Consider the following 72089-nt stretch of genomic DNA (forward strand, 5'->3'; position numbering starts at 1 on the left):
ATCATATCTTTGTACTGAAATCAGGTGATTTTATATTTTTTCCCAGTTAGATTTGGGTGTTGTGGGCATAGCAGTGGAAGTCCAGGTTAAAATGGCGGAGAATCTGAGCAACAGGAAAGATGTGGATGATGAAGAGGAGTGGGCCAAGTACGGACCCTTGGGGAACATATTGAGTGACTGTGGCTGTGGCAGACATGTGGTTATGGAGAGAGATGAAGAGGGATCTGTTGGATAGGTTGGAGTGCAGCCAGCTGAGAGCGGTACCTTCGATACCGAGGTCTTTGAGTCTGGTCAGCAGGATGTTATGGCTCACGGTATCCAAGGCTGCACTCAGGTCGAGGACGATCAGGATGTTGAGGGAGCCAGTGTCAGCAGAGGTGAGGAGTTTGTTTAGGACTTGGAGAGCGGTTTCAGTGCTGTGGAGGGGGTGAAAGCCAGATTGAAGGGGATCTAATTGGTTATTAGCATGAACATGGGTTTGTAGTTGTGTGGTGACTATGCGTTCCAGGGTTTTAGACAGAAATGGGAGGTTGGATATTGGGCAGTAGTTTTTGAGGAAGGAGGGATCCAGACCAGGTTTTTAAGGATTGGGGTGACAGCTGCAGTTTTGAAGGCAGAGGGGACAGTTCCAAGGGACAGTGAGTAGTTAGGGTTAGGGTTAGTGAGGTAGGGGCATAGGATGGGGAGGCAGGATTTATGAGTGGAGTGGGGAGGGGGTCAAGGGAGCAGGTAGTGGGTTTGGAAGAGCTGATGAGTCAGGAGATTTCAGGAGGAGTGACCGGGTCAAACTGAGAGAGGAGGCAGTGAGGATGAGGGGTCGAGAGGTCAGGAGAGATGGGGAGTGGAGGGTCCATGGTGGGTCCTGGAGTAGATACTGAGAGGTGAGATACAGGGGATACAGATTGGTAGATGATGTTGATTTTGTCAGCGATAAAATGGAGGAATGAGTTGCAGAGATCCTGAGTAGAGGTTGGTAGGGTGTTGGTCCAAGGCTTGATGAGGTTGTTCATTGTGGAGAAAAGGGTTCTGGGGTTTTGGCAGGGGTCGGTGAGGATGGTGGAAAGGTAGGCAGATTTGGCAGCGATGAGGGCGTCTTTGTAGGCAGTGAGATGGAGTTTATAGGCTTCATGATCCCCTGTCAGGGATGATTTCTTTGTCAGATGTTCAAGTTGACGGCCAGTTTGTTTCATTTTCTGGAGTGCAGGTGTGTACCAGGGTGAAGAGGTGTTAAAAGTAACAGTTTTTGTTTTGAGGGGGGCCAGAGTGTTGAGGGAGGTAGACAAGGTGGAGTTGAGGTAGTTTGTTAGATCATGAGGTGAGGTGAGGGTTGAGTCCAGGTGGAGAGTGGTGGAGAGCAGGTCAGAGAGATGGTGGGGATCGATTGATTTAAGGTTGCGGAGGGTGATTTCTCTGAGGAGGCGGGGGCGTGGGGTTGGAGAAGGGATGGTGAAACTTTTCAGTTTGTGATCAGAGAGGGGAAAGAGGCATGGATGGAGGTCGAGCACCGGTTGGTTACTGGAGCAGACCAGGTTGAGGATGTGTCCTTTTTCATGGGTGGGGAATGTGACATGTTGGGTGAGAGAGAAGTTATCCAGTAAAATGGTGAATTATGATGAGAGTTTGCAGGTGGGGGAGTCCATGTGGATGTTTAAGTCACAGAGTAGCAGCAGACGTGGAGAGAGATTAGGCTAGTGTGAAGAGTTAAGTAAAATCAGAGAGAAAGGAGGGATTTGGTTTAGGACGCCGGTAAATGAGGATGACTGTCATGGAGGAAAGAGCTTTGAAGGCGAGATATTCAAACGATGATACTGAAGGGAGGGTGAGTTCTGTGATCCGAAAGTTTTGATTGAAGATAACAGCGAGGCCACCTCCACGGCAGGAGGGGCGGAGTTTACAGATGTAGTTGTAGGTTTGGTTGAGGGAGAAGAAGTCATTGGGTTGTTGCCAGGTTTCAATGAGCAGAAGGAAGTCCAAAGTGTTGTGTAGGATTAGTTCATGGAGGGCAGGAGCTTTAATGTTGAGCGATCGGGTGTTCAGGACGGCATAGTTGGCATGGTGAGAGGGTGGTGGGATGGGGAGAGATCTGAGGTTGTCCCGGTTAGCAGTGCATGTGGTCGGTGGGGTGTGGGGGTATTGCATTTGAGGGGGGACAGTGAGCGGATTTGCAGATGATTGGAGAGTATGATTAAGTGTATATGAAGTGCGGAAAGCACTGTAGTCCAGTCCGGGTTTTATGTGCAGCCAGACGGTCCGTTCAGCCCTATGTGATCCAGTGGGTGCAGTATTCTGATGACGTGACACAGGTGCCACAGAGCGTGCAGGTGACCAGATGGATGGAATGGATTGTCTGTGGTGGAAGAAAACAAACTTGCGGTGAGAACTTCTGTGGATGTAACGGGGTCGACGTAGAAGTCCGAGCTGTTTGATGACTGGGATGCAGGATGGAATGGAGTAGTTGACGAGTTCCACCAGTTACAGAGTTGAATATTTGAACATGATGCCGGGCGGAGGGACTGAGAGCTCCGTGGTAGCGGTTAGCCGTGGGCTAGGGGCACTGAGGTGGAAAAATGATGTTAGTGCCAGAATGATCCACGGCATGACAGGAGGAGATGAAAGTCTCGGTCACGGCAAATGACACACAGGGGACACATTGTCACGGAATATCAGTTTCAGGTTTGGTGTTACTTACGTAACATAAGGGCTAGAGATTTTGACAACAGTCCATGCAAATGAATCATGCCTAGGACAGGGAAAGTTTGATCTGAAAAACAGATAATTGTTTAGGATTCCAATAATGAAATAAAAGGATATTTGAACCAGACCTTAACTCCAAGACCATCTTTAAAAGGGAAAGCCTAAAAACAAAATAAAGTATGTAAAATTCTCAGGAATATATTCAATCAGATAGTTGATACACTCACAATAGCCAACCGTATGCGCCGCAATTCTTTCACACCTCGTGGAGTTGTGCTGTACATGCTAAATGGACAACCTCTCATGATTTTACTATGGAATAATATATTCTTTGCTTTCTGGGAAGTGTCACTCATACTCACAACCATGACTCATAATGGCAATCCTAGTCGTTTCAGTGGGCTTTTTGAATTATTAATGCTTTGCATTCTGGGTGTTTTACCTGGAATTGCAACCATGACACAAAATCAAACCCTAGCCATTTCAGTGGAGGATGGGCATTTTATTTGAAGAATTCACGCTTTGTATTCTGGGTATTTTACCCAGACTCGCAACCATGACACAAAATGACACCCTAGGTGTTTCAGCAGGGGATTGGGCTTTTTTCAAATAATTCACGCATTCTGGAACTATATGTGGAAGTCCCACCTCCTGTCAAAGCAGTAAATCAGTAAATGTTTTTATCCTGTTTTTATTCTATTTCTATCTGTTGTTTTGGTGTTTTCATTTCAGTATTTGTTTTTATGCTATTCCATTTTTATATTTTTCTTTTTCTTTGCAAGCACATTTGAATTGCTTCTATGTATGAATTGTACTATATAAATGAATTGCTTGCTTGCTAATACTACCCCTCCCCCCCAAACCACTCTGCACTATCAAATACTATTCTGGTGCTCCTTTTTGTAAGGGAAGAAAAGGAGGAAACAAGGCATTCAAGTTTCAAGACATTTTGAATCTCATTCTACTGCAAGAAAAGTGCCTCTGACCTTTTTTTTTTTTTTTTTAAATAGGTACATAGTGCAACATAGGTCAATAGTTTTATAGTGCAGCACAGTTCATATTACCTAGGGCTGACCATCTGAAAGAAATTCATCAAAGCCTTTTCATTCATTACACTTGGTGATGATCTGCTTACAAGTTTTATTCTGCCAACAATTCTGCATAGCCCAATTCTGGCACTGCCACTGTTACCAGATAGGATATATTTAATTAGATGTTTGTAAGAGGAGATATCATTCACACCATGCAGACCAAGCATTTTATGGCATCTTTGGTATTTTAATGTGTATAGATCGTATATGATATATTTAGGAAAGTATTCTTTTAATTGCTTTGGGCAGAAGTTACCCTCCAGTAAAATGACCGTATTTACATTATTTCCAGTATCAGTTTTCCTTATCAAAAAATATATATACAGTGGATATAAAGTCTACACACCCCTGTGAAAATGCCTGGTTTCTGTGATGTAAAAGTACGAGACAAAGATAAATCATGTGAGGACTTTTTCCACTTTTACTATAATGTGAAAAATTCATTTGAAAAACAAACTGAAATCTTCCAGGGGGGAAAATGAAAAATAAAAACCTTAAAATAACCTGGTTGCATAAGTCTGAACCACCTCTTATAACTGGGGATGTGGCTGTGTTCAGAATTAACCAGTCACATTAAAACTCATGTTAAATAGAAATTAGTCCTAGATGAAAATTGGTTCATCACACCAGTCAACTCTGCGGTATTCATTTCCACGCTGTTTTCCTAATAGTAGTCAACCATGACTTATCGCTGGTTTAACACTGCGATAATGGGTTATGAGTCAAAATTGAATAAACAACCAAATGAATGTGTGGGGTAGTGGTTGTCTGAACCTCATGTCAAGTCGTACATTTCCTGACTTGATCACGGATAGGTGCTGACCACATTCCTCATCCAGCGTGCAGTTGAATACATAAAGGGCATAGCCATGTAAGAAGTCAGACCGGTCAATAGCCAAGGCTTGGTCCTTTAGGTGTTTTCCTGAAGCTAAGGCCAATTGGTAAAATTGCTGACCCCGTTGTGTAATTTGGTTGGAATGGTTTGCTAGGAAATTGCTGACCGTCTACTTACATAGCCATGAACTCCAAATTATGTTTGAAATTAAATAGATTTTTTGTGTAACTTCCTGTATAACTGTCATTGTCCACCGATCCGATGGCAATACATTTTGGCAGAGGTCCTAAAAATAGGTTTTCCTGGTTGCAAACTCAACCCCCAACCATTAAACTAAATGTCTTTATACATACTCGTTCAATTGGGTACTTGGCAGTGGTTGAGAGTAGCGCTTGAGCATGTCCAAGTTTATTCAGAATTATCTCTATAATGGATCTGGGGAGATCCCTAACCCAAGACATCCACTTGTGAAAATATGGTGTCTATCAGGTAGTTGATAACCCCAACACATGGGACACGGTTCTAGGCTCTTAGCTTGTTGACTTGAGAATTAGCAGGGTCAGCATGCTCCTCAGGCTCCTCCAGCTCGTGTTGCACCTTCCTGAAATTTAGTTTTATTCCGTTATTGTTGTTCCCAGGGCACACTTGTCAATGAAACCTATGTCTCAATGTCTCTCCCTGGTTAAATTAAAGTGAAATTAATTTAATTAAAATGTGGGAACATAACTTGGACAATGTGACAAATAATTGTTAAAGTTCATAGATGTATATTAGTTTATTTATGGCACCAACTACTAGTACCTGATATGGACCATTATGTTGTTTTAACCCTAATAAGATTTTACTGGAAGTCCTGTATGATATGTTGATGGTATGAACAAACCGAAAAACAAGTTACAAAGGAAATATATGTTGTCAACATGTGTTTAATAAATGCTGAACATTTCACCATGAAAATCATATTTTATGCAACACAGTAAAATGAATGAAAGATATTGATGTCTTTGGTCTTTACTCAGCAGTTTCTTTGGCCTGTAGGAAGAAAGATATACAGTAATAAAGTAATTAGTTAATAGGTAATATATCATTGTTAATAAAAACATGGAAAAGATGAAAAAATCTGCAAATAATTTAAAGGAAGGCTTTTTGAGCTGTAACTGAAATGAATCTTCTAAAGTTTATCTGCAGCTGTGTACCTTTCCACTATCACGGCTCTTGGCTCTGAGCTTGTTGACTTGAGACTCAGCGATGTCAGCACGCTCCTCAGCCTCCTCCAGCTCATGTTGCACCTTCCTGAATTTAGACATGTGCTGATTGGCTGCTTCCTCCTGGGTGAGGAAAATAGAAGGAAAGCATAACATCAGCCAAGTTATGATCTCTCTTTCAAAGTTTCATGAAAGTTTGAAGCTTAAGGTACAAAATGTATATGGAACTACCTAATATACTGAATTACTTAAGCAAGTAGCGACTTTTGACCAACAACATGTCTTCTAGACCTGGTAAAGGTCTGACTCACCGCTTCCTCAGCCTGTCTCTTGTAGGCCTTCACTTTCAGCTGCAGCTTATCTACCAGGTCCTGAAGTCTTTTAACATTCTTCTTATCCTCTTCAGTCTGAAGGAGAAGATCAACAACTCAATGCCCCACATTTTCATAAACAATTGTGTCTGTGACAGTGCATTAAGCATTTCTCTTACCTGGTAAGTCAGCTCTTTGACTCTGCGTTCATACTTGCGTACTCCCTTAACTGCTTCTACACCTCTTCTCTGTTCAGCCTCCACCTCAGCCTCCAGTTCACGCACCTTTTGTAAAATTATACAATTATATATCTATGAAGTTGTGAAATCAGTTAGTTTTGTAAAACAGATATGCTTCTAAATCAGCTTATATATTATTAAATACATGTCCAGCAATCATCTTATAATCTGCTGTAACCCATCCTGCTGGTAACTGACCCTGGACTCCAGTTTCTGTAGCTGCTTCTTGCCTCCCTTCATGGCCAAATTCTCAGCCTCATCCAGACGATGCTGCAGGTCTTTGACTGTGACCTCCAGATTCTTCTTCATCCTCTCCAGGTGAGAGCTGGTGTCCTGCTCCTTCTTCAGCTCCTCAGCCATCATGGCAGCCTAAAATAGTGGTTGGTTTATGTAAATATTGATAAACATTTTAACTTGTCTTTGCAGTGATTCCCCAACTGCCATTAAATCATTGGATGAATAAAGTTGATGTAGTTGAATAAACAATGAGAACTCACATCAGTGATGGCCTTCTTTGCCTTTTCTTCTGCATTCCTGGCTTCCTGGACAGAGTCATCCACCTCGCCCTGCACCTGCACTAAGTCACTCTCAAGCTTCTTCTTGGTGTTTATTAGGCTGGTGTTCTGGAGAAGGAAAAATAATTTGACTCTTTGAACTTGCAAGGCAGAAATTATGAACATAAAAAAGCATGCACTGTTGAATTCTAGGTGTGTGTAGACAGTTTGGGAATAGTTTAATTAGAAATCGTTTTTGATCCATACCTGTGAGTGCAACAGACCAACGCGTTCACTGGCATCAACCAGCTCAGCCTCAGCTACTTTGCGACTCCTCTCTGTCTGCTCTAGAGCAGCTCGCAGCTCCTCGATTTCAGCCACCATCAGACCGTTTCTGCGTTCCACCATGGCTACCTGCTCTTTCATGTCCTCTGAGGCACGGACAGCATCATCAAGGTGCAACTGGGCATCCTAGGTTTAAATGACATGGTTTCATTAAAACTTGTACAAGTAATGGTAAATGAATTGGTAAAAAATAATTTAACCAATATTTCTACCTTTCTACGGAACACAATTTTACCTATTTTCAATTGGTCTGTTCTATTCTGTTCTACAGGTTAACCTATTAAACCTCACCCATGTTCAGTATTTTTGGCCATCATGACCCTGTCCCTCTACCTTGAGCTGTCCCTGGACGTTCCTCAGCTGTTTCTGGGCCTCAGAGGCCTGCCTGTTGGCGTGGCTCAGCTGGATCTCCATCTCATTCAGGTCTCCCTCCATCTTCTTCTTCACCCTCAGGGCGTCGTTCCTGCTTCTGACCTCAGCATCCAGGGTGCTCTGCATGGAGTCAATCACCCTCTGGCTGTTCCTCTTGATCTGCTCCATCTCCTCATCTTTCTCCGCCAACTTCCTGTCCACCTCACCCTTGACCTGGTTCAGCTCCAGTTGTACACGCAGAATCTTTGACTCCTCGTGCTCCAGTGTTCCCTAAATAAAGTGAAGAAAACAGTGTATGTTAAAAATAATGTAGGAAACATGACACTATCCATGGCCTTGGCTAGTATAACATTGATCTTCTCATCTAATAGATATTGTTTGTACCTCAGCCTCCTCCAGAGCGGTCTGGATCTCAGATTTTTCTGTCTCCACGGTTTTCTTGGCCTTCTCCAGCTCATGGATGCTCTTGCCAGTCTCTCCGATCTGCTCAGTCAGGTCAGAGATTTCCTCTGTACACACAAACACAGGACGAGTTCAGAAATGTGAAGATTTTACAATCGTTTTAACAAACAAGTAATTGGCTTGTTCTAAGAAATGCCAATTACAAGTTGAATCCATAAACTTACACTATTCTGAGGATGGAATACATTTTTTTTACAACTACAGTCATGTCCATTTTGAAAATCTAAAATAAATAGAAATGCTTTCAGATACTCACGTTGCAAGTTCTTGTTCTCTCTCTTCAGTGTTTCCAGCTGGTCCAAAGCCTCCTCATAGGAGTTCTTCATCTTGAAGAGCTCAGTGCTTAGAGAGCGAGCCTCCTTCTGAGCTCCTTCCAACTCAGCCTGGCCCTCCTCATACTTCTGCTTCCACTCTGCCAGAACCTGGGGGAATTCATGCATTTTAAATCAGAAATGTCCTACTATTTTACAACAAATGATAATATTTCAATCTGAAAATATCACCTACGGGTAAGATTATTATAATTGTCACCTTGTCAAAGTTCCTCTGCTTTTTGTCAAGGTTGGCAGCCATGGCGTTGGCTCTCTCCACATCAATCATGAGGTCCTCCACCTCTCCCTGCAGTCTCTGCTTGGTCTTCTCCAGGGAGGCACATTTGGAGTTAACAGCCTCAATGGTCTCTTCAGCCTCCTGTAGACGCTGGGCCAGCTTCTTCCTGTTGGATGGTTGGTTTTATAATGCAAAACATATGTTACAGCACATATTCCCATAACATTTCACAGAGCCCAGTATCACCCTAACCATTCACACAGTATTTGTGTTCATTTAGTTCTGTGTGACTCACTTGGACTCTTCCAGCTCCTCTGTGCGCTGTATGGCATCAGTTTCATACTTAGTCCTCCACTGAGCCACCTCACTGTTGGCCTTGGACATGCCGCGTTGCAGCTCTGCCTTGGCTTCTTGCTCCTCCTCAAACTGCTCCCTCAGGAGGTCACAGTCATGGCGAGCAGACTGGACACCATGCGCCAGTGCATTTTTAGCCTATGAGAGAAAAAGACAAAGATTGTAGCAATAGTAAAGTGTGAAGAGAGTAACATGCCACATTTGACATGAAAATATGCCTCTAAACTTTGTGATCGGTAGAGTGCAAATATTGTCCCTTACCTTGACCTCCTCCTCAATATGTCTCTTCAGCTCCTCCACCTGCTGGGTGAAGGCCTGTTTGCCTCTGGTCAGCTGAGAAACCAGGGCTTCCTTCTCCTCCAGCTGGCGGCCTAACTCACCTGCAGGAATAAAAGAACATCTGTATGTTAGGAAATGTTATGTGCTGAATAGAACAGAAGCAACTGTGGAGTAGACGTGAAGCCCCACACAATTTACTGTGTGCTACTGAAGAATAGAATTGGATTGTTGGTCATTGTAATTGGTTACCATTTTCAGTCAGGAGTCTAGCCCTCTGTGCGCTGATGTCGGTGATCTGGCGAACATTCTCATCATTCTTAGTCTTGATTTCACTCAGCTGGTCCTCAAGAGTACGACACATCTTCTCCAGATTGCCCTGTTAGTGCAACGTGCCATCATTATTTCAGTGCGTTTGAATGATGATGTCAGTGACTCTTCACTGGTTGACCTCTAAACCATCACTACTCACCTTAGCCTTGGCGACGGCCTCCATGTTACTGGAGAGGTCATCAATCTCCATCTTATACTCGCTCTTTTCCTTCTCCAGCTTCTGCTTGACGCGCTGCAGGTTGTCGATCTGCTCCCCGAGCTCAGCCACGCTGTCAGCCTGCTTCTTGCGCAGAGCGGAGGCTGTGGCCTCATGCTGCAGGGTGGACTCTTCAAGATCACGACGCAGCTTCTGGAACTCAGCCTCACGTTTCTTGTTCATCTCAATCTGAGCAGCAGTGGCGCCTCCGGCCTCTTCCAGCCTCTCACTGATCTCCTCAAGTTCCCTGGAGAGATCTGCCCTTTGCTTCTCAACCTTGGCCCTGGCAGCACGCTCAGACTCAATCTCCTCCTCCAACTCCTCAATACGAGCCTAGAACAGGAGGAGGAGCAATGTATATACTATACATCAGATCAAGTCAATTCTTCCCCTCAAATACAGTTGAATCAACTATTTTAATGTTATTGCCATTGTTATATTAGGGTGTTGACATACGTCAGTTAGACTGTTATATTAAGTGTCACCTGCAGTAGTCAACCCAGAATGGTAAGAAGCACATTTAGTTAGAAGATTTTAGATGGACTGTAGTTGTTATCATGGACAGCTGGGAGGGGTTTGGTTGACACTTTTTAGAAAACTGAAGAAAATACTTTCTGAGCCCTCAGCTGCCACCAATATTAAGGGAAGTGTTATCTGAATATATTATTACAGTGTTTTCCTGTATTGTACCTGGAGCTCCTTGATCTTCTTTTGCAACTGAGCTCCCAAAGACTGCTCATCCTCAATCTTACTGAGGAGTTGAGAGGTCTCAAATTCCTTCCTAAGAAACAAATAAATAATTGTCAACACAATATCAATTTTAATCAATATTTCAGGTAATACTGTAGTCATTTATTTGTTTTTACTTCTTGATTTTCTCATCAGACTGCTGCTTGTCATTCTCCAGGTCCATTATGGACTCCTGGGCCAGTTTCAGATCTCCTTCCAACTTTCTCTTGGCTCTCTCAAGGTCCATGCGGAGCTTCTTCTCTTGCTCCAGAGAACCCTCAAGCTACAAGATTAAAACACAAACATAAAGTATGGCTTAAATTAGAATGAATTATAGTATCATCTTGCTATTTACGACAGACACAATGTTCAACTTCACTCACATCGTCCACTTGCTGTTCCAGCTTGGTCTTGGCCTTGGTCAGAGTGTTGACTTTGTCCTCCTCTGCCTGCAGGTCATCCAGGGTCTGCTGGTGGGCTTCTTGGAGGGCTTTCTTCTCCTTGGTCAGCTTGGCAACACTTTCCTCCACAGAAGCCATCTCCTCTGTCAGGTTTTTAACCTATAACCAGCCACAACAAAAGAAGTCTTTGGTCACTTTATCATAAAGAGAAGATTCTGCTTTTTATACTGTATAATATTTTAATTTAGTTAAATAATGATTTTTTTTATATATATATTGAACAGTAGAACACAGTGTACACCATGCTAGTGTGCTTAATGAATGATGGAGCAGAGCCTGCAATTAATGTGTGGAGTTCCTTGATACTGACATGTAATCTAATCCTGCTACTGAAATCCTGTTCCTGAAATTAAACAATCTTGCTCGCAACCTTGTGTATGACTTGAAGTCTATTTATGTTAATAAGTGCAAATTAGACCATCTAGATTAGGGTAAGACACAATACCTTGTTTTCAGTGGCGTGCTTCTCTTTCTCCACTTTAGCCAGGGTGAGCTCCAGGTCATCAATGTCCTTCTTCAGCTCAGAACACTCATCCTCCAGCTTCCTTTTTTTGGCTGTCAACTCAGCACTGATCTCCTCCTCATCCTCCAGCCTCTCGTTCACCTCTTTGAGTTTGGCTTCCAGCTGGATCTTACTCTTGATGAGTCCCTCACACCTCTCCTCAGCATCATTCAAATTCTCTGAATCCTGGTATCAGAACAGGAGGAAAATCACAAAACAGCCTCACTTAGTGTATCAAAATGTATTAATGTTAATAGCCAATAGTCTTTGTGAGTTAACACAGTCAGTGTGTGTGTGTGTGTCTGTGTGCATGCTTGGGTTTATGTGTATTTATGTGTTTATATGCAAATGCGCACTCACAGATGCGACTTGGAGTGCCAGGTCATTCTTCTCCTGCAGCAAGGTCACCATCTTCTCCTCCAGCTCTTTCTTCTTGGCCAGCGCCTTGGCCAGGTCCGACTGCATCTTCTCATAGTTCTCCTTCATATTGGCCAGCTCCTTTTCAGTCTCAGCACTCTTCAGCAGAGGTTTGATCTTAAAGTACAACTTCATCCATGGCCAGGTTTTCACATTCATGAATGAACGGATGTTGTACTGGATGGAGTAAATTGATTCTCTGGTCGGAAAGATAGGATGAGGTGTTGTGAAGTGATGCGACTGACAAGCTTAAAGGTACATCTTTGGATTGGAATAGCAAACAGAACTCCACCACTGCTTTTTCTATATAGCAGACTTATTGGACTTTTCATTGGAGACAGTATCATGTTAACTAATGAGAAACTGTACATTCCTTAAAAAGAACATTTCTAAATGTTTCATTTTGGTATATTCAAATTACCTAATTTCTAAAGTGAATCATGTATGGTATTAAATTAATTTATAATGATGTATTGTTGAGGTCCAAAAATGTATGTGAAGTATTGATGTTATGAGGGTTAATATCATAATAAGTCATTTTTCATTCGGATCAACTGACATTCATTACATACAGATTATTCTCAGAAAGCGTTGCCAAGATGTTTACTATCCCTCACCTCCTCTCCATCATCTTGCTAAACTCCCTCCTCATGAGATATCCACGGCTAAGAGCTTGGATCATGCGGACAAGAGCAGCCAGCTTCTCATCTCTCATCTCCTCCAGAACACCAAGAAGACCAGCTTTGAAGAACACCTGAGACAGGTAAATATGTTAAATTCTTGAGCCCATTCTGTCACAATAACAGAATGGGCTTAATCTAAAATGTGGAACAACACCACTAGATTAATTTGAACAACATAACATTTTTAATGCTTATAAACAAGTCATAAAGACAATTATTTGTTTATTTTCCATTAGTTACTAGAAATAGTAAAGTTGTGTTTTGTTGTCAGCTTTCATTGGGTGTATTGGACTGACCTTGGTGTGTCCAAACTTGTATTCCTCATGATTTACATCAATGGACCCAAGCAGTTTCTCAGAAGCCTTCTTGTTGTCCATGAATTGTCCCTCAGGGATGACGCTGGCATTCAGTACTTTGTACCTGGATAAGGATATTTTGTTTTATCATATGTTCATTTATAATAGATCAGTTATATTCTGTAAAAGGTAAGCATTTTGCACTGTCACTCCCCACCCTACAACCCTTCTAATTTTGTTTTGCTAGCCTGGACAAACCTGTCTGCACTGTCAGTCCCCACCTATGTCATATGCCTCCACAATCCTCGTTCTCTCTCCCTAACTGCCCTCTCCTACATCCTATTGTCTCTTCCATCTCCTGAATCCTTTTCCCTTCTGTCTCCTCATTCTGCCTCTCCCACCCTACCTGCTTTCTGCCTTTTCCATCTGTTTCTACGTTCTATGACTCTCACTGCCCCCTTTTCTCCCTGCTGGTCTTGGATAGCTTCCTACCTGGCAGGCCTCTCCTACCAGGTGATGTGGAGAGGATCAGTCTCTGCTGCATGGCCTCTTACTACTGTGTTCCCCAAGGTTTGGTTCTCGGTTCTCTCCTCATCTTCCAATAAATCGTGTTCTTTGGAATTGTCATATCTTCACATGGTCTTCTCTATCAGTGCTATGCCGACAATCAGCTTTTTTCTCCTCCCCCTTCCGAAACCCAGATGACAACACGCATCTCTGCGTGCCTGGCTGACATCTCCATTTGGATGTCGGTCCACCACCTCAAGCTGAACCTTGACAAGACTGAGCTATCAATCAAGAGTATGTCCATCATGGTTGACAACTATGTAGTGTCCCCTTCCCAGAGTGGAAAGAAGCTTGGCGGGACCCTAAAAAACATCCAGCCAATCTCTGCTAACATCGAGGCAGGGATTCACTCCAGTTTCATGCTATACAATACATGCAGAGTAAGACCTTACCTCATACAAGAAGTAGCACTTATCCAGAAAAATGTCATCTCATGTTGGATTACTGCTACTCACTCCTGCTAGGGCCTTAGTGTATGTAGCTGTTGTCTTTTGCAAACATCTCTTATTATATTATTATTTGTATGGCTTTCCTTCCAGCACTGAATTTTGCTGACAATTAATTCACTGATTAGAATGCACTCACTACTAACCTGTGTGGCTGTTTTTCATCTTAAAGTGTACTTACAGTAAGTCTCTGGATAAGAGCGTCTGCACAATTATCCATATATAAATGTAATCTATATTGGTATTTGTGTGAGTTTATGCATTTGTGTGTAAGTACCTCTGCTTAAAGTCAGCATAGAGGATTCTGCTGGGGAAGCCTTTCCTACAGATCCTGATACCCTCCAGTACACCGTTACACCTGAGCTGGTGGATAACCAGGTAGTTCTCCATCAGACCTAGAAAGATAAGCCTCTTTTAATACTCTTAATCCAGTTTGGGGTTGTTAAAAGTTACTAATACTCTGTTAATAATACTTGTCATTGGTAAATCTATTTGTTGTACCTGGAGTTTTTGACTCATTAGGGATCAGACAGCGTACAAAGTGAGGGTGAGTGCTCCTCAGATTGGTCATCAGCTTCCCCAGGTTCTCCTGTAAGAGGGTTACAAACCAGTGTCTCAGGAAATATTAATGAAAATCACAGCAGCATTTGAAGGATTTAATATTGAAACATCCAAATCTCACCCTGAACTGGGAGGTCACAGTCTGCATGGAACCACCCTTCTTCTTGCCCCCTTTCTTGGTTGTATCTGATAAAATGGTGGAAAGTCAAATATCAGAAATGAGAGGATCTCAGGTTAACTAGACATGTCTTAATGGGGTACAAGTGGCCTAGGAGTTAAAGCATCTGACAAGTAACCAAATGGATGCCAGGTTTAATCCCCAAAAAGTGATTTAGATAAATCAGAAAGATAATTAGTCGTTATGTCAGAGAGTCAGTCATGTATTGGTTCAATGCAGAAAAAAACCTTGATGGAACTTGTGTGCAGACTGACATGTATTGACTTTCCCTCATGCAAATTCTACCATAAAGATTTTCTGAAAAAACAAAAAGATATTGTGATACATTCATAGACTATTGAGAAAATGGTGCTCTGTATTTTGACTGATGTTGAATTATTTTCATTTGATACTTTTCATACCTTCAGGTGGAGCAGCAGGATATAGGGCAGCCAACAGTTTAACTGAGGACTTCCCGTACAGCTGACAGACTGAGTCATTCAGGGGATCCTTGTTCTTGTCCAGCCAACCAGTGATGTTGTAGTCCACAGTGCCAGCGTAGTGCACCAGGGCAAAGTGGGCCTCGGCCTTGCCTTTGACAGGCTTGGGCTTCTCAAACACTTTGCTTTTGCCGAGATGTTGGTCATACAGCTTGTTCTTGAAGGTAGTGTCTGAAGCCTTGGGGAACATGCACTCCTCTTCAAGGATGGAGAAGATGCCCATTGGCTGTTCATAAAAATATTTGATATTACATTAATTAGATTTACATGTAGGATCCATATTTGTTAGTTGTTGGGGTTAATTATAGAAATCCCAGACCTTCTCAATAAGCTCAATGCATTGCGCCAAGTCCATGCCAAAATCAATGAACTCCCACACGATGCCCTCCTTCTTGTACTCCTCTTGCTCCAGGACAAACATGGTGTGGTTGAAAAACTGTTGCAGTTTCTCATTGGTGAAGTTGATGCACAGTTGTTCCAATGTGTTGAACTGTTGATGGGATTTAATGATAAAAGTCATCATTAAATAATACAAGGTTGTAATCCATTTTAAGGATAACAAATTGACTAGTGTTGGTCTCACACTTACATCAAAGATCTCAAACCCAGCAATGTCGAGTACACCAATATAGAACTGCCTTGGCTGCTTGGTGTCCAACATCTCGTTGATGCGGACGACCATCCACAAGAACATCCTCTCATAGATGGACTTAGATAGGGCACTCACTGCATTATTAACCTGCAACCATAGTACATTGTTTAAGTTCAGAGATAGCACAGGAGAATGAACATAGTCCAGAGATAGCACAGGAGAATGAACATAGTCCAGAGATAGCACAGGAGAATGAACATAGTCCAGAGATAGCATAGGAGAATGAACATAGTCCAGAGATAGCACAAGAGAATTAACATAGTCCAGAGATAAGACTGGAACATAACTGTATTTCAACGCACGCATCCCTAAAATAAGTCCAGTGTAGATGATCGTCTTACCTGAGGAACAGTCTGTCCTTTGGTCACATACTCATTGCCAACCTTCACTTTGGGGAAGCAGAGACACTTCAACATTTCAGCTGAGTTCAGTCCCAGCAGGTATGCGATTTTATCAGCGACTGGGGAGTAAACAAACCCAAACACAATAAGGCACACAATATCTCGTTTCTGATATCACAGTGACAACATGACTTCCAGTGGTCGATATAATTTTTTTCATCCAGTGTAATTTCTAACGTTTAGAAGTTGTTTTCCATTTGATACACAGCCTGAATTTCAGGTGGGGAATGGAACTAATGTTTCACACAGTGTATCTATGAGTGATCTCACCCTCTGTGAGATGGGGAATGGGACTAGTGTTTTACACTGTGTATCAATAAGTGGCCTCACCCTCTGTGAGATGGGGAATGGGACTAATGTTTTACACTGTGTATCTATAAGTGGCCTCACCTTCTGTGCCATCTGGTTCAGCCTGCTCCTCACGCTGCTTCTGCTTGAAGTGCATGTTTCCATGGTGAATTACAGCTCCTGTCAGCTTGTAGATGGATGTTTTCTCCTCATTACTGAAGCCCAGAATTGTAATGGCATCCTGGAATTAGAGAGGAAGTACTGTCACGGCTTCGGGGTTTGAGGAGCAAGGAGGAGCAGGAGAAGGCGTGGTGGAAGGATATTTAATCGTATCCACTCGAACATATACAGCGTAAGCTGAACAAAGCGTAGCACAGCTCTACACACAGGTAGGGACAATCACACACAAAGACAGGGGGAGCAGAGGGAACATATATACCGGGGGAAACAGCGATGATGAGGAACAGGTGCACTAAACGAGACACAGGTGAAATGTATGATGAGACGGTGGTGTCAGAAGGCCGGTGACGTCGACCGCTGGGGCCCGCCCACTGCAGGGGGAGGTGAACCAGCAGAGGTCGCAGTTGTCACAGTACCCCCCCCCTGACGCGCGGCCCCAGCCGCGCGAAGACGCCGGCCTCGGGGCCGACCCGGGGGGCGCGGAGCAGGGCGGTCCGGCCGACGCTGATGGAAGTCGCGGACAAGGACGGGAGCCAGGACGTCCTTCACCGGAACCCAGCTCCGCTCCTCCGGGCCGTACCCCTCCCACTCCACGAGGTACTGGAGGCCCCCCGCCCGGCGCCTCGAGTCGACGATGGAGCGGACAGAGTACGCCGGGGCCCCCTCGATGTCCAGAGGGGGAGGGGGCACCTCCCGCACCTCACACCCCTGGAGGGGACCATCCACCACCGGCCTGAGGAGAGACACATGAAACGAGGGGTTAATACGGTAGTCGGGGGGAAGGCGTAACCGATATGTTACCTCGTTGACTCTCCTCAGGACTTTAAAAGGCCCCACAAACCGCGGGGCCAGCTTCCGGCAGGGCAGGCGGAGGGGCAGGTCCCTGGACGACAGCCAGACCCGGTCGCCTGGCCGATACACCGGGGCCTCCCCGCGGTGGCGGTCTGCAGAGGTCTTTTGACGGCGGACAGCGAGCCGGAGGCGGGATTGTACTGCCTCCCATGTGCCCGCTGCCCGCCGGAACCAGTCGTCCACCGCAGGGGTACCGGTCTGGCTCGGCGTCCACGGCGCCAGGACCGGCTGGTAGCCCAGGACGCACTGGAAAGGCGTCACTCCCGTGGAGGAGTGGTGCAGAGAATTCAGTGCGTATTCCGCCCACGGCAGAAACTCTGCCCACTCCCCCGGCCGGTCCTGGCAGTAGGACCGGAGGAACCTACCCACTTCTTGATTGACCCGTTCCACCTGCCCGTTGGACTGGGGATGGTAGCCCGAGGTCAGGCTGACCGAGATCCCCAGGTGCTGCATAAATGCCTTCCACACCCTAGACGTGAATTGGGGACCCCGGTCAGACACGATGTCCTCGGGCACCCCATAGTGCCGGAAGACGTGTGTAAACAGGGCCTCCGCGGTCTGTAGGGCAGTAGGAAGGCCGGGCAGGGGCAAGAGGCGGCAGGACTTCGAGAACCGATCCACAACGACCAGGATGGTGGTATGGCCCTGGGAAGGGGGGAGATCAGTCAAAAAATCAACAGAAAGGTGGGACCATGGTCGTTGTGGAATGGGCAAGGGGTGCAACTTGCCCACCGGTAGGTGCCGGGGTGCCTTACTCTGGGCGCACACCGAGCAGGAAGAGACGTATACCCTCACGTCCTTGGCTAAAGTGGGCCACCAGTACTTACCGGCCAGGGCGCGCACTGTTGGCCCGATGCCAGGATGACCGGAGGAGGGAGATGTATGCGCCCAGTAGATGAGGCGGTCGCGGACAGACGCCGGCACATACGTACGGCCCTCAGGGCATGTGGGCGGAGAGGGCTCGTCGCGCTGCGCTCGGGCGATGTCCGCGTCCAGCTCCCATACCACCGGTGCCACGATGCATGACTCCGGGAGCACGGGAGCATCATCCACAGGCCTCTCCTCCGTGTCATGCTGGCGGGACAGCGCGTCAGCCCCGACGTTCTTACTCCCCGGCCTGTAAGTGAGAGTGAACACAAACCGGGTGAAGAACATAGCCCACCTTGCCTGGCGAGGGGTCAGCCTCCTCGCTGCCCGCATGTACTCCAGGTTCCGGTGGTCAGTCCAGACGAGGAAAGGGTGTTTAGCCCCCTCTAACCAGTGCCTCCACGCCGACAGAGCTCGAACCACGGCCAGCAGCTCACGATCACCAATGTCGTAGTTCCGCTCCGCCGCACTGAGCTTCTGGGAGAAGAAGGCACAGGGACGGAGCGTGTTACGACACCCCGTCCGCTGGGAGAGGATGGCACCGAGCCCACAATCGGACGCGTCCACCTCCACGATGAACTGGAGCGACGGGTCGGGATGGGCCAGGACCGGAGCGGTGGTGAAACGGTGTTTCAGTTCCACAAACGCCCGCTCCGCGTCCACGGTCCACCTCAACCGGGTCGCCCCCCCCTTCAGAAGGGAGGTGATCGGAGCCGCGACCTGGCTAAAGCCCCGGATAAACCTCCTGTAGTAATTTGAGAAGCCTAAGAAACGTTGCACGTCCTTGACCGTGGTTGGGGTCGGCCAATTACGCACGGCGTCAATGTGAGGCTCCTCCATAGCCACACCTGTGCTGGAAAAGCGATATCCCAGGAAGGACACAGACGACTGGAAAAACAGACACTTCTCGGCTTTCACGTACAGGTCATGCTCCAGCAGTCGAGCCAGCACTCGGCGCACTAACGAGACATGTTTGGCGCGGGTAGCAGTGAATATCAAGATGTCATCAATATACACTACCACTCCTTCGCACAACAAGTCCCGGAATACGTCGTTGACGAAGGACTGGAAGACTGAAGGAGCATTCATCAACCCGTACGGCATCACTAAATACTCGTAATGGCCAGATGTGGTACTAAAAGCGGTTTTCCACTCGTCTCCTTCCCGGATACGCACCAGGTTATAGGCACTCCTGAGGTCTAATTTAGTGAAAAAGCGGGCCCCGTGCATCCTCTCCACCTCCGCAGAGATCAAAGGGAGAGGGTAGCGGAACGGAATGGTGATCTTGTTCAGCGCCCGGTAATCGATGCACGGGCGCAAACCACCGTCCTTCTTTTTCACAAAAAAGAAACTCGAGGAGACCTGTGACTTGGAGGGCCTAATGTATCCCTGTTCCAACGCTTCCGTAACGTAGGCGTTCATAGTCTCCGTTTCGGTGCGAGACAGTGGATACACGTGACCCTTCGGGAGTGCGGCTCCGTCAACGAGGTCTATCGCACAATCCCCCAGCCGGTGTGGTGGCAACACAGCAGCCTTGGCTTTGGAGAAAACCGTAGCCAAGTCCCTGTATTCGGGGGGAATGGGCACGGCGGGCGCACTGTCTGGACTCTCCACCGAGGTCGAGCCAACGGAAACACCCAAACACCTACCCTGGCACTTCCGCGACCACCCCGACAGACGTCGACTAGACCAGGAGATGACGGGGTCGTGTAGGGATAACCAGGGGAAACCTAAAACTATTGGGAATGTGGGTGAGTCGATTATGTGAAAGGATATGGTTTCACTGTGTTGGTTGTCGGTAACCAGGAGGAGGGGAACAGTGCAACTCGTGACCAGACCTGACCCTAGTGGCCGGCTGTCTAGAGCTCTCACGGGCAGGGGGGTGTCGAGGGCCTGGAGGGGTATGCGTGACCGCAGGGCAAAAGACTTATCCATGAAATTTCCGGCTGCGCCTGAGTCTACCAGCGCCTTACACCGGGAGAGCCGCGGAAAGCCGGGGAACCTAACAGGGACAGTGCACATAGAGAGGGAAGAGGTTAGTGGTGAATGTGCATGTGCTACCTGGGGTGATGCGGAAGTGCCCTGCCTGTCACCTCTTGACTCGGGGAGGGAGGTGCGGTGCGGCGCGGTTGTACGGCCTCGTTTCCTCTTGGAGGCACTCCGCACCTCTCCTCCCCTACACCTGCCCGACAGCGCAGCCGCCCCCAGGGCCATGGGGACGGCGGCGTCTGGTTGGCAGGGTGGAACGGGCGGGCCTCTTCCGGGACGTCCTCGGGCAGCTAGCAGGTTGTCGAGACGGATGGACATGTCCGCCAGTTGGTCAAAGGAGAGGGACACGTCTCGACAAGCCAGCTCCCTCCGGACGTCCTCGCGAAGGCTACACCGGTAGTGGTCGATCTGAGCCCGCTCGTTCCACCCCGATCCCGCTGCCAGGGTCCGGAACTCCAGAGCGAATTCCTGCGCCGATCTCGTCTCCTGCCGTAGGTGGAACAGTCGTTCACCCGCCTCTCTCCCTTCGTGTGGATGGTCGAACACGGTTCGGAAGCGGCGGGTGAAATCGGCGTAGCTGCCCTGGGTGGGCTGCTCGGTGTTCCAGACGGCGGTGGCCCACTCCAGGGCTTTTCCGGATAGGCAGGAGACGAGCGAGGTGATTTTCTGAGCCTCGGTCGGCGCAGGGTGCATCGCCTGGAGCGCGATGTCCAGTTGTAGGAGGAATCCCTGGCAGCGGTCCGCCGCCCCGTCGAAGTCCCTGGGCAAGGGGAGATGCAGTGCCCCCATGCTAGGCGGCGAGGAAAGGGCAGGCGGAGAAACGGCCGGTGCTGCGGGGGTCTGCTGGCTCAGCTCTAGGCGCTGTACCGCTTTCAAGATGTTGTCCATTGCCGCGCCTAGGCTGGCCAGCATTGTTGAATGTACTCGGACCGCCTCCGCAACACCGACCTTGCCTGTGGCTCCTGTAGGCTCCATATCCTTGCTGTCTTTCTTGGGTGTGTGATTCTGTCACGGCTTCGGGGTTTGAGGAGCAAGGAGGAGCAGGAGAAGGCGTGGTGGAAGGATATTTAATCGTATCCACTCGAACATATACAGCGTAAGCTGAACAAAGCGTAGCACAGCTCTACACACAGGTAGGGACAATCACACACAAAGACAGGGGGAGCAGAGGGAACATATATACCGGGGGAAACAGCGATGATGAGGAACAGGTGCACTAAACGAGACACAGGTGAAATGTATGATGAGACGGTGGTGTCAGAAGGCCGGTGACGTCGACCGCTGGGGCCCGCCCACTGCAGGGGGAGGTGAACCAGCAGAGGTCGCAGTTGTCACAAGTACAGAAATGAAACACAATGGAAGACTGCTCAGTTACTTTACACTATAACTCTGTCACTGTTACACATCAAGTAGAGCCTAACGAAAACAAGCCCCGATCATGAAATAAAATAGAGACATGAAATGTCCAGGCTGCCACTAAGTTGGAATTATATTGTGAGTTCTGGGTATTTGGTGGTCCTACCCATTCCAATTTCTTAAGTTATGTCAACCGTTTGTACGACTCACATCTGTAGCTTCCAGCTCAACCTTGTCGTCGATGCTGTTCACAGTGATCTGACCCTGGCTACACATGGGGAAGTCATAGGGGTTGGTGGTGAGGAGAGACATTTCTGTGGACCACAGAGAAAAATTTTCACAAATTAATTTCCAAATGTTTTTACAGACATGCATTATCACTCACATCTACTATCCCTGACATATAATCCATAAGGCTGTTGTGGAAAATGTATTTATTGTTATATCATTATTTATTCATTACTCAGTAAGATCTTTGTACTCTGAAGGCTTGAAACAGTATGTATACTAAAAGACTTGTCTTTCCTTGTCACCGACTCAGGATGTCTGTATCTGTGTTCAGGGGCAGTAATGAATGGAATGTCCGCTGAGCAAGGCTCCTAGTCTACATCTGTATGTGGTAGACTGGGCCTGGGGCTGAGTAGAAACCACTAGAAGGAGACTGGGCCTTGGGCCGAGTAGAAACCACTAGAAGTCTCCCTTTTGGGGGTCTTAATATCAGCAGGGTGCTCTGGTTCCTTGTATTGTAAAGGTTAACAGGAATCTATTCCTTATGGGGAGAGCTGAGATAATAAAACCACCTATAGTAACATGCCCCAGCTGTCGTGTGTGAGTTTTCACCAAGTTGTCTGGGCAACCAACATGCTATGATTACCTATGTCACCTGGATCTATGTCTGTGTGCAATCCTTGCATTTCCTAGGCTACATCATGGCAAACAGGAATCATATAATAACTGTTATTTTCTCTTTCATAATTGTCACTTCAACAGATTCTACATACATAAAATTTGAATTATTTTCTTCTGGCTTTGTAAATGTATTTTGTAATTGTCAATTTAACCCTATATATTCAAACAGTAACACAAATCTCAAACAGCCAGCTACATTAATGTAGCCTAGCCTGCTCTGCCCAGTGTCTTCTATTTCTCTCTGCTTAATAAACACTCAAATCTCCCAGGAAATAATATTTTATATAATTATATGTTCAAATGCATTCCCAATGCATTCTGCTGGGTTAGAAGACATTACCTCTGCTAAAACCATAACCTTTGTGCCATTCAAGTGTCATAGATACAATCACTACCATTAAACTGCCCAAGCAGAACTGCATACGCTTGTCATGATCAGTAAAATATACTGATGATGAATTGTAATTTCAGATAGGTGATGGAAGCCTTTTTAAAAATGGCTAAATAATTGCCCACCATTATTTGGATAATTTAGGAGATATAAAACAATATTACAAGCAGTTTTTTCTTTAGGTTAAAAGGACAAAACTACAATTTTATAAATATTATGCTCATGATCATGCCTAGATATATGGATTCAGTCATTTCTATTATTTTGTTGTTAATATTTTAATGAATCTATGATGGATGGAATACATTTCCTTAAATCTCTACTTTCCATACCAACTATATCAGGTTTGTGGCCTGTCATCATCTGGAAGAAGATGTGGTAGCCTCTTTCATCAGGAAGCTGGAAGGTAACTCTGGACTTCTCCAGCAGGTCTGAGGGTTACAGAGTTACAGAATAAGTATCAGAAAGGGAGTGAGACACAGACAGAAAGGATGGCTTACAATTAAAAATATTAAATTAGAATATTAAAAAAGTTATGAGAAGGAAAACAAACTCACAGGTCTCAATGTCAGCTTTAGCCAATTTGGGACCTTGGAAGTGAATCCTGATAAATTTACCCTACAGTAGAGCATTTGGTTAGAAAAAGTAAAACAAAAATACCATACCATACCATCTTCTTCCGCTTATCCGGGGCCGGGTCGCGGGGGCAGCAGTCTAAGCAGGGATGCCCAGACTTCCCTCTCCCCAGACACTTCCTCTAGCTCTTCCGGGGGGACACCGAGGCGTTCCCAGGCCAGCCGGGAGACATAGTCCCTCCAGCGAGTCCTAGGTCTTCCCCGGGGTCTCCTCCCGGTGGGACGGGACCGGAACACCTTCCCAGGAAGGCGTTCCGGAGGCATCCGAAAAAGATGCCCAAGCCACCTCAGCTGACCCCTCTCGATGTGGAGGAGCAGGGGCTCTACTCTGAGCTCCTCCCGGGTGACCGAGCTTCTCACCCTATCTCTAAGGGATCGCCCGGCCACCCTGCGGAGAAAGCTCATTTCGGCCGCCTGTATCCGGGATCTTGTCCTTTCGGTCATGACCCAAAGCTCATGACCATAGGTGAGAGTAGGAACGTAGATTGACTGGTAAATCGAGAGCTTCGCCTTGCGGCTCAGCTCTTTCTTCACCACGACAGACCGATACATCGACTGCATTACTGCAGAAGCTGCACCGATCCGTCTGTCAATCTCCCGTTCCATCCTTCCCTCACTCGTGAACAAGACCCCTAGATACTTAAACTCCTCCACTTGAGGCAGGCACTCTCCACCAACCTGAAGCGGGCAAGCCACCCTTTTCCGACTGAGGACCATGGCCTCGGATTTGGAGGTACTGATTTTCATCCCCACCGCTTCACACTCGGCTGCAAACCGTCCCAGCGCATGCTGAAGGTCCTGGTTAGAAGGGGCCAACACGACAACATCATCTGCAAAAAGCAGAGACGAAATTGTGTGGTCCCCAAACCTGACACCCTCCGGCCCCTGGCTGCGCCTAGAAATTCTGTCCATAAAAATTACGAACAGAACCGGTGACAAAGGGCAGCCCTGCCGGAGTCCAACATGCACTGGGAACAAGTCTGACTTACTGCCGGCAATGCGGACCAAGCTCCTGCTTCGGTTGTACAGGGACCTGACAGCCCTTAGCAAAGGACCCAGGACCCCATATTCCCCAAGCACCCTCCACAAGATGCCGCGAGGGACACAGTCGAATGCCTTCTCCAAATCCACAAAACACATGTGGATTGGTTGGGCAAACTCCCATGAACCCTCCAACACCCCGTAGAGGGTATAGAGCTGGTCCAGTGTTCCACGGCCCGGACGAAAACCACACTGTTCCTCCTGAATCCGAGGTTCTACTATCGGCCGTATTCTCCTCTCCAGTACCCTGGCATAGACTTTCCCGGGGAGGCTGAGAAGTGTGATCCCCCTATAGTTGGAACACACCCTCCGGTCCCCCTTCTTAAAAAGAGGGACCACCACCCCGGTCTGCCATCCCAGAGGCACTGTCCCCGACCGCCACGCGATGTTGCACAGGCGTGTCAACCAAGACAGCCCCACAACATCCAGAGACTTGAGGTACTCAGGGCGGATCTCATCCACCCCCGGTGCCTTGCCACCGAGGAGTTTCTTGACTACCTCAGTGACTTCAGCCCGGGTGATGGACGAGTCCACCTCTGAGCCCTCATCCTCTGCTTCCTCAATGGAAGAAGTGACAGCGGGATTGAGGAGATCCTCGAAGTATTCCTTCCACCGCCCGACGACATCCTCAGTTGAGGTCAACAGCTGCCCACCTCTACTGTAAACAGCGTTGGTAGGGCACTGTTTCCCTCTCCTGAGGCGCCGGATGGTTTGCCAGAATCTCTTCGAGGCCAGCCGATAGTCCTTCTCCATGGCCTCACCGAACTCCTCCCAGGCCCGAGTTTTTGCCTCCACAACCACCCGGGCTGCAGCCCGCTTGGCCTGTCGGTACCCGTCAGCTGCGTCAGGAGTCCCACAAGCCAACCAGGCCTGATAGGACTCCTTCTTCAGCTTGACGGCATCCCTTACTTCCGGTGTCCACCACCGGGTTCGGGGATTGCCGCCTCGACAGGCACCGGAGACCTTACGGCCACAGCTCCGAGCGGCCGCTTCGACAATGGCGGTGGAGAACATGGTCCACTCGGACTCAATATCTCCAACCTCCCTCGGGATCCAGTCGAAGCTCTGCCGGAGGTGGGAGTTAAAGATCTCTCTGACAGGAGACTCGGCCAGACGTTCCCAGCAGACCCTTACAGTTCGCTTGGGCCTGCCGAGTCTGTCCAGCTTTCTCCCCCGCCATCGGATCCAACTCACCACCAGGTGGTGATCAGTTGACAGCTCCGCCCCTCTCTTCACCCGAGTGTCCAAGACATACGGCCGCAGGTCAGATGAGACGACAACAAAGTCGATCATCGACCTGCGGCCTAGGGTGTCCTGGTGCCACGTGCACTGATGGACACCCTTATGCTTGAACATGGTGTTCGTTATGGACAAACTGTGACTAGCACAGAAGTCCAATAACTGAACACCACTCGGGTTCAGATCAGGGGGGCCGTTCCTCCCAATCACGCCCCTCCAGGTGTCACTGTCGTTGCCCACGTGGGCGTTGAAGTCCCCCAGTAGAACAATAGAGTCCCCAGTCGGAGCACTTTCCAGCACCCCTCCCAGAGACTCCAAGAAGGTCGGGTACTCTGCACTGCCGTTCGGCCCGTAGGCACAAACAACAGTGAGAGACCTATCCCCGACCCGTAGGCGCAGGGAAACGACCCTCTCGTTCACCGGGGTAAACTCCAACACATGGCGGCAGAGCTGGGGAGCTATAAGCAAACCCACACCAGCCCGCCGCCTCTCACCATGGGCAACTCCAGAGTGGTGAAGAGTCCATCCTCTCTCAAGGAGTGTGGTTCCAGAGCCCAAGCCGTGCGTAGAGGTGATCCCGACTACCTCTAATCGGAACCTCTCAACCTCACGCACTAGCTCAGGCTCCTTCCCCGCCAGCGAGGTGACATTCCACGTCCCTAGAGCTAGTTTCTGTGTCCAGAGATCGGGTTGTCTAGGCCCCTGCCTTCGACTGCCGCCCGATCCTCTTCGCACCGGCCCCTTATGGTCCCTCCTGTGAGTGGTGAGCCCACGGGAGGGCGGCTTGTTATACATTGAGAACATGTAACAATATATCCATAGTTAAATATATATTTTCTCCAATATAAGATCAATTTGCCAACATGTCTTTAATACTTACAAAGCGAGAAGAGTTGTCATTCCTCACTGTCTTGGCATTACCATAAGCCTCTAGCAAAGGATTAGCTGCAATGATCTGATCTTCAAGAGACCCCTGAATGAGAGAAACACAGGTTGATCTAAAACTGGTAAAGAGGGGATTCTTGAAACAGGATTAGGAAAAATGTACACACCCAACCCAACTGAAATGCATTAAAAATGAAAGCTTAAGGACCTGCATTTTGCCGGGCTCTTGCTTTTTCTTTTCACCACCAGAAACTGCAATGGTGGCAAAGTACTGGATGACACGTTTGGTGTTGACAGTCTTTCCTGCACCGGATTCTCCACTGATGGAGAAAAAGAGGTTATAATCACAAGTTTTCTTTGTAAGATTGGCTTTTATTTATTTAGAAATTAAGAAACATTGTTGCCTTATTTATAAGAAGTATATCAAATACTTGCTCTGATGAAGACATTATTTTACTTGGCCTAATTCATAGTGTAATCCAAAAATGTTTAACATAAACAGCTTACGTAATCAAGATGGACTGGTTCTCCTTATCTGTAAACAAAAACATTGTTTATCAGCCTGTAATAACATTATGGGTAGGACTACATGATTTCATATCAATCCAACCATCCATCCATTCAAATATACCAATCTGCATGAATTGAAACCCGTTGTCAGAGACGGAGAAGATATGGGGTGGAGCCTCCACTCTCTTCTTCCCTCGGTAGGCAGCAACAACCTCTGCATCATACACAGGGAGCCACTTGTAGGGGTTCACCGTGACACAGAAGAGCCCAGAGTAGGTCTACATGAAAGAGATTATATAAGGGTATTAGCAAAATCACAGATTGTCCCCGACAAATAAATGACTGGACTGTGGATCTGTATCTGTCTATACGTTTTCTTTCTGTACATTCAAAGGAGCATTTGGCTGAATAATAAGTCTTAGAATTGTTATTGCAAGGTAATGCCTCTAACCTAAAATCATGAGGTTTGGTACAAAGTACTCATTACAAAAGCAAAGCATTTGCCTCAGAGATACAGTTTGCCATGATGGGCAAAACACTCTTCCTTTTTAACCAAACAAGGCATCAGTTATCATGTTCTACTTTTGTATATTAGTGATAGGAGTTTGCTGCTTATAATGGGCACATCCATTTATGCTTCTTTATGTTTCACTCATGAATCATAACATTTGACATACATGCTCAGGACAATTCAAGTAAAATATTTCAGACACCACTAGATTTTTATTCAATAGGGTTGAATGAAGAGCCTTGCCATGGGTCTGAGCCTTGCCAGCATTTTTGACATTGCAGTGATTGGCCTGAAGGGGGAGCTATAGTATTAAACTGAACTGTGTTATTTAAAAAAAGTGTGACACTGTATCAATCACGCGTGACAACATGTTAACTTTTGCCTTGTTTCTACTTGGATTGACGTGTTGATGTTGTTCTACTGTATTGTTATTTCTTGGTTTCCAATATCTATATAGGTATGTACTGTCTTATGTTCATTGATGTCTTTGTGTGTTTCTGCAGGTTTCTTACATAGATCATCCATGCTGCATAACGCTCTTTGAGGTTATACAACACAGTAGCTTCATTCAGGTAGGTCATCATGGCCATGTCCTCAATCTTGTCGTACTTAGGAGGGTTCATCTGGAGTAGGTCAGCTTCTTTAAACTCTTTTCCTTCCTGTAACAGATATTTTGTTTACACCATAGGTCTTCATAGGTCTTCTTGTTAGCAAGTAAATAAAATAATTACCATTATTTTTGTATAGAGTCAACTGAGACCATGGCCCCATTTACAGTTTAGCCTAGCATTTAGTATAACAACATATTCAGTACCTATAATACACCGATCAGCCATAACATTATGACCACCTGCCTAATGTTGTGTAGGTCCCCCATTTGCCGCCAAAACAGCACTGACCCGTCGAGGCATGGACTCCACTAGACCTCTGAAGGTGTGCTGTGGTATCTGGCTACAAGACGTTAGCAGCAAATCCTTTAAGTCCTGTAAATTGTGAGGTGGGGCCTCCATGGATCGAACTTGTCCTGCACATCCCACAGATGCTCGATTGGATTGAGATCTGGGGAATTTGGAGGCGTAGTCAACACCTAGATCTCCTTTTTGTGTTCCTCTAACCATTCCTGAACCATTTTTGGTTTGTGGCAGGGCACATTATCCTGCTAAAAGAGACCATGCCTCTAAGTAATACCGTTGCCATGAAAGGGTACACATGGTCTGCAACAATGCTCAGGTAGTTGGTACGTGTCAAAGTAACATCCATATGAATGGCAGGACCCAAGGTTTCCCAGCAGAACATTGCCCAAAGCATCACACTGCCTCCACCGGCTTACCTTCTTCCCATAGTGCATCATGGTGCCATGTGTTCTCCAGGGAAGCGACGCACACGCACCCAGCCATCCACGTGATGTAAAAGGAAATATGATTCATAAGAACAGGCCACTTTCCTCCATAGTCCAGTTCTGATGCTCAAATGCCCATTGTAGGCACTTTCGGCAGTACAGGGGTCAGCATGGACACCCTGACTGGTCTGTGGCTATGCGGCCCCATACCCAACAAATAGCAATGCACTGTGTGTTCTGACACCTTTCTATCAGTACCATTAACTTTTTCAGCAATTTGAGCTACTGTAGCTCGTCTGTTGGATTGGACCGCCCATGACCCTGTCGCCGGTTCAAAGCTTTTCCTTCCTTGGACCACTTTTGATAGGTACTGACCACTGCAGACTGGGAACACCCCACACGGGCTGCAGTTTTGGAGATGTCTAGCCATCACAATTTGTCCCTTATTAAAGTCCCTCAGATCCTTAGGCTTGCCCATTTTTCCTGCTTCTAACACATTACCTTTGAGGACAGAATGTTCTCTTGCTGCCAAATATATCCCACCCACTGACAGGTGCCATAATAACGAGGTTATCAATGTTATTCCCTTCATCTGTCAGTTGTCAAATTTGTTATGGCTGATCGGTTTATATATGTATGTTCCCTATCATTTTACACAATTTGTATACAAAAAAGGAAATCTAAAGTGTTGTGACAAACATATACATGTACCTTTAAGCACTGAAATGTAAACTGCTGGAATAAACTATTGATCGATAATAAACCATTCACTGATTTGAAAACATGTCTATATTTTTGGAGTGTGGCCAATCATTTTCGATGACTGTGACTAAAAATATTGTATTTGTGTACTTAAAATATCATTTCTATAGTTTCCATGAGTAGATAAAATATTGTAATTGAACACCTTCCGAAAGAATACATTTTAACCCTTCTGTTCCTTACTCAAAACTTTCCTTTTTGACTTTTTTGGAAAGGAAAAAATATGCTGTGGTCTCTTAATTTTTTCCAGAGCTGTATATCCCTATTGATAATATGTTTTTTGTTTTAAGTTCCACAAACTTGCAATTTTAATCCATCAGTCCAGGCTTACCTGTGCACTGCCATCAGGCATCTTGACTGTCACAGTGCAGGTTCCATCTTTCCTGGCTGTGACCAAACCCTTAAGATACAGCTCTTTGGGATCAGGTACAAAGCATGCATTCTTTGAATCAAAGGGAGCTGTTTGGGCCTCAATCCTCTCCCTTTCAGGCTTACGGAGGTATATGGCGGCCTTGCCATACTGCTCCATCTCTGCGTCCGTACTCATGGTGACGGATGTCTAGGAACAAGATGAAACATGAAGCATTATAGACTCTGAGGTGGTTCCTCTCCAGTCCACAGGTAGATGGGTGGTATCTCTAATAGAACATTTCAATATGTTTGGTGGTAAAGATTCAAACCATATATCACCTTTTACCCCCACAACAGATGAAAATGTACTTCTTGGAGTAACCTGAAAAAAATTAGATCTGTGTGAATATACAAGTCTAAAACCACATCATGAATGTGCAACTGGTAAATTTTCCTAGGGGCAACGGATTTCACTAAATATCAATAATTCAAATAAATACCTTTAAAACCTGTTACATTCTTGACCACTGTCTAAATGTACAAACTAGTGCAGGTGAACCATCTTTTAGTTTAAACCATAAGTAAAATATATCAGAACACACATTCAAAATCAATGTAAAAATTGCATTAGTTGACACAAGTCTAACAAAGTGGAGACTTACCACCAAGGAAGAAGGTGTCTGACTTAAGGGGAGCCTCGGGCCCCAATCTCTTATATCAGTTAGAAGGTGCCAACCAAGCACAAGTTAATTATGGAGCCCTCTGGAGAAGGAAATGGATTGGAGGAGATGGATCTTTAATTATGCATTCAACTAACGTCAACTACCTCCAGGAGAGGCACACTAATATTACATTATAATACTTGTCTTTGAATTGACTTTACATGAATGAGACAGAAATTATGAAATTATGAAAAGTTTGATCTATCAAATGTATTACAATATTACCACTCAATTCTGTTGTATGTAAATATAGTCCATGCTTCCCCAATACAAGTTCACTGATTTTAATAAACTCTGGTTTATTAAAAAAGGAACACTTCTCAAGAACTTAACTGTAACTATATGTAACTATAATCAAATTTCTAAACATTCTCCTCATGTCATGTGAACAGATATCGCTACCAAATGCTTTCTTTAGTTTGATACATTACCCTTGAGAAACTATATCAAATTGCCATAAAAAAAAAAGATATACTGTCTTTCATCGACTGTTGAATCTAATGTTGAATCTATTACATTTAATCTATTTAAGATGCTTGATGTACTGTGCTGACAGCACAGTAGCTGCCTAAGACTTTTATTACTCTCTGAAGTTAACTGCTTAGCAGTTGAGCTGGCATCAATGAAACTGATGCACAGTTAATAGGGACGAGTCCTATTTTTAAATGTTTCTCAAAACACAGTTCTAGAAACTTGTGAAGGAGCCACCATCCACTAAGACAGTAATTTACATTATTTTGAGCATTTTGATGAGGAAGTCTTTCTTTCAAATTCCCAAAATCAGTAGATGGACAGAATGTTCACGTCTGACTAACATTCTAGGTTATAACATTCTAGTTATTTTAATGTGCAACAATCTTGCATGATACATGACTTGTATTACAAGGACATGTTTCTCTAAGCTCCAAATTTGCTTTGGACTGACATCTAAAAGTTGGAACAGAAATATTTATGCCTTTAACATATGATACATTTTTCTTAATCAAATGTGCAATTAGAATTGTGCATATTTCACATATATTTTGGTCAGGACTTGGGAAATCTTGGGAAATTAATATTTGATATATGAACTGCTAGCTTGAAACGACAGTTTGTGCTTGCAAGGTAGTTTTATGACACAGACGGAGACATCCCAGAGCATTTGCTCTTTCCAGGATTTGTTACAAGGTTTAATTAATGTAATCTAAATCTAGATTTGAAGTCACATTCTGTGGCATGCATCCACAAAACAACCTAGTTGGGCTAGATATAAATTTGGATCTTATCTTTCCAGATCACATTTCTTATATGTGGTGGCAATGAAGTCACAATCATTTGCTGGCCTGTATCAGATCTCTCTGTGGTCTACAGGACAAGCTGTGTTTTTCCTTTTTCAGCATGCACTGTGAAGTCAATGGAGTGTTTTCGTTTTATCTGACCTGTTTAGGACAGTGAATAATAACCAAAACATCAAAAACATAAAAGGTAGCACTATATAATAACAACACATAATAAACCATTAACAATGAATTAGTTCATAGTTTATCCATCATTTATTAAGCATTTTAGTACATTTATGTATTTTAGTAAGCTATTAATGAACAATATGTAAATATTGTTATAACTCATTCAATGGAGATTCACAAGCTATGAGATAATGTTTTTGGTTATAGTTTTTTCATACTTAATAAATAATGTATAGGCCAATTAAAAATTATTTAATATGGTCATTATAAACCAGTTGTAAAGGACATGTCATGGGTTTACAAAGTCAGTAACAAAGCATTAGATATAGCTTGGCAAACTATTTATAAATATATGGATACATTTAATCATACGTTTAATGTATTGGATATTTTTTAATGAGAAAGGGATGCGTTAATAAATATTTTACACACACTTACTAATACACTAATTGATGATTATTAGGAATGCTTATAAAGCATTTACTAATTGTTAGTTAAGTGTTTTGTGTGGTCTCATCTAACATGAGGACTATTTAGGACTAAAGGATTTCTAAATGTTTTTATGCCCCAAAGGTTGTTCATGCTTTAGCCATTATAGGCCCTGTCTGATCTCCAAAAAGACCTGAAATTAACCTGAAACAAATCACAACTTATTAACTAGTATAGACAACATCATTTTAAAGAAAAAAATACTTTTATTAAACATTTTGTGACGACACTCTTGATTGCAGACTCCAAAAACAAATCAGTGGCTTTTGTATTGGGTTTACACACTGCCCTTCATGATGATTTGGAAATGAAACCTTTCAGTAGACATTTTAATAGACACCTAAATATAAATTAGGCAAGGCAAGTTTATTTGTATAGTACATTTCATACACAGGGCAATTTAAAGTGCTTTACATTAGAGAGAATGATAGGAATAATGGAAATAGTAATTAATAAATAATAATAGATTTAGCATAAAAGACAAATCATATAAAATAAAAACATCACATTAAGGATGGCTAAAAGATTTTAAAAATATTTATAAAAGTAGATGATAACAAAGGATTTTAGCCTAGTGTCAATGTTGGAGCAAATCTAAGATTTTCTGTCAGTTTTTTCCAACTGTGCACAGCATAATGACTAAACGCTGCCTCACCAGCTTTTGGACAAGTAGTAGTATCTGAAAATCAATTCTATGATATACAGGAAGCCATTATAGAGACCTATGAATTGGTGAAATGTGTTCAGCTTTCTTTTTGTTTTTGGTAGAACTCGAGCAGCAGCATTGTGAATTAGCTGCAATTTTCTGAGGGCTTTTATAGAGAGACCTGAAAACAGACCATTACAGTAGTCCAACCTACTGGAGATAAAAGCATAGAGATAAAAGTTTTTCTATTTCTTGTCTGGACATGAATCCTCTAATTCTAGCTATGTTTCTAAGGTGATAATAGGCTGATTTTGTAATTAGTTTTATGTGGCAATTGAAATTCAGATCAGATTCCACAATTACAAGACTGTTGAACCTATTTTTGAGCTATTAAGAGTCCATTTGGAATAATAAATACATTTCTCTGGGCTAAATCCAGAGTCTATTTGATTTTAGACTAGGTCAAAAGTATGACCAGGTGGACAAGGACAGGGACAGCAACGGGCCCCCCAAACCAGGTACTCAGGTTTGGAACAACTATCATCAGCAACATTGTTAACATGTTCATGGGGAGTTAAGGTACCGTTGTTAACATGTTCATGGGGAGTTAAGGTACCGTTGTTAACATGTTCATGGGGAGTTAAGGTAACGTTGTTAACATGTTCATGGGGAGTTAAGGTACCGTTGTTAACATGTTCATGGGGAGTTAAGGTACATGCTATGTCAAGAAATAAAAATTGTTAACCTGATAGCCTGCTCTAGTGCCCACTGATTTCATTTTGGGTGGGGTTAACATTTTATAAACATATTTTTCTTTGCAACAAAAAACAAGTGCAGTACAGAAAACAAGAAGAAAACATTAAACAAATGGAAAAAATTTAAGAGCAGTAGTTTTCCATGTAAATTTTTTTTTTTTTAATATATCAAACGGAAAATCTCATTTTAAAAATGTACAACGATGACTAGACTCAGAAAGCTACACTTGTCAGGAGAACACATTGAAGCAAATCAAATGGCTTCAAAAGAGAAAACTGCTAAAAAAAGAGTCAAATGTGCAATCTGCCATTGTAACATGAAGCTGACAAAAAGGACCTGTTGTAGAGACCAATATACTGTATTTGGTATGTATGGGAGCCCAAAAACAAAGGAATTAATTCAGGGATGTTAAACAATAAGACAAACGTTGATCCATTTCGTCCTAGCAAGAGTACCTGCTTGAGTGTCAGTAACATGTTTCTCTGTATGGTGCCTGCTTCTGTGTTTGCAAACTGTGTTGCTGGAATTGCTAGCTAGCTAGCAGTGTTTTATCCCAACACACTAGCTAATCTCTGCCGGTGCTGGAAATCTATCTGCAGATTTATGCTTCATTCCCCACTGGTGTTAGATTCTGTCCATTTTTGATTCATGAACAAAATGTATGCAACCGGAAGTCAGGGGAGAGACATCTTTATTCAGCATGAGTCTACGATGTTGACCTTCCATAGTTCTTAAATATTCTCCAATAATTACAAAGTTAACACAGTATTTTATCCTCCAGAACATCCCCTGTAATATCTGGCTGTCTTCTGATCACATATGTGTATTCTGTATCCTAACAATACATGACCTGGTAGTGTCCCCTTGTAAGTTTACTGGCTCCACAGCTTATCAGGTTGTGTGGGGCCCCTCAATAGTGGATACCAACTGCTTGCGATACGGTACCTCATATAGCACAAGATAACAAGAATAGAACTAAAATACATGTGTATCATCAGGTAAAGATAGGCTTCCTCACAATAGTATGTTCCAACCTACGGTCCATCACCTGTGCCCCAGCTCACACTGAGTGAGGTGCATTCTCTTAGTTTTTGGTGTGCTGGCAAGGGTGTGCTTTTACAGTGTTTTTGAAAGCTGGCTCTGGTGTTAGCTGGTGTAGGCTGGGTTGGTTTGTCTGGACAGTTAATAGGCTACTAATAATCCTGTTGCCATGTATCAGCCCACTTTGTTCCCCTTGTGTCTCCTGTCATCTCTCAGATTACTATGGTTTACAGTGGTTTTTCCTGCAGGCTTTATTTTGAATTAATACTTTCCCTTCACTCTGGAAACCATTATTAACTGTGTTAATGTTGACAGACCTTTTGAATATAGGGGCGCCCCATCCATATCCATCATCTAGTACTAATAACAACATAATATCTCTCTGGTCTTACTTCCAACCATCCATATCCATCATCTAATACTAATAACAACATAATATCTCTCTGGTCTTACTTCCGACCCATCCATATCCATCATCTAATACTAATAACATCATAATATCTCTCTGGTCTTACTTCCGACCCATTCATATCCATCATCTAATACTAATAACATCATAATATCTCTCTGGTCTAACTTCCGACCCATTCATATCCATCATCTAATATTAATAACAACATAATATCTCTCTGGTCTTACTTCCGACCATAGACTGTAAAAAAAATGGACGACGCCCCTTCGCTCTTTTCCATTGGTGAAAACTGAAGCCGCCAGTGTCCCGATATGGCGCTGACATCTTGGACTTGCGTCTGCGCAGATAGCGATCTTGGGACCAGTTCTGCGCAGTAGTTATGCGCAGTAGCGAGCAGGAAGTAAAGCTGTAAAGCCGCGAAATCAACGGCCCCACCCCTGTGCCCCGCCCTCACTCTCCCTCGCAGAATGCGCATACCGTAATCAATCGCAAGCACACGCTGCACTGTTTTGGAAGTGGAGTCCTGCTCCTGTGAACTCTGTCTGCTCCGTTCCACTCCAACCTCATTAAAATAAGGTAAATACAAGTAGCCTACTAACCACACATTTAAACAGAGTTCAATCAAGTCCAAGTACAGTACAACCTTTGCTTGTTAAACCTAGACGATATGTTATAGCCTAACTTACATCATGTTTAACCTTAATTTAGAATAGGCCTAATACAAAAATAATTGGTAACTTCTAGCTAACGATCACCTGCTAGCTATTAACATGGCTATTAACGAGGCTTGTTGTCTTTTAGCTAACGTTAGCTAGCCCATTACATTTATTTACTAATAGCTTATAAATTTAACTTACCGAAAAAAATTCAAAGATCGATTGGAAATGCCAGATCGGTTAGCACAATCTACTGCAGAACAACCCATTATGTCCGTGTGAAATTATATCAATTATAGAAATTTAGAGATTAAATTTAAAGCTCCAATCTCCTTAGTCCTCCGAAGATCGCGAAAAAAGCCTGTTGGCGCTTCAGTGGCTCCTCGGCTCAGATAGCTGTCAATCACAGCTGTCAATCACGACGTCACACCACCGTTTTTAGAGCACAAAATAACTAACTAAAATCCAACTTATTTTAAAAACAACTCTTGAATTTACATTAGCGTGATACAAACTACAGTAAATGACAGAAACCAGCTTCGGAAAAAAGATATTTGAAGGGTAATTTAATTGTTTAGTTGGTCTCGAGTCCCATTGAATAACATGGGGAGGCGGGGTTTATGACCTATACTAGGACCACTCACCAGGGGGCGATCGAGACGTTTTGGCTTCACTTTTCAGGGCTTGTGCAGCACGCTTGCTTCCGACGCATCCATATCCATCATCTAATACTAAAAACAACATAATATCTCTCTGGTCTTACTTCCGACCCATCCATATCCATCATCTAATACTAAAAACAACATAATATCTCTCTGGTCTTACTTCCGCCCCATCCAAATCCATTATCTAATATTAATAACAACATAATATCTCTGGTTTTACTTCCGACCCATTCATATCCATATTCTTGACCTGTCAATCTCAGCTGCCTTTACCCCCTTCAATCTACCACTTTCCTTAACCTCAGTTCACCAAGTCGTTCTACCAACCATGCTCTCTTATACACCCATTCTATAAACAACAAAGCTCCCCTGCTTCATGAACTCATATTGGACAACCACCTGGAATTCCTTTTCCTAATGGAAACCTGGCAATAACCACTCCCCCTGGTTGTATCTCTCTGAATCTAACCACTCCCCCTGGTTATATCTCTCTGAATCTAGCCATTCCTCCTGGTTATATCTCTCTGAATCTAGCCACACCCCTGGTTATAGGTACCTGTGCCACTCTGTGCTTGCTGTTCAGCACAAATCCAATTATAAAATAACTGAATTGTCTCACTCCTGTCATTTGAATGCATCGATTATAAATCATCTTGTTCCCTCATTACTATTCTACTCTACCGTCCTCCAAAAACCAACAAATAATTTCTCTCTGAGCTGGCTGACCTACTCACCATAGCAGTTTCCCCCCGCCTTCTACTGCGAGATGACATGAATATTGATGTTGACTCTTTAAACTCCAAACCTTCCTCTGATTTCACTGCTTTCCTGGACTGCTTTAATAGCACCCAACATGTTAATTTCCACATGCACATCAAGGGCCACATTCTTGACCTTGTCTGTTCTGTTGACCTCAACATAACCCACATCTCCCCTTCACTGTTCCCGCTGTCTGACCACAAGATCCTGAACTTTTTCCTCAAACATACCCCACAATACTGAGAAACGACTCATCTCTTTTCACAATATAAAGGCTGTTCACCCCCTGAAACTATCTGATACTATCTGCTCTACCCTTCCCCTGAACCATTCTTCCAACACACCTTAAGATCTAGTTAACGAGTCCAACAAGCCTCAACTCCATGGCCTTACTTAAAACTAAAATGTTTTCCTTCAAATCCTCATCACCCTGGTTTACATCTGAGCTCCGTGCCATGAAACATTTGGAACGCCATCTTGAACGCCACACTAGAACTAGAACCCTAACCCTCTCCATTTACAGAGATGTTGTGAATTGTTACCAGGACTTATTTCATCTTTTACATCAGCACAATCAATCACATGACTTCATTGAGGATTGTTGAAGTGCTGTACGCTACTTGCAGTGGCCTACCTGGCCAACTACCAAATGTTTTCAAATTTACTTAATACGAACTAAGTTTACCAACTTATTATTTTCATCTTCCGATTTTTTTACCCAACTTTTCTACACAGGACTCTATTTGGACATAACGGAGCTACTCAAAGCTAAATACCATTATGCCTTCTCTTTTTCGTTGCTGTAATTTCAACTTAAAAGAGAACTATCGTCTTCAGGTAAAGATAGCAAAGTTCGAGACTCGGCTTCAGAAGCAAATGTCAGACAAGGATTATGTTAGAATAGAAACTGAAAAAACTGTGTCTGTGCCACCAGGAAGAAACAGACACAGTTTTCAATTCAACAAACCTTCTATTCTGACTCATGTTCTGTTGTGCCTGGACACAATGGAGATTCTAATTGTTGTCCTCTGACACTTTTTACAATATTTGGCATTGTAGGACAGTGTGAAATGGGTTATGTGCCTGACGTTGTGTTGAAAACTACAATATGAACATAACATTATCAAATAGGCACATGTTCTAGGACTGCATGTATTGTGTTGTAACCTAGCTTTCAGCTGGTTTGCAAGCCTAGCTAGTTAACCATATCTTCTAGCTAAAAATGAGTTCATGTTGCACACCACATACAGTGATAATATTTGCTAATAACATTAGATAGCTTCCTACATTGTGGTTTTATGTTTTAATGTTTACTAGATTACAAATAATGATTCTAGCACTTATCACAGGTTCATTCTTATTATTTTAGTAATGTTTGCTTTGTTGCACCTAGAGGTCAAAATATAGTGGAGTATTCACATAAGCCTATTCTATGTATTTTCTAGCATTGCTTATTGCCGTGGAAAACACTTCAGATTTCCAGCAAAAAAGATGCAAGAACTCAGGAACTTGTGAATCCAAAATAGACTTTAATGAAGATTCAAAAAAGCCAAGTTGGTCTGCAGAACAACTGATTTCCAAACCTTAAACACACATTTTTATACAGTAAGGTTACACAGTGATATTAGGTCCTCCCATTATGCTAATTTCTGGATGGATCCTTCTCGAATCTTCCATCAATGTTTTTCACAACCCTCTGGGATTTGCTCCCCCTGCCACTACTCACCATTACTCAGCATATTCTCTGAAGTCGAAGGATTTCCTTATCTATGGGCTCACTCATCCTCCCAAGGCATTCAAGGTCAAGCAACAGGTCATTCTGACATCAAGATGAAATAAACTGTTGCTCCATAGTCACATCAGTATAGTAAGAAGAAAAACTGAGCACAGCTGTTGACCTTGACACACATAGAAATCCAAACAGTGTACTACTTTATTCATCAGTCTCGCTTAACAATTAAATGTGGAAAAATCAAAGATAATTGGACTGTTTGGGAAAATTATATGAGCCCTGGTTAAATGTTTCATTAACACCCAATTGATATGCAAGAGATCACATGAGACATTCTGTCTACTCTTCATCAGGTTAATGTGAGAGAACAACATTTTATGAAAATATCTCTACATTATCCAAGTGGTTGGAGTCAGACTGATGGAGAAAAGGAGATACAAAAAGAATAGCAAGAACAAGAAGGGAAAGAAACTGTTTCATTGTCAAGGCATTACTGAAAGTTGGTTTGTTGCATTTGTCTTTGTATGTTGTTTGTTTCATATGCAAGTACAAAATGCATATATTGATTAAACATTTCTTTTAAATACATTTAAAGCAAATCTTCAAAATTTCAAAATGAAATATGGATATTTTGCTTCAACAAAATACTTTTTGACATTTTAATTCTAACAGTTGCAGATGCAGCTAGGGCCATCCCCACTGCAGCCTTTATGTTTTATAGTGCGGATTATATATTTTTATGCAGAATTAAAGTACTGGTCAATTGTTTGGATATAGAAGGAAAGATCTTTGCTTGAGTTTGTAGGGACAATGCCAGGCCATTACACTGCAACTACACAGAGAGTAAAATTAAAACAGCGTTGAAATTGCAAGGAAACAACTGGTAAATAGCAAGGTAATAGGAGGGGAGATCTCTGCTTCAGTTTGCTGTTGGAATGCCTGGCTGTTACACTGCAACTACGCAGAAAGTATAAGGGAAACAGTGTTGAAATTATTAAGAAACAACTGGTAAATAGCAAGATAATAGGAGGGGAGATTTCTGCTTTCGTTTGCAGTGGCAAAGTCTGACCGTTACACTGTAACTACACTGAAAGAGGGAAGTTGAAACTAAATGGAAAGAAGAAGGCTAATACAGGTAAATTACATAGTAATAGGAGGACAGCCATTTGCATTGCAACTACGCAAGGTAATATGGAGCTAACAGGAAATTAAAGGGAATTGTTACAGAGGCATAACTGTAAAATTCAGACCATTACTAGCACCAACAATGGGAAAGTTTGTGGAGAAAATGAATATCCAAGGAACTGGTAGGTACACACGAAATACACATGAAAAAAACGTTAACAACATTTGGAAAGGGAGAAGGCGAATGCTGTATTGCACATTAATAACACAACAGCATTGCTGTGAAACTACACTGTGTTTTAAATACAGGATAATATAATAATTGAGTTGTGCTGATATAATGTCAAAAAATAAATGAAATACAGGAGTGCAACTTATCAACTAATTGACACGTTCTGACGTGGTAGTAGTGATTTTCATTCTGTATTTTTTTGGAGAACTTTTCTTAGATTGGGTGACTAGCATGCCCTTACCTAGTGTTGCCCTTACCTTGTGTTGCCGTCTCAGTTAAAAAGCTTTTTCCCTACAACTTTCCTAGCAGTTACCTACTATTTTCCACAGAATCATGCTTACTATTGATGTGTAGTTACCATGTTGTTACCTAGTTGTTTCCTCTTTGCTTCTGTGCTGTTTCCTGGAAATAACCTAGTTTTTCCCTTGTTATTTCCATCCTGCCACTACCTTTCTCCTTGCGATGTATGTTCATTGCTGTCTTTTTTGGACCAGTTATGAACACCTTTCTGCTGTTTATGAGCAGATGCCATACAACTTTATTTAGAGGAATACAACATTGTCATGTTTTTGAGGTTGTGAAAAATGTATTTATTACCATATCCTTATTTAGCCATTATTATGCAAATCAACTGTAATAAATGGACTGTTTTATACTAGGCCAGAATTTGCTTTAGACTGTTCATGGATGCCACAGATAGGCAGCATGCCCTGTTTTTAAATGTGATTATGGCCTCAACCGAATGCGCCAGGCCTCAAACCTATCTTATCTATGGCCCGGCTACAGATGGCTCCAGGGTGAAGATGCCTGTGTCGCCTCTGTTTCTTCCATTTTGGCAGGACAGTGACTAGGGGTAGCTCAGATCAGGAGCTCTGTTAACTCTGACCTAGAACCACTGTATGGTTGCCCTGACAGTGTAGGGTCCTATCTTGTTTTCCTATTAGTATGCCGACTTTTTTTATATGTATCTTATAGCATAAGAGATAATATTTTGGGGGTTTGACAAGGATGGATATAAAGACATGAAAGCATTAATGTATGATCAGAAATATTGTGACAGAATTCCTGAATGGGGGCTTATGTAGCATGTCACTACTTTTCAGGAGGGCTGTTTTTAAGAAGAAAAACATGTTCTGGGACATTTAGTCTTTTTTGCAGAAATGCCTTTGTGAAGATGTAAACTTTCATGTGACTTAATAACAAACTAGTATGTGAAGTGTAAATACGAATAAAATTAAAAACTCAAACCCTTGTTTAACCAGCGGAAAATACAAGTCTTTTGCTAGATATGATTGGCTGAGATAATGAAGGGGCTGGACATGCTGACATAGTTCTGATTGGTCTGCCAAGTCACCGGCTTCTGTCATAATACCTGTACTTGTTTAATAGATTTGCAACACCAGGTTTTTCAAAAACCACATCACTGCCCTGAATTTAGCTGGTGTTATCAACAAATATCAGGTTGTGAGATACTACTTTCTGGAGTACAATGATGCCAATTGAATTGGACAATGATGAGGAAATCTCAGACTTTTAAATTGTTGAAAAAGTTCAGCCAAAATGGAGGCATTTCATTGCAGTGTGAATGGTGGAAAGAAAACACTGGCTCGTCTTTTGTCCATGGATAACATTTTATTTTATAATTTCATTTGGTTTTATATAGTATGTGTTTATTACAGACCAACCAGACCAGTTTAGCACAATACCAGAGTATACCCATTTGAAAACTTAAATAGCTGTGTGGGGTTAAGGCCTAAGAGGGTGTGAACTATGCGGAATGGACGTAAACAAAGACCAGCTCTCTGGCAAGTGTGAATCTTTCAAGCTTCTTTTCTCAGAACTAAGTAGAGCAGATTATCAACTTTTAAAGCAGCATATCTTTCCTATAAATTTATCAAACAGTATGGTATTATATACCATTACAAAGCTCTGAATCTGGACATTTATAAAATAAATAAAGCCAAACAAAAATTTTGCAATAGGACCCCATTCAGGAATTCTGTCACTGTTGTTATGACATTTTTCCACAATTTGGCACCCTAGATATGACAAAGTTTTCGGCTTGCACGGCAGCTTTGTTATAGTGGTATGAAACTTTTCCATTCATGAATTTGGACAATGCTAAAAACACCAATTATAGACTGGGACACAGCTGAATAATGGATTGTTTGAAAAAATGACTATGTGCCTTTAGGAATATCTCTTGTTAAGTGGACTTTTAGAAAAATATACATTTTAGACAAACTATCCCTTCAACAACTCTCAATAAGGAAACTGTGGCCAGTGTTTTGTTATTACTGAGTTTTTTAAGCGTACCTTACCTCTGTCCTCTCTTCAGGACTTATTGGGAAAACGACAGTGCTTATAGTTGCTGTATTATGGGAGTATAATGAAATGTGAGAGACCCAAAGCCCTAAAAGTTAGTATTCACTATTGTTTCTAAGAGGTTCACACATTCTGTCTCTTTCAAACATTCCTGTTAAGGAAATGAAACATTCATTCATTTTCCCCATAAACATTTTGACCACTGCACTTGTCATTGTGCTCCTAATCCTTGAATCTCAATGATTAACCATCATTTAATTACATAACTAATAGCTATATTGAGAAACATTATTGTGTTAGGGTTATTATTAAGTTTTAACCCACAGGTTTCTCTGTTTTGTTAAAATATAAATACATAATCCTTTAAAATAATGGTTAATTGGTTTTGTTTTTATCTATTCAATGATTGGAAGCATGATAAGCAGCAATGTTGTTGAAATATCTATAGATGGTTTCATTTCCAAATGAACAAGGGGCAGATCATGGGAGCCCTATTTAAAAGCCAATTATCTTTCTGTTGTAGAAAATCAAAACTCTAACCCTAATGTCAGCATACGAGAGTGATTTTTCAATAAAATGCTCATACTATAAAATTCTGTTTTCAGTGTGTCATTGGTCTTTTACTGTTGCTCATTCAGGAATGCTTTAGGGTTAATGTAGGTCTTTTGGAAAATCTGATGGCGGCTGTAATGGCTATTTAAGGCATGACCAGCCTTTTGGGGGTAACAAACCATTTAGAAATACTCTAAAATCCCTAAATAGTCCTCACTTTAGATGAGGCTACACAAAACACTTACCAAACAATTAGTAAATGCTTTATACGTATTCCTAATAATCATCAATAAATGTATTAGTAAGTGTGTGTAAAATATTTATTAACCCATCCGTTAACCATTACTAAATATCCAATACAATATATGTATGATTAGATTTTACCATATGTTTATAGTTTGCCTACCTCTAACTGCAGCTTTTTGACAGACTTCATAAACCCATAACATGTCTTTTACAACTGGTTTATAATGGCCATAATAAATCATCTTTAAGTTGCTTATAAATAATTTTTAAAGTATGACAAAAATATAACTAAGTACATCATATAGCTTATGAATCACTATTAAATCAGTTGTAGCAGTATTTATACATTGTTTATTAACAGCTTATAAATATAGAAAAAATGCTTATTAAATGATGGATAAACTATGAACTACTCCATTGTTAATGGTTTGTTATGTGCAGTTATTATAAAGTGCTACCAACATTTATATTGGTAATGAAGTGCCACACAGGCACACAGTGAGTCAGAAAATATGCGAATGAGGGGAAATCTATAACAGAAGTAATGGCCAACCTTAACCAATAGCAAAACTCAGGAACACGTTAACAATTTTCTAGCGTTACATTCCATGCAGATTCTGCCAGAATAAATTATTTTAAATGTGTTAGCTTAAACAAGTGACTCCCTTAATGGGAGGAAACATCACAACACATCTTACCACCAAAAAAGTTGTCCAACTTTTGCCGGGAATTTGCGGTACGTCACTCATGTGTCTTTTGTGTGTCATTATATAAAGCCCCCCCACTACAACAGGTAAACCAAAACAATGAAGACATATTCATTTCTTCAATTTAAGGTTGGCGATACACAGAAATCTTAACTCTATGGCAGTATAAAACTATGTGTAATATTCTCTGCCACAAAATTCTTGTGTATCGCCAACATGTTATATTGAATGAATGAACATGTCTTCATAGTTCCGGGTTTACCTGTTGCATTGGGAGGGCTTTCATTAAAAGAAGCCACTGCAACGTTGGGAGTTGCAACGTTCAGGCAGACAAATTTCAGTGTTAAGAATTGGTATGGTCCACTTTAGGGGTGTCTGAAATCGTATTGCAAGATTCTTCCAGGCATGAATAGGGTAAATACATTGTAATGTTTACAGTTAGAGACAAGAACAATAGATAAATGTTTCAAAACACCTACTGGTTGTTTTACCCCATTTATGGAGGTCTTTATTAGGGGGGGTCAAACCCCACCAAACCCCCCGGGATTTTTGGTAGATAAACAATATGGATATGATATAATGTTGTAGTTGCTAATTTGTTTCTGTGTCAGACATTGGCTGCCTGTTGGTACATAAGTAACCCTTCTTGTCCCGATTTGAAAGCTTGCTACCTCGTTAATATCATAGTGTAGATCTTTAAACAATTACAATGAGAAAATAAAGTTATAATGACTGTTCGAGCTAAATGTGAATACATTCGTCAAAGGGTTAAATACACTATAGAAAAACAGCAAAAAAGAGATTAGATCACTGCTACTCCACCCCTTCTCCTGACCTGTCTTACTGAGTGAATAAAGTTATAGTTCTGCTCCGTGTAGATCACTGCTACTCCACCCCCTCTCTTGACCTGTCTTACTGAGTGAATAAAGTTATAGTTCTGCTCCGTGTAGATCACTGCTACTCCACCCCCTCTCTTGACCTGTCTTACTGAGTGAATAAAGTTATGGTTTTTCTGCCTTGCCTCTGTAAGTGTTTAATTATTATTTTCGTCTAACCAAGTTTCTGTTAAAAACATCAAATTGAGTTGATGATTAGCAATGAGATTTTTTTGTTGAAAATCTTAATTAATGACCTGATATTTAGTAGTGCTAATTTTGTTGAAACCTCCTGGTCTGAAACAACTTGTGGTGGGGAATGTATACCAGGTTCAAATGGTTTACAGAGACAGCAGAGCACATTTTGTTCATCCCTAGTAATCAAAACAGGAATTGGCACTGGTGTCATAGACTTCAGAACAGGGCCACACGTAAGGTACCATTTGCTCTCCTCACTTATTATATGGGTACTAATTGGCATTTCAGAGTAGGCGCAGTGGTGGTCATTCAGTGCAACTAACTTATTCTTATTTAGGTTGGTCATCCAATTTTTACTGGTGCACTTAGAATGTAGCTCACACATTTTACCCACATATTCCCTCATTTATTTTGAAATTATCCTGAAAGGAGACTGGGGATATTGCTGATTGTCCTCTACTTCCTTCCTAATTGGAGCTATGGAAGGGTGGAGGATACTGTAATCCAGATGGCTTCCGAGCATTCGCAGTCCTGAATTATTTAAATGGATCCAATCACCTTTAAAGACATTTCTCCGTTCCCAAAACAAGTCGAGACTGTTAATGAAATTTAACCCTCAGGCAGCGCATATAGATGCAAGCCAGCTGTGTAATGCTAACAGTAAACTAAAACGTCCAATTCCCAGACTGACTGTCGCTATCGGACCTCATATATACACTCTTGCAGACAGAGAGTCAAAAATGTTAAACAAGCCAGTAAAGATGTCATACAATCCCTTTTTTATTTTAGTTTGGATGGCTGCTTTGAAATGTAATTTGAGCCTAGATGTATAACAACTTTGTCCACAGTCTTGTGGCTTTGGAGAATTTCTGGGAGGTTCTTAGCTATATCACTGACATTTGAATCTTCTTCCTTACTTTACTGATTACTGAGTCCCCAATGAGTTAGGTTCTTGGTTGTGACTGTGGAGCCTGTAAAAAGGTTTGATAAGCCCCTGTTTCATTTTATGGGAGCTGATTATGCTTGCCGTACTTAAAGCTGTTTTTGCTAGTACGGCGGAGCTATGGAATATTGTTCTTAAGAGTCATAGGCAGCTTAGGGGGTGGCAAGTGCTGTCTCTTGATGTTTTTCTTGTTTCTTTTTCTTCATATGGCCATCCATGTTTCCGAACATGCAGGGTTAGAGGCAGTCATATGTTTGGGGGTGGCACTAAGTGTTGAGGCCATTCCAGGGGATGTCTGAGTCTGCCATCTGTGAGGACGGTACCAGGATATATTTTGTAAAGAGTGGAAATCCTGCTCTCAAGTTCAGCAACTCTTTGGTTAGGTGACAGCACTTAGTATTTACAGCTGGAATCCATGTGTTTCAGTCTCAGGTAACTTGTGATGTCGCAAAACAAGCAGCCAAAAATAATGCAGTAAATACTGAAGGTTGAAATTTAGCAAAATAAAATATTGAATGGTGGTTTTAAACAGCCTACCGCCAACATGGGAATAGCATCAATATTAAGACAAAACAGGTATCATTGTGTATTTCCATCCTCTGAGTTCTATCACCCAGCCACCCATCAATCAGTGATATCATGTCACTGTGTGGGACTGTGGATCAATTAACCCTTTTGGAGTAGTTCTAGTTTGTGACTTAGGCAGATTATTGCCTGGGATGGTCCCCCACTCAGAAGTATTAGATGGGTAGGTCTCCCCATTTCTGGTTTGAGCAAAATCATTAAGAATAATATGAAACCAGTTTGCATACCAACAAGGTGAATTGATTTAGTCTTGACTCTTGGTTGGCAGTGCTGGGGGATGGGTAATGTATTTACTCGTGATTGGCAGTGCTGGGGGATGGGTAATGTACAGATGCTCGAGTGCCAAATCAAAACAAATGGATAAAAAATTGTCTAAGCCATCAGGTGCGTAGTTTAGGAAAAAGAGGAAATGAGAAACGTGCAAAAGACAAATGTATGCATCCATGTCATCTTGTTATGAGGATAATATTATGCATGTAATTACATCAGCCAGTAAAACACGTTTGTTAGCCTGTTTTGTTTGCTATGCTATTACACAATAGTCATTTCTCTGTCCACCTAGCTTGCATAATATTGGAAATTATTTGACACCGTTTTATCATGATAATGTGAGCAGCCTGCAGAATTGACTTGGTTAACTTTCATTGAGGTGACATTATAAAGGTTTTCTGTGATTGTATTGACCAGGTCCTGAGCTCAGTAAGGGGAATTTCCAATGCTCTAGGCTAACTTGTATTTTGTGTGATATATTGACTCCTTTGGAATTATCCAAGGAGGTTGTATGGTTCATTTGGTTCCTATTCTGAAAGTTTGATAAATTGTGGAAAGATTCTGAAAGATTTTGGAGCACTGGCCAGGATAAGAAGCCATCTAGGCTTGTAATTAAGTTTTTGTGTATTTTTTGTTAGCAATAGGGTAATAGTGTAAAAAAGTGTATTCTCTATTTGTAATTATATACTACAATTTGTTTCTATTTTTCTTTGTTACTTATTTTTTTGATATTTATGAGTCTTATTTTTACAAATATTTTTTGATTTATATGGGGGGACGCTGAACGGGGGGTTTGCCCAGGGAGCCATACAAGCTAGAACTGCCACTGATTGAGGGACATGTTTCTCTAAGCTCCAGACTTGCTCTAGCAAATTGTAACAACCCATATCTGGTGGTTAGTTATTTACTGGTAGCAGCCAGAAGTCTTTCAGGATTTTTGTAAATTGTAAATGTACAACTTGTATTGGACATATTGGATGAATGTTGGCTGGGTCTAATGAGACTTAGAAAAGGAACTCTTGATATGATATGTCAGTTGTGTTTCTAACAACTTTTATTATAGTATTTTGTTGGAGACTTCCCAGCGTCCTTGCTGGGTTTCATATGTGAACCATGATTTAATCCATAAAATATTTCACAGCCATTGAAATCTATATCTGGATTTGAAATGTCACATGCTATGGCATGGATCCACAAAACAACCAAGCTGGGTTCGGTTTATATTCAGATGTTATTTTCCAGGTCACATATCATGCTATAAAACTATTATGGGGGCCAATGTCAGCAATGACAAGTCCTCATCGTTGACTAATAAGGTCAAAATAATGTGCTGGCCTGTATCAGATCACTCTGTTCTTGGCAAGATAAGTTAGAAGGTCTACCCTTTCAGCATGCAGTGTAAAGGCAATTGAGCCAGACCACCACATTTGAGTGGTTGGGCTCAGATGTGCTGATGCTTACTCTGTTATTTTTTCTCTGTTAGTCTCTGGAGTTAGGAATTGTATAACAGCTGTGCCGCATTGGCAGCTTTCTCTGTTGTCACTATCTTATTCATCCATACATCCCCTTGAGTTTTTCAACTTATTTTACCTTCTCAAGTTTCATGTTTTATTAGTCCTATTCCATCTAATAGTCAAATATTTTCACCTGCAGCAACTAATGGGTACTGCTGGCATGGCCACAGCTGGTGCTAGGTGGGCCAAGCATGAGATATGTTTTGGCATGCCAATTTTATCCCAGTTGTGACTTGTGATTTATATAAAATATTCAATTCACATTTATGGCCTCATTGGAACAACCAAGTGGGCACATCAGAGATTGTGATTAAGCCATTTTGTGTGTCATCACACTGCTAATTAAACCACAAAGCGTGTGCCTGGAGCACAAGACAAGGCCAACTTGTCCTAAAGCCACTCCTCTACCCCATGTGGTGCAGAGCCACTGCTTGGTCTTTGCTGTATCCCAGGGCACTGTTGCTATGCCGAGACCACTATTCAAACTTCTGGCTGTATTAACTCAGCTGTACTGCAAGGCTTACCACTAAGCCCCTCAGGGGACTTGTAACGGTCCCAGCCGGACAGGACTGTTCCGGTTCATGTTTTCTGCGTTCTTGGTTTGTCATTTCCTTTTTTGGTCTTTCCTGTTCCCAGTTCAGTTAATCAGTTTATTCCTTTCGCCTGTGTTAAGCCCCCACCTGTTTCTGTTCTCCTTGTTAGTCTGTGTATTTAGTTTCGACATTTTCTTCCTGTCCATGTCGATCATTTTTGTATTGTTGCATTCTCCCGTCCTGTAGTTTTGGTACATAGTCCTTTTGTATCTGTAGTGCACAGCACTCGGTTTTGTTTTCTTTTTGTCCTTATTGCCACCCCAGTCCCTACCGTGCGGCCTGCTGCCACCCCAGTCCCTACCGTGCGGCCTGCTGCCACCCCAGTCCCTACCCCGAGGGGTCAACAAGGCCTATAGTGAACAGAATACCATACCCACTGTGAAGCATGGTGGTGGCTCACTGATGTTTTGGGGGTGTGTGAGCTCTAAAGGCACGGGAATCTGGTGAAAATTGATGGCAAGATGAATACAACATGTTTATCAGAAAATACTGGCAGAAAATGTGCATTCTTCTGCACGAATGCTGCGCATGGGACACTCTTGGGCTTTCCTGCATGACAATGACCCTAAGCACAAGGCCAAGTTGTCCCTCCAGTGGTTACAGCAGAAAAAGGTGATGTTTCTGGAGTGGTCATCACAGTTTCCTGACCTTAATATCATTGAGCCACTCTGGGGAGATCTCAAACATGCAGTTCATGCAAGATGTCAGGGCGTAACAGATAACATTTACAAAAGACTGGATGCTGTCATTTATGCTAAAGGGGGCAATACACAGTATTAAGAACTAAGGTTATGCAAACTTTTGAACAGGGGTCAGTTCATTTTTTTCTTTGTTGTTTTGTTTTACGATTGTGCCATTCTGTTATGACCAATAGTTGAATGTGAATCCCATGAGAAATAAAAGAAGTGTTTTGCCTGCTCACTTATGTTTTATTTACAATGGTACATATATTACCATACATTACCAATTCTGAGCACAGCTGTATGTCATATTACCATTATTAGCATTTGCAAAATGTGTAGAATTGCAGGAGATTATTCAAAAAATTACACATTTGATTTCTACCTAATCAAACATAGTTAGAACTGTGGGAAATTAGCTGTAAAATGGCAAATATTCATCCTTGAACTTTTGCAGCAGTAGAATTGTGTCACAGTTGAAGGAAGGCAGGACACAAGGCACAGAGCAAGTACAGGGAAACCACGAACTGAGGCACAACACAACTGTCAAAAAACAATGATCCACCTCTGAAAAAGGTAGTGATGTGCTGTTCGCCACTCAACAATGTTCTGAGACAGTGTTCCGGAACACTTCTTGTCATGTGATGAAAGATCACGTGTTATTGATGAAACCTGTGTAGTTACATCACAAAATTTACTGTCTCAGGTTTTGAAAACCAGATGCAACAAACGCAAACAACTTTGAATGAGTTGTGTCACTTTGTAGCAAGTTTGCTTAGTTGGTAGTAATCTTAGAAATGTTCTATCATCTACAGCAGTAGCGCTTTCAGTATGCATCGCAGCCTTTACCAAATGCCTTATTACCAATGTTGATCCCAAGCCCACTAGCAGATTTCAGTGGTAGTAGTGTTGTGGAATTTCATGTGGAACTACACAAGTTCAAATCTGGTTAAGGTTTTCCAAATGAATCACAACTATTTATTATTTTTAATGCATCTTATTGCTCTGCCTCTATCATCCAAATCACTATAATGGATGCATTGTTAAAAAAGCATTTTGCTTAGTAGTGATTGTAGTTCCGGCATTTTTGACAACATTGTTTCAGAATGTCTCAAGTGGCGATGGGCTGCTATGCACGCACGCTCAATACTGTTCCGATCTTTTTGACACCATTCCAACACTCACTGCATTTAAACAATATTTCCTAAACATTTCTGGTCATGTGAGGGCAGGTGTCGAAACACTGTCATGTGATATTTAATAAAACCACTAGTGTCAATTAAGTGTCTGACCTGACTGACTCAGGCTTTGAAAATTGAGGTGGCAATACCAATAATTTTGAAAATAAATTGTCAATTTGTTGCAAGTATGAAATGTGTGAGATTAATGAGAGATTGTGAGAGTTGGCTGTGTGACAATTGTTTGAAATTAGCCTGATTAGTAGGAATTCATTTTAAAGTGCTTGTTGCAAAGCGGAGGTTTCCACAATTTTCCGGGACCTGAACGCTGTGTTGATCTTTAGCAGTTAAACGTGAATTTTGAATCAATTGAGTAGTGGCTTAATGCCTAGCATTTCCTACTACTGAGCAGTACGACCCCGGTTCCAATCTGGGCATTCTTTTTTTTTTTTTTTTTTGTTCAAACAAGGTCTCATTTACTGCAAAAGGAATAGGAATGAAACCCTTCTCATCCACATGCCTTTATCATCCAAAACATTATAATGAAGGAATTGTTAAACATAAAGCAAGCTGGAAAGGCAAGAGAAATGCGGGATATGAACCCCACATTTAACTTTCACTGTTCAATTGGCACATGCAGACAATGACAACTGTTGATGTCATTGTCGAGTGAATGTTTCGAGCTATTCGTAAAGCCTCAACACAAATATTTTGATTGTCTCTGTGTTTTGAAAAGCTTAATTCTGCCCATCACTACCAAAATGCCAACTTACATAGGGTCCCCAATTACAGGCAATGTTGGGCAGCTGCCTCTAATTGGGGACAATCAAACCAGCAGTGCAGAGAGGCCTGGGGCACCTCTGTGGTCAGTTCCTGACTGTGGTCTGAGGTGGAGCTCATCACTACCCCTAGCTGGGAGGGGGCCAGAGACAATTACTGAAGGCCGACACATCTTTCTAATTTACACGCTGATGCTATGTCCCGCTTTGCAACCTCTGACTGTTTCATCCTAACGTTATTGGTGCCAACATGAATAACAATATCTCTGAACTCTCAATACTTTCCAGTTCAAAACTTCGCTAGCGCCAATCCCAGATCGCCGGCTGATTCTTTAGTCTAATACTGCAGGTAATGGAATTGCAGATGACTAATGTTTTTCCGGGACACCAGATGAAAATGGCTGCCGATCATTCCCCTTTGAAGATGGCTTGAGCCTTGACTCCTACTGCAGTGGTGAAAACCTGTTGAAAATCTCAGTCGGTTCTAGCAGCAACACAGGTTTAACTGGTCGACAACATTTCTTCCCAGTGACCAAGGAGATGTTGTTACCTACCTTCAAATTGACTTTATTGCACATTTAGAATTGCCATTTGTACTTGCATCTGTACATCCCCCTTGTAAAATTCATCATACTTATACATTTTATACTTAATTTTTTTGCTAATAATAATAACAATAATAATAAATATAGCTGCAAGCAGCGATTAAGGGGACCTAGTAATGACAAAAGGAAACTTTGAAGCGCCTTGGAATGAATATGTTACTGTAACACGCCGCTTCAAAATTGTGTGGACGTCGGGGAAAGTGCCTAAGGAGTGGCAGACCGGGGTGGTGGTTCCCCTATTCAAAAAGGGGGACCAGAGGGTCCAAAGGTTTTCTGTGGGTTTGAGGTCCGGTGACTGGCTAGGCCACTCCTTTGTTGCCCGGGCAGTGTGTTTGGGATCATTGTCATGGCTGGGCTGAAAGACCCAGCCACGTTTCATCTTCAATGCCCTTGCTGATGGAAGAAGGTTTTCACTCAAAATGTCACGATACATGGCCCCATTCATTCTTTCCTTTACACGGATCATTCGTCCTGGTCCCTTTGCAGAAAAACAGCCCCAAAACATGATGTTTCCACCCCCATGCTTCACAGTAGGTATGGCGTTCTTTGGATGCAACTCTGCATTCTTTCTCCTCCAAACATGACAAAAGTTCTATTTTGGTTTCATCTGACCATATGACATTCTCCCAATCCTCTTCAGGACCATCCAAATGCTCTCTAGCAAACCTCAGACGGGCCTGGCTTAAGCAGGGGGACACATCTGGCACTGCAGGATTTGAGTCCCTGGCGGCGTAGTGTGTTACTGATGGTAGCCTTTGTTACTTTGGTCCCAGTTCTCTGCAGGTCATTCACTAGGTCCTCCCGTGTGGTTCTGGGATTTTTGCTCACCGTTCTTGTGATCATTTTGACCCCACAGGGTGAGATCTTGCTTGAAGGCCCAGATCGAGGGTGATTATCAGTGGTCTTGTATGTCTTCCATTTTATTATAATTGCTCCCATAGTTGATTTCTTCACACCAAGCTGCGTACCTATTGCAGATTCAGTCTTCCCAGCCTGGTGCAGGTCTACAATTTTGGTTCTGGTGTCCTTTGACAGCTCTTTGGTCTTGGCCATACCACTATACCACTAGTTTGGAGTGTGACTGTTTGAGGTTGTGGACAGGTGTCTTTCATACTGATAACAAGTTCAAACAGGTGTCATTAATACATGTAACGAGTGGAGGACAGAGGAACCTCTTAAAGAAGAAGTTACAGGTCTGTGAGAGCCAGAAATCTTGCTTGTTTGTAGGTGACCAAATACTTGTTTTACAGAGGAATTTACCAATAAATTCATAAAAAATCCTACATTCTTTTTCTCGTTTTGTCTCTCATAGTAGAAGTGTACCTATGATAAAAATTAGGGAGGAGTTTGGGGAAGCCATGGAGAAGGACTTTCGGTCGGCACCAAGCTGTTTCTGGAAAACCGTCCGCCACCTCAGGAGGGGAAAACAGGGAACTATCCAAGCTGTGTAAAGTAAGGATAACACTGTTGACCTCAAGCTGGAGGCTGATGGGGAAGCATCATCAATCTCCATTGTGGGGGAGTGGCGGACCGGGGTGGTGGTTCCCCTGTTCAAAAAGAGGGACCAGAGGGTGTGTGCCAATTACAGGGGTATCACACTTCTCAGCCTCCCTGGGAAAGTCTACTCAAAGGTACTGGAAAGGAGGGTTTGGCAGATAGTCAAACCTCAGATTGAAGAGGAACAATGCGGATTCCGTCCTGGTCGGCCAGCTCTTTACTCTTGCAAGGATCCTGTAGGGGGCCTGGGAATATGCCCATCCTGTCTACATGTGTTTTGTGGATCTGGAGAAGGCGTATGACCGGGTCCCCCGGGAGATACTGTGGGAGGTGCTGCGGGAGTATGGGGTGAGGAGGTCCCTTCTGAGGGCTATCCAATCCCTGTATGTCCAAAGTGAGAGCTGTGTTTGAGGTCTCGGTAGTAAATCAGACTCGTTCCAGGTGGGGGTTGGCCTCCGCCAGGGCTGCGCTTTGTCACCAATCCTGTTTGTAACTTTTATGGACAGGATATCGAGGCGTAGACGGGGTGGGGAGGGGTTGCAGTTCGGTGTCCTGGGGATCTCATCGCTGCTTTTTGCGGATGATGTGGTCCTGATGGCATCAACGGTCTGTGACCTTCAGCACTCACTGGACCGGTTTGCAGCCGAGTGTGAAGCGGTTGGGATGAGGATTAGCACCTCTAAATCTGAGGCCATGGTTCTCAGAAGGAAACCGATGGAGTGACTTCTCCGGGTATGGAATGAGGCGTTACCCCAAGTAAAGGAGTTCAAGTATCTCAGGGTCTTGTTGGCGAGTGAGGGGACAATGGAGCGGGAGAATGGCCGGAGAATCGGAGCAGCTGGGGCGGTATTCCATTTGCTTTACTGCACCGTTGCAACGAAAAGAGAGCTGTGCCGGAAGGCAAAGGTCTCGATATACCGCTCAATTTTCGTTCCTACCCTCACCTATGGTCATGAAGGCTGGGTCATGACCGAAAGAACAAGATCGCGAGTACAAGAGGCTGAAATGGGTTTTCTCAGAAGGGTGGCTGGCTTCTCCTTTAGGGATAGGGTGAGAAGCTCAGCCATCCGTGAGGAACTCGGAGCCAGTTGAGGTGGTTCGGGCATCTGGTAAGGATGCCCCCACGACGGTTCCCTAGGTAGGTGTTCCAGGCACGTCCAGCTGGGAGGAGACCTTGGGGTAGGCCCAGGACCAGGTGGAGAGATTATATTTCAACACTGGCCTGGGAATGCCTCGGGATCCTCCAGTCAGAGCTGGCAAATGCTCGGGAAAGGGAAGTTTGGGGTCCCCTGCTGGAGCTGCTGACCCCGCGACCCGATACGGATAAGCGGATGAAGATGAGAGATGAACTAAGCAATGGTCTTTACATTTCCGACTTCAATTAAAGCTGCAAGCAGCATTTAGTGGGTTTCAGCATTTAGTTAGCATGGAAATTATGCAATATGGTATGTAGGGTAAAAGACAAACTGTACACGTGTGTAGAAACATTAACCCAATGTTGGAAGGATGTTCGTTCCTGTCCAATGGTGATCCCAAATAGTTATTTACATACTGGTCTGGTTAATACAACACTTGAAAGATCTTCATACATAGATGCCAAATGTCAAACTAAATCAAGATTGGTCATTTGCTGACGTAAGAGTAGTTTTTGAAAGTGTTTTTCAAAATAACTAAGATCCATGATGATTTGATGATTTTTGGGTCTCAGTGGCAAACATTTTCATAGTGAGGAGATACACCTATGGACTGATATCCAAGACGAGGTGAACTATCAAAAAGTCCAACTTCACAGCCTTGTGCCACAATGAGGCTGATTTGCAGGTCCACTGCACCAGAATGCTTTACTATATTAATTTGTGTACCTATACACCATTTGAATTTGCAAAAAGGAAAAATTTTGCCAGAAGAATAATATTAGTGAACTGGAACAAACATAATAGGATGTTGGCATACTGTTGAAACCCTAATGACACACATTGTCATTTTAATTTGATTGCGGAATAGCTTGATTATTACAACAAAACTCTCTCAGCATCAGTGTAATAAAAGAAGATAGTAGATGAATGTCACACTCACAGACATCTTATATACAGGTGCTGGTCATAAAATTAGAATATCATCAAAAAGTTGATTCATTTAAGTAATTCCATTCAAAAAGTAAAACTTGTATAATGTATACATTCATTCCACACAGACTGATATATTTCAAGTGTTTATTTCTTTTAATTTTGATGATTATAACTGACAAATAATGAAAACCCCCAATTCAGTATCTCAGAAAATGTGAATATTGTGAAAAGGTTCAATATTGAAGACACCTGGTGCCACACTCTAATCAGCTAATTAAACCAAAACACCTGCAAAGGCCTTTAAATGGTCTAGTTCTGTAGGCAACACAATCATGGGGAAGACTGCTGACTTGACAGCTGTCCAAAAGATGACCATTGACACCTTGCACAAGGAGGGCAAGACACAAAAGGTCATACCTAAAGAGGCTGGCTGTTCACAGAGCTCTGTGTCCAAGCACTTTAATAGAGAGGCGAAGGGAAGGAAAATATGTGGTAGAAAAAAGTGTACAAGCAATAGGGATAACCGCACACTGGAGAGGATTGTGAAACAAAACCCATTCAAAAATGTAGGGGAGATTCACAAAGAGTGGACTGCAGCTGGAGTCAGTGCTTCAAGAACCACCACACACAGACATCATGCAAGACATGGGTTTCAGGTGTCGCACTCCTTGTGTCAAGCCACTCTTGAACCAGACACAGCGTCAGAAGCGTCTTGCCTGGGCTAAAGACAAAAAGGACTGGACTGCTGCTGAGTTATGTTCTCTGATGAAAGTACATTTTGCATTTCCTTTGGAAATGAAGGTCCCAGAGTCTGGAAGAAGGGAGGAGAGGCACAGAATCCACGTTGCTTGAAGTCCAGTGTAAAGATTCCACAGTCAGTAATGGTTTGGGGTGCCATGTCATCTGCTGGTGTTGGTCCACTGTGAGGTCCAAGGTCAACGCAGCCGTCTACCAGGAAATTTTAGAGCACTTCATACTTCCTGCAGCTGACCAACTTTGTGGAGATGTAGATTTCATTTTCCAACAGGACTTGGCACCTGCACACAGTGGCAAAGCTACCAGTACCTGGTTTAAGGACCATGGTATCCCTGTTTTCTTAATTGGCCAGCAAACTGGCCTGACCTTAACCCTATAGAAAATCTATGGGGTATTGTAAAGAGGAAGATGCGATACGCCAGACCCAACAATGCAGAAGAGCTGAAGGCCACTATCAGAGCAACCTGGGCTGTCATAACACCTGAGCAGTGCCACAGACTGATCGACTCCATGCCACGCCGCATTGCTGCAGTAATCCAGGCAAAAGGATTCCCAACTAAGTATTGAGTGCTGTACATGCTCATACTTTTCATGTTCATACTTTTCAGTTGGCCAACATTTCTAAAAGTCTTAAGTAATATTCTAATTTTCAGAGATACTGAATTTGGGATTTTCATTAGTTGTCAGTTATAATCATCACAATTAAAAGAAATAAACATTTGAAATAAATCAGTCTTTGTGTAATGAATTAATATAATATACAAGTTTCACTTTTTGAATGGAATTACTGAAATAATATATATATATTTTTTTGATTATATTCTAATTTTATGACCAGCACCTGTAGTGAAAATCTTAAATTTACTAAGCTGCACATTGAAAATGGAAATTACTATTTGAAAGGTTAAGTTAAAAATAATATTAAAACTAGCTGAGTTAGATAATGTAGGTAATAAATTAGAGATGTTACTTCTGTACATTATTAACAACCACACCATTACTAGAATTGATTAGTTCAAATCATTTTTATTGATAATTTAGGAATCAATAATAAAGGAATCAATTTCCATTTTTGTTGTACTCCACTTTGAAGATTGTAAATAAATATAACTATGTTTCCAGACAAATCAAATGCATTAATAAAAAAAGTCTATATTTTAGTCATTTAGCAGATGCTCTTATCCAGAGCGACTTTGAATGAATTCATCTTCACTGATGCTAGAAGAGTGATCTATAGCCTGTCTTAAAACAGCTTTGTCAGCTGTCTGTAGCGTAGCTCTCCAGCACAGCACTAATCAAATAGCTGGCGAACTTCATTAAGCTAAATTAGTAAATTAGCTAGCTACAATACTGTATACAAAACAGCTATAAGATGTTTGTTCGTTATCTGCCATCAACCTTGTTTGAAACAGGAACAAGCTTGCTATATCAAAGAAAAAGCTGGCAATGAATATTTTACCTGCTTGTGCACCATGTTGTGAGAAATTAGGTTGCTAACTAGCTCAATCAAACAAACCTTACTATTCAATATACTGCTTCGCTTCAGGAAAAGATCACTTTTGACAGGAAATGCTGCAACAATTAGGCCTATTATATCAATAAACATTTCCAAAATATACAACAATTTACCAAATAGATTATATCCCCATTACAATATCTAGCTTCATTTGAAACGTACCCATGAATCCAACAGGCCTACTTAGGATTTGAATACACAGTGGTGTGTACTCTTCGAAAGCTCATAATCTTTTCTGAAATACTACCACCTTGTAAAAGGGAGCAGGTGTGACCTAACGAACAATTTAAGCTGTCAATGGGATTGGACACGACAAGGTCATTGATTATTAATTGACAGGAAGTCACATGGTAAAAAAACCTTACCGGCTGCAAAAGTAAAGTCTTACCAAGGGTAATTAGAAAAAAGATCTGCTATAAACATATATCTATGTGTACAATAATATATGATTTGTGTAACATTTAACAAGAAACTATGCTCACTGGACACACATACTCTAGACCATTTATTAAAAAAAAATGTTTAGTCAAACATATTACCTGGAATACCCCATCAAATATTATAGTGGGGTTTTTTTTACAAGAAATGTGACGAATATTAAGGTAAAGATGAAAAGAAAAGATGAAAAAAAAGAAATGATAAAATTGACTTCTTTTGAATAATAATTTCAATAGGGTTAGAATTTACACAGGCATTTATCATCCATAGCCTAAACTTTAAGATGGTTTGCAATGGAATCTAGCTTATGGCAGCAGTAATTTCAACTGCCAAGACCAACTTACTGTTCAAGGAGATTTACAAACACTTAACATTTGCTCTTCCTAAAATAAGAGTTCCTTCAAAATTAATAGTCCAATATAAACAAAAAGAATGATACAAAACATCAAGGACTGAATGCTCCCAACACCCCACCCAGTCCCCATTGACTCACAGGCACGGCCATGGCTCCTCCCATAGCTCCAAAAATATCCCTCCGTAACTGCTGATAGAACCACCAACTCCAACTCAACATTCTAGCAGATTCACACACCCATTACATCAGCTCTTCCTTCAAAATAATAGTCCAAAATAGAGAAAGCTATACAGCCTAATTATATCGAATACAATGACTCCAATCACTCGATGGCTGATTAGTCTCTTTGGAAAACAATAACAGTATATACAGGTCACGTAAAACAATTCTTCTCTTAATATATGAGAATCATGGTATTACAGAGGGGATATACACTCACCTAAAGGATTATTAGGAACACCTGTTCAAATTCTCATTAATGCAATTATCTAATCAACCAATCACATGGCAGTTGCTTCAATGCATTTAGGGGTGTGGTCCTGGTCAAGACAATCTCCTGAATTCCAAACTAAATGTCAGAATGGGAAAGAAAGGTGATTTAAGCAATTTTGAGCGTGGCATGGTTGTTGGTGCCAGGCGGGCCATTCTGAGTATTTCCCAATCTGCTCAGTTACTGGGATTTTCTAGGGTTTACAAAGAATGGTGTGAAAAGGGAAAAACATCCAGTATGCGGTAGTCCTGTGGGCGAAAATGCCTTGTTGATGCAAGAGGTTAGGGGTTAGGGTTAGGGGTTAGGGTTTAGGGTTAGGAGAATGGGCTGGCCGATTCAAGCTGATAGAAGAGCAACTTTGACTGAAATAACCACTCGTTACAACCAAGGTATGCAGCAAAGTATTTGTGAAGCCACAACACGCACAACCTTGAGGCGGATGGGCTACAACAGCAGAAAACCCCACCGGGTACCGCTCACCTCCACTAGAAATAGGAAAGAGGCTACAATTTGCACAAGCTCACCAAAATTGGACAGTTGAAGACTGGAAGAATGTTGCCTGGTCTGATGAATCTCGATTTCTGTTGAAACATTCAGATGGTAGAGTCAGAATTTGGCGTAAACAGAATGAAAACATGGATCCATCATGCCTTGTTCCCACTGTGCAGGCTGGTGGTGGTGGTGTAATGGTGTGGGGGATGTTTTCTTGGCACACTTTAGGCCCCTTAGTGCCAATTGGGCATGGTTTAAATGCCACAGCCTAACTGAACATTGTTTCTGACCATGTCCATCCCTTTATGACCACCATGTTCTCATCCTCTGATGGATACTTCCAGCAGGATGATGCACCATGTCACAAAGCTCAAATTATTTCAAATTGGTTTCTTGAAAAGGACAATGAGTTCACTGTACTGAAATGGCCCCCACAGTCACCAGATCTCAGCCCAATAGAGCATCTTTGGGATGTGGTGGAACGGGAGCTTCGTGCCCTGGATGTGCATCCCCCAAATCTCCATCAACTGCAAGATGTTATCCTGTCAATATGAGCCAACATTTCTAAAGAATGCTTTCAGTACCTTGTTGAATCAATGCCACGTAGAATTAAGGCAGTTCTGAAGGCGAAAGGGGGTCAAACACAGTATTAGTATGGTGTTCCTAATAATCCTTTAGGTGAGTCTATATTGTTGTGTGAAGGCTGAAAAGTACCGAGTTGATATACATTTCTGAAATACAAATTTTGGGACATCTCAGAGGGGAATTGAATCAGGGTCAGAATACTGAAGAACAGGGATGTCCCCACTACACCACAGCGACTACTGGTTGTCCCTTCAACCCTCTATCTTCTCCAAATGTAAATTTTACCCCAGCCATTACAATTTTGCCGAGATAAAGTGTGCAACAAAACGTTTGTTAACGGAATTAAAGTGTACTGTTGTACAAAGATTACTATAGATGGCTAATAACTATACAGCCTACTTATAACGAAATCAATGACTCCAATCACTCCATGGCTGGTTCCTTTCTTTGGAAAACAATAACAGTATAAAAGGGTCATGTAATACAATTATTCTCTCAAATATATGAAAATCATGGTATTACAGATATGTATTGTTGTGCAAAGGCTGAGAAGCACCTAGTGGATAAACATTTAGGAGATAAAGAATTTGGGAATTGAACTGGGGTCACAATATTGAAGGACTGGGATGTTCCCACTACACCACAGGGCCTGCAGGCAGCCTGAATAGTCTGAATGAGTTGTGATCTATAATAACCAAAATAGCATACACAGAAAGATATTTTGAAAATCCACCAGAAACATTTACAATATAAGCAAAAACAGCTTTGTTTTAGGCATACTATACACAGCTACTGAAGGTTGCAGCCAGCGAAGTTTTTGTCAATTCTGAACAAATTCTAATATGTAATTTGTTTTGCCTGCAGAATCTCTTCGAGGCCAGCCGATAGTCCTTCTCCATGGCCTCACCGAACTCCCCCCAGGCCCAAGTTTTTGCCTCCACAACCACCCGGGCTGCAGCCCGCTTGGCCTGTCGGTACCCGTCAGCTGCCTCAGGAGTCCCACAAGCCAACCAGGCCTGATAGGACTCCTTCTTCAGCTTGACGGCATCCCTTACTTCCGGTGTCCACCACCGGGTTTGGGGATTGCCGCCTCGACAGGCAACGGAGACCTTACGGCCACAGCTCCGAGCGGTGACAATGGCGGTGGAGAACATGGTCCACTCGGACTCAATATCTCCAGCCTCCCTCGGGATCCAGTCAAAGCTCTGCCGGAGGTGGGAGTTAAAGATCTCTCTGACAGGAGACTCGGCCAGACGTTCCCAGCAGACCCTTACAGTACGCTTGGGCCTGCCGAGTCTGTCCAGCTTCCTCCCCCGCCATCGGATCCAACTCACCACCAGGTGGTGAGCAGTTGACAGCTCCGCCCCTCTCTTCACCCGAGTGTCCAAGACATACGGCCGCAGGTCAGATGAGATGACAACAAAGTCGATCATCGACCTGCGGCCTAGGGTGTCCTGGTGCCACGTGCACTGATGGACACCCTTATGCTTGAACATGGTGTTCGTTATGGACAAACTGTGACTAGCACAGAAGTCCAATAACCGAACACCACTCGGGTTCAGATCAGGGGGGCCGTTCCTCCCAATCACGCCTCTCCAGGTGTCACTGTCGTTGCCCACGTGGGCGTTGAAGTCCCCCAGTAGAACAATAGAGTCCCCAGTCGGAGCACTTTCCAGCACCCCTCCCAGAGACTCCAAGAAGGTCGGGTACTCTGCACTGCCGTTCGGCCTGTAGGCACAAACAACAGTGAGAGACCTATCCCCGACCCGTAGGCGCAGGGAAACGACCCTCTCGTTCACCCGGGTAAACTCCAACACATGGCGGCAGAGCTGGGGAGCTATAAGCAAACCCACACCAGCCCGCCGCCTCTCACCATGGGCAATTCCAGAGTGGTGAAGAGTCCATCCTCTCTCAAGGAGTGTGGTTCCAGAGCCCAAGCCATGCGTAGAGGTGATCTCGACTACCTCTAATCGGAACCTCTCAACCTCACGCACTAACTCAGGCTCCTTCCCCGCCAGCGAGGTGACATTCCACGTCCCTAGAGCCAGTTTCCGTGTCCAGAGATCGGGTTGTCTAGGCCCCTGCCTTCGACTGCCGCCCGATCTTCTTCGCACCGGCCCCTTATGGTCCCTCCTGTGGGTGGTGAGCCCACGGGAGGGCGGCCCCACGTCGCCCGTTCGGGCTGAGCCCGGCCGGGCCCCATGGGGGACGGCTCGGCCACCAGGCGCTCGCATACGAGCCCCAACCCTGGGCCTGGCTCTAGGGTGGGGCCCCGGCTGCGCCATACCGGGCGACGTCACGGTACTCAAAATTTGATTCATCATTAAGGGGGTTTTGAACCGCTCTTAGTCTGACCCGTCGCCTAAGACCTGTTTGCCTTGGGAGACCCTACCAGGGGCATATAGCCCCAGACAACATAGCTCCTAGGGTCACTCGGGTACTCAAACCCCTCCACCACATTAAGGTGGCAGTTCTTGGAGGTGTGGCAGTTCATCCTGTCGACACATCCTGTCCACACATCCTGTCCACACATCCTGTCAATAGGCAAGGCAAGGCAAGGCAAGGCAATTTTATTTATATAGCACATTTCATACACAATGGTCATTCAAAGTGCTTTACATAAATATCCATTTGACAGAGGAACTGTTACAGAAATAAGAAATAATAAAAACCATTAAGAATATAAAATCAAATACAGAACAGTGAAGAAATAAGAAAAATTAAAACCGTTAAGAATATAATGTCAAATACAGTTTAGAATAAAAAATATAATAAAATAAAGGACAGTGAAAACAGTCGGACGGACAGTGGCACAGTGCTCATTCATTAAATGCAAAGTAAAATAGATGTGTTTTGAGTCTGGATTTGAATGTGACTACTGTAGGAGCACATCTGATCTCTTCTGGAAGCTGGTTCCAGCTGCGACTGGCATAATAGCTAAAAGCAGACTCTCCTTGCTTAGAGTGAACCCTTGGTATTTCTAGCTGATGTGATCCTAATGATCTGAGTGTTCGTTTGGGTTTATATTCATTGAGCATATCTGCAATGTATTGAGGTCCTAGGCCCTTGAACGATTTATATACCAGTAGTAATACTTTAAAATCGATCCTATATGTAACTGGCAGCCAGTGTAAAGACCTGAGGACTGGTGTGATATGATCATATTTTCTGGTTCTGCTGAGAATCCTGGCCGCGGCGTTCTGTACGAGCTGCAACTGTCTTATGGTCTTTTTGGGAAGGCCAGTGAGGAATACATCCTGTCCACGCATCCTGTCCATACATCCTGTCCATACATCCTGTCCATGAATCCTGTCCATATATCTTGTCCATACATCCTGTCTACACATTCTGTCCATACATCCTGTCTACATATCCTGTCTACATATCCTGTCCATACCTCCTGTCCATACATCCTGTCTACATATCCTGTCCACACATCCTGTCCATACATCCTGTCCGTACATCCTGTCCATATATCCTGTCCACACATCCTGGCAATACATCCTGTCAACACATCCTGTCAACACATCCTGTCAATACCTCCTGTCTATACATCCTGTCCATACCTCCTGATAACTTTGTAATTATTGGTCAACATGTAAGACCTAAAGAAGATCAACGTTGTGGACTCATGCTAATAAAGAAAGTACTCCCCTGACTTCTGGGTTTAAGATTTGGTTCATGGATCAAAATTGGAAAGAATCCAAGAATAGCATGCGACCACATAAATAAAAGCAATAACAGTGAAAAGGTACTGTTTCAGACATTTGAACTGCTTTATTTTATTTTAATTTGCCGTGCAAGGTTTTCCATGAGTATTGGGCATGGTTATTGGGCAGTTTTCCCTGTTTGTAGTGAGATAGTTAGGAAGTTTTACATGATAGCTCTATTTACAAACATCAACCAATGTCTGGCCTTTCTAAAAGGTAGTGCCTGCAAACAGCTAGTATACAGGATACAATGATTTGTACGAAAGTTAATAATAACAATAATAAAATACAGAGCTGTATGATATACAGTGCTGCTTGAATGTTTGTGAACCCTACAGGGATGGTCATTATTTTTGTACAAAATATTTTCAAAAGAATGATGGGAACCATTCATTCAATAGCTTGTTGGACCTCCATTAATAACAGGAAATGTCTCCTACAGCCACTAATCACTCTGTGACTGACCTTTTTTGGGGGTCAGTCACAGTCCTCCTAACAGAATTTAGCCAGTTGGGTAAGGGAGTGTCTGGTATGTCCTGCCAAAGCATCTTGTTTGGATTATGGTAAGGAATTTGACAATCCAAAACACAAATCAGCCTCATTATAGTCGTTGTCTTGTTGGAAGACCCTTTTTCGGCCCGTCTTTAACTTCTAGAGTAAAGGCCTGATGTTGAATTTTGAAGAATCAAGTTACCTTGATAATGTGCAGTTGGCCAGGTCCATAGTAGAAAAAACAGCCATATATCATCACATTTCCATCACCATGCTTGGCTGTTTGGATAAAGTGATTTTGGTGGTAGGTAGTTTTGGGTTTTCGACAAACATAGTGGTTTTGATTGTTACCAGAATGCTTTGTCTAGGTGGTGTCTGACAATGTTCAGACAGGCAGTTTGGTTCTTATTTGATAAGCAGAGGCCTATTCCTAGCAACCATCCCATGAATGTCATTTTGATGGCCTTTATTAGAGCTGAGATAATGTGATGTGGTTATCTTTCCAGTAGGGGTCAGATTCCCTCCATCAAACCCACAACACAAGTTGCATCTCTTCTCACCTGTCATTGCCACTCAATAACTGATGACATAACATTCAGATTCTCAGGGCTTTGAAATACTGAAATTACTGTAGTCTAAAATACTGTATATTGCTGTAAAATATGAGAGTTAGTGAGAGGTAGAGAAAGTGAGAAAAATGGTGGAATAAAGAGAAAGAAAAACATGATACCTGACATAAAATCTGTTTAGTGTAGTCTGTCTCTCTCAAAATATAATTGCAATTTGCAACCATTTAAAATACGTTTCTGAATTACAGGTCATATACAGAAATTGAAATCAAACTGAGATAAAATCATCCATAATCTATGGATTTTACATATCTAAAAATACAGATACGCATCTGCTGCTCACAGATGCATTAGATTCAGAGCATCCAAAAGCCCTGGAACACAAGGGTTGAACCTTCCCACATTACTCCACAGCTAACTGACGTCCACTTGAAGCTTGAATCCACTTCAAGTCAATAGCTCTTGCCTACCTTCAGGCAATCCTCAAACACTCCATCCCTACACAGACTCTTCGTTCAGCCACTTCTGGGTTCTTCACAGAGTACCTAAAATTAATTCCCCACAAACTGTTGTCACCTGTTGTCTTTTCGTACCTTTTTATGTTAATTTTTATGGTCTTCTTTCCAGCACTGACTTCTGCTAATTTACTAATTAATTGATTAGGGTTAGGGTTAGTTTCACCTAGCTCTATTAAAAGTATGCACTGCTCTCTATAATACGTAAAATGTAAAAATGTCAAGTGTAACCATAATGCCGTGGTTTATCTGACAAAACAGGAAACAAGATTTCAAAACCTGGTCAAAGAGAGTCACCTATGTTTATTTATTTTATTTGTCTTTATTTATCAACTGAGACCAAGGTCTCTTTTACAGATGAGCCCTGTATTACAATAATAAGAACACATATAAAATGGAAATTAAACAATGAACAACAATCAGAATTTACAATATAAAGATAATTTATCTCATCTCATCTTCATCCGCTTATCCGGTGATCGGGTCGCGGGGGCAGCAGCTCCCCAAACTTCCCTTTCCCAAGCCACATTTGCCAGCTCTGAATGGGGGTCCTGAGGTGTTCCTAGGCCAGTGTCGAAATATAATCTCTCCACTCCATCGGTTTCCTGCTGAGAACCATGGCCTTAGATTTAGAGGTGCTAATCCTCATCCCAACTGCTTCGCACTCGGCTATGAACCGGTCCAGTGAGTGCTGGAGGTCACAGGACGTTGATGCCATCAGGACCACATCATCCGCAAAAAGCAGCGATGAGATCCCCTGCCCACCAAACTGCAACTCCTCCCCACCCCGACTACACCTCGATATCCTGTCCATAAAAGTTACAAACAGGATTGGTGACAAAGCGCAGCCCTGGCAGAGGCCAACCCCCACCTGGAACGAGTCCGACTAACTAACGAGAACCCAAACACAGCTCTCACTTTGGACGTACAGGCATTGAATAGCCCTCAGAAGGGACCTTCTCACCCCATACTCCCGCAGCACCTCCCACAGTATCTCCCGGGCGACTCGGTCATACGCCTTCTCCAGATCCACAAAACACATGTAGACTGGATGGGCATATTCCCAGGCCCCCTCCAGGATCCTTGCAAGAGTAAAGAGCTGGTCGGTTGTTCTGAACTGAGAAGTGTGAAACCCCTGTAATTGGCACACACCCTCTGGTCCCCCTTTTTTTATTATTATTATTTAATTTTTTTTATTTATAGCTTTTCTGTTTAACATACAAGAAAAAGCACAGGAGAACGTAACAAATGAACCCACCCATAGACAAGCAAAAAACAGACAACAATAATAGACTAACGATTAGGTAGCTAAATGAAAAAGAAAATATTGTAGCAAAGTATGCATCAGACGTGCACAAACACAGAATCTGATAAAAGAGAAAAAGTTAAAAAAAATAAATAAAAAAGAAATAAATTAATTATGCTCTTCTGAGAAACAGTAAAACCAGTTGACACAGTCGCAGGTGAAAGTCAAGCATTTCAAGACATTCTTGATAGGTAAGATAAAAACGGATGCCAGGTTTTGTCAAAGGTTACCGAGTTGAGGGAGACATTATATCGTACTTTCTCCATATGTAGCAAGTTGGACATCTCTGCAAGCCAGATCTTAAAAGAGGGGGCATCCTCGCTTTTCCACAATGTCAAAATATTACGTTTGGCAATAATCATGCCGTATTGAATAGTCTTGCGATGTAGGTGGTGCAACATTTTTAGATGACTGGTCTTACCGAAAACCGCAGTGCACGGATCTAGTACAATGTCACAGTCATAAACAATGGAGAGGCAGGCAGAGATATCTGACCAATACCTGTTAAGCTTAGGGCAAGACTAAAAGAGGTGACCCAGGGCTCCCTCAGCAGACTTACATTTTGGACAGTATGGGGAGACGGAAGGATAGAAAGAATGTAGTTTAGTGCAGGAGTAGTAAAGTCTATGGAGCACTTTAAATTGAATTAGCTGGTGTCTAGAATTTATAGAGCATTTGTGAATGTCTTTAAGATAAGAAGAACAGTCTTCATCAGTAATCATCACACCCAAGTCCCTTTCCCATGCTTCCTTCAAATTCTGTGTGAGAGTCGGGTTAAATGCTGTAAACAGGTCAACAAATCGAGAGACACATTTTTTGGAGTCAGGGGGCTGAATCATTAAAGTATAAAGTTCAATGGGGGCCGGCATTAATTCAAAATGCAGTAAATTCGTCCGGATGTAATTTCTAATCTGGAGGTAGAGAAAAAAGTGTGTAGGTGGGAGAGTGAACTTCTCCTTTAGCTGGGTGAAGGTGGCAAAAGTATTGCTGACGTATAAGTCGGCTACAGTGACGATGCCTTTATTTTTCCAGATCTTAAAAGCAGAATCAGTGAGCGAAGGGGGGAAGGCATGATTATAGAGAACGGGTGTGGCAGTGGAGGTTTCAGGTGAATTAAATGATTTCCTTATTTGATACCAGATTCTTAAAGAGCTTATTATCATGAAGTTATTACCCGATATGGTTGAGATAGGTTTGGTTGATGAGAAGAGAAGAGCAGGTAGAGAACTTTTAGAAATATCCTGCTCAATGGCAAGCCATGGCGGGGTAGAAGCAGTAATGTTACCTGGGTATGCGTCTTGCCAGTACATTAGTGCTCTAGCGTTTGCAGCCCAGTAGTAATGCATTAAAACAGGTAAGCTGAGGCCCCCGGCGGATTTGGGCTTAGTCAAATGCTTTTTAGAAATACGGTGAGGCTTGAATCCCCAGACAAATGGTAAAATTGTTGAATCTAGTTGCTTGAAGAACACTTTAGGCAAAAATATAGGCAAGTTTTGGAAGAGGTAAAGGAACCTGGGGAGTGCAACCATTTTAATTGCGTTAACGCGACCTATCATTGACAGAGGTAGTAGTCTCCAAATCTCAATGTTGTTCTTAAGTTTTTCTAACAGGTTCAAATAGTTCAATTTATAAAGAAGAATAGGATTTTTGGGAATCACAACCCCTAGATATTTAATCTTGTCTTCAGTGATGTGAAAGGGCAGGTTGTTAAGAAAATCAGGGTCTATATCCCCAACAAGAGGCATGAGTTCACTTTTCTCCCAGTTTATGGTGTAGCCAGAAAATCCACCAAATGTTTTGATAAGTTCTAGCAGTGGGGGTAGGGATTTTTCGGGATGGGACAGGAACAGAACCACGTCGTCCGCGTATAGTGAGATGCGGTGATCGACTTTACCTAAGATTAATGGGGTGATAGAAAGATGACTTCTTATGCTGATGGCAAGGGGTTCCATTGCAATTGCAAACAATAATGGGCTCAAAGGGCAGCCTTGACGACAGGAACGCTGTAGTGGGAAGATGGGGGACCTGTTATAGTTAGTGATGACAGAGGCTGTTGGAACAGCGTATAACATTTCAACCCAGGAAGCAAAGCCATCACCCAGACCAAACTCCTTTATTACAGCTAGGATGTATCACCATTCTATCTGGTCAAAGGCTTTCTGGGCGTCCAGCGCTAAAATAGCAATTTTAGAATCTTTGTCGTGTCTGGAGTACATAATATTAATGAGCCGTCTGACATTAAAAAAAGAAAATCTTCCTGGAATAAATCCTGTTTGGTCATGGTGGATTATGTTTGCGATACATTTATTAAGTCTGTTTGCGAGTATTTTAGTGAACACCTTGAGATCACAGCCTACTAAGGCGATGGGGCGATATGAGGCAGAATCAGTCTCATCTTTATCTTTTTTCAATATCAGGGAAATGTTAGCAGAATACAAAGATTCAGGTAGATGATGAGTTACAATAGAGTGATTAAACATCCTTAACATAATTGGAGCAACCTTATCTGAGTATGCTTTATAGAACTCAATGCCAAACCCATCTGGGCCAGGGGTTTTACCATTGGGGAAGGACTGTATTGCTTCTTTGACTTCCTCTAAGGTTATATTAGCATTCAGCTCTTTCTGTGCAGAAGGGGTTATTTTAGGTAGGTGAAGGGCTTGAAGGAAGTCGGAAATTTGGGCAGCGTCAGCTGAGATTTTGGAGGTGTAAAGGTCCTCATAAAACTTACGAAAGGTTTCATTGATTTCTTTCGGGCACGTGGAGACGGTTCCCGTTTTAGTTTTTATTTTGTGAATCATCCTCTTAGCCTGTAGGCCTTTGAGCTGGCGAGCCAGTAGTTTATCTGGTTTATCAGTGATCTCAAAGTGTTTTTGTTTATCTTTAAAAGCATCAAGCTTACCTGGTTGGAAAGAATAGAATTGTATTTAAATTTCAGTTTCATAATATAATTTTGTTTGGTTGGCGAAGGAGTGATTCTAAAATCCTGTTCAAGCTGTGAAAGTTGTGTGGTAATTTCAGATAACATCTTCTTTTTGTCTTTATTCAGTTTGGCCTAGTAGGCTATAATATTTCCATGCATAACAGCCTTGAAGGCTTCCCATATAGTTGAGTCAGACACTTCTGGGGTGTCGTTATGAGAAAGATAATCTGTAATTAAGCTGAAAGTGTTTTGGAGAAATTGTGTGTCATTTAAGAGTAGTGGATTGAATCGCCAAGTGAATGTGGGCGATTTTTAGTTTGACAGGACTGTGATCAGAAATTACAATGTTATGGTATTTAGTAAAGGCTATGTCCGGAGTCAGTCTAGCGTCTGTGAGGAAATAGTCAATTCTTGTATAAGATGTATGTACAGGAGAAAAAAAAGAACAACAATTAAAAAAAACACTCAACAGGAAACCCCCCCTCCCAATGTCCCACTTCCCCAAACGAAGTGGAGTAAAAATTCCCTCGTAAACATTGAGTGACAGCTGGGCACTACATGCCAAAACATACTGACTGGATAGGCTAATTAAAATAGCATACTTTATCAAAGGTCCTGTTGAACAGTCCCATCTACCCTCGTGTCCATAACAATTGCTCTTAAGATTAATTTGAGCAGCACAGACTTCTTAACAAACAGCCGGTAAGCCACAGGCTCCTCTAGGACGGCTGGCACCTGTGAGGTGGTCGGACTCAGGCGCGCTGCGAGGCAGTAGCAGCCGCAACATTAATGAACCTGTTTATGTTGCTTCAGTGTCCGCCGGGTCCTGGAATATTTTCTGTTCCGATCCAAACGTGAAGATCAGGCGCGCAGGGAAGATGAGACCATGTTTAATCCCAGCATCTCTGAGCTTTTTCCTGACTCCGTCAAAGGCACGGCGTTGCACCATTATTTCAGGGGAGAAATCAGGATAGATGCTGATGCGGGTTCCATTGAACGACAGTGGAGTTTGCAGCCGGGCATGTTTTTTGGCGATCATAGTGCGCAGACGTGCAGATGAGGGTTGCACTCCTATACGATGTGCCAGATCCCCTTTGAGTCCGCTGGGAAAGTAGCTTATCCCAAGAATCTGCGGCAGGAACTCCGCCATGAACTGCGTCGGGTTGCCTTTCTCTGCTTTTTCTGGTAAGCCTGATATTTTAATGTTCGAAAGTCTCGATCTACTTTCTAGGTCAATTAGCTTGTGCTTCGTGGCCTTGTTGATCTCTGACAATTCCCCACACCGTTTCTCCAGGACTGTGATGCGGGACTCATGGTCAGTGGCGCAACCTTCCAGGTCAGTGATGCGAGCCGCATGGTCAGTCAAAGAAGTTTGTACTTGTTCTGGTTTCGAGTCCAGCGCGTTGAATCTAG

At 42.8% G+C, this 72089-nt stretch overlaps 1 protein-coding gene across 1 annotated transcript; it reads right to left on the minus strand.

The window, feature by feature from the left end:
* Nucleotides 1–5537: 5537 nt before the first annotated feature.
* Nucleotides 5538–30937, minus strand: LOC105030495 (myosin heavy chain, fast skeletal muscle-like). Its single transcript, XM_010904389.3, has 41 exons — nt 30896–30937; nt 30573–30615; nt 30214–30441; nt 28294–28440; nt 27392–27548; nt 27268–27295; nt 26969–27080; nt 26756–26848; nt 23518–23578; nt 23293–23391; nt 21871–21974; nt 16519–16657; nt 16069–16187; nt 15665–15814; nt 15395–15565; nt 14998–15301; nt 14540–14604; nt 14359–14446; nt 14135–14252; nt 12845–12968; nt 12483–12619; nt 11809–12064; nt 11392–11634; nt 10869–11045; nt 10623–10768; nt 10447–10537; nt 9700–10089; nt 9480–9606; nt 9213–9331; nt 8893–9089; nt 8580–8763; nt 8305–8470; nt 7971–8095; nt 7548–7856; nt 7137–7340; nt 6873–6998; nt 6574–6744; nt 6316–6420; nt 6137–6232; nt 5817–5948; nt 5538–5652 (listed from the first exon to the last, which is right to left on the minus strand). Exons 3-41 carry the CDS (start codon nt 30427–30429, stop codon nt 5632–5634), a joined length of 5817 nt encoding a protein of 1938 aa, XP_010902691.2. The 5' UTR covers nt 30430–30441; nt 30573–30615; nt 30896–30937; the 3' UTR covers nt 5538–5631.
* Nucleotides 30938–72089: the final 41152 nt, after the last annotated feature.

This window comes from Esox lucius, chromosome 5, assembly GCF_011004845.1.
Source record: "Esox lucius isolate fEsoLuc1 chromosome 5, fEsoLuc1.pri, whole genome shotgun sequence".
NCBI classification, from domain to species: Eukaryota; Metazoa; Chordata; class Actinopteri; order Esociformes; family Esocidae; genus Esox; species Esox lucius.

Bases quoted from the DNA above. Each gene is read 5' to 3' on its own strand.
- LOC105030495 (XM_010904389.3), bottom strand. From the start codon at position 30,429: ATGAGTACGGACGCAGAGATGGAGCAGTATGGCAAGGCCGCCATATAC. The intron at 12,065-12,482 runs GTGAGGGATAGT...CTTTCCGACCAG, and splicing joins AGCAAGATGATGGAGAGGAG to AGAATCAATTTACTCCATCC. The intron at 11,635-11,808 runs GTGAGTGCGCAT...TTCTGATACCAG, and splicing joins TGGCACTCCAAGTCGCATCT to GATTCAGAGAATTTGAATGA.